This window comes from Hibiscus syriacus, unplaced genomic scaffold (genome assembly GCF_006381635.1).
Source record: "Hibiscus syriacus cultivar Baekdansim isolate YM2019G1 unplaced genomic scaffold, ASM638163v2 tig00005974_pilon, whole genome shotgun sequence".
NCBI classification, from domain to species: Eukaryota; Viridiplantae; Streptophyta; class Magnoliopsida; order Malvales; family Malvaceae; genus Hibiscus; species Hibiscus syriacus.
The window spans coordinates 4816796-4888884 of NW_024062076.1; the positions used below are offsets into that span (position 1 = coordinate 4816796).

Consider the following 72089-nt stretch of genomic DNA (forward strand, 5'->3'; position numbering starts at 1 on the left):
AGAATTCAAATTAAAATAATTTTTATTCAACCAAAGAAAGAAATTAAATTCATTAATCTGAATTATATTATTAGAAAAGATAAGAGATATTCAATAATTTAAAAAATACCGAGACTTAATCCCTAATAAAATTAGCAAATTGTCTCGATAAGTTTAAAATAGTGAATATTTACTTTTTCCTTCAAAAATTAATTAATTTTCAATGCAATCAATTTTTTAGGTTTTTCTAGTGGGATATTTATTTATTTTAAAATATCGGAAAAGGACATCAAGTTGTCTTAAGACTGTCCCTTCTTAATATTTTAAAATACATAAATACTACCCTTAATCCAATTATGTAATCGGTTAAGTTATGCTAATGAGGCTTTTAAACAAAATAAAATATGATACATTGAAGCACTTAGATAAAAAAAATACACATGGATTAAAAGAACAATTTTAAATTTATTTTTAACTTTATATTTCTTTATAAATATATAAATATTTTCTAAATATTATATTAAACATAGAACATGATATTTATTCTAAAATATAATACAAATAAAATATTTATGTCATGCTATAATATTATGTAAAAAGTTATAAATAATAATAATACAAACAAAATAAATATATAAAACATAAAACATACTTTAATGGTAAAATAAATATTATACATATGAATATACTTACTACATGGTGATAAAAATAAATGTACAGTAACTTAGGATCTTAAATATTAATAAACAAATATCATGGCATGAAACAAGAAAATAACCAAAACAAAAGCACTAGAATATTAAATAAACCATAAATATAGGACTAAAATGGAAGATCATAAATAACAGTAGCTAATTTCGAATAAAAAAATACATACAACAGAGTACTAAATTAAAATAATACAGAACCAAGTATCCAATTCGCAAATAATGTAAAATAAGCAGAAACTGGTGATCAAATCATAAAACATGCTAAAATGGAAGGGACTTAAAGCATGATTAACCTAATAATTTAAATAAACGCGAATTACCTTAAACATAAAGGACCAGAAGGGTGGTTTAACCTAAAACTTTTTGTGGTTTACCCAAAAACCCTAAATATCAACTCTTCTTCCCCTTTCCAGAATCATTTCGCACGATACCCTCAAATCTCCAACTCTTTCTCTCTTTTCTTCCTCCCTCAACCCACGGTGGCCACTCAACAAATAATCCCAACCCTCACCACTTCGGCCACCCTACATGGGTGGCCATTCTCTCAATTATCCACCATCACCTCGTCAAAAACCATCTCCGATAAACCAAGACGAAAACCCAGCCGAGCCCCCTCGTCCATCCTTTGGCCGAGAGATACTATACCCAAAACGCGCCACCACACACGGTGGAGCTGCTGCTTAAACTCAACTAACCTAACTCCTATCACTTCCCCCTACAACCCTAATCGCCGAGGAGCACCACAACCGTAAGGTAAACCCTTCTTCTTCTACTTCTAATTTTTTTGTTTTGTTTTTATTATCTTTTTTTTAAACCAAAGAAAAACGAAGAGGAGAAAGAAAAACCACCTTTCCAAAGGTTCTTGTATTTCTGCTGGAAAAAACGAGAGGAATCCAAGACCCTTTCTCTTGTTACATGGTTTGGTTCTTATAACCAATTTACATAGGTTAAAAAAAACAAATAAAAATCCTAGATATATTGTGGATCTACTGTGTTAATGATGAAGTGTTTTTAATACTCCGGATATTCCGGGGTTTTGTTGAGCAAGCTTGGACCGGCGTGGCAGTGGAGGCTGAAGGCATGATATACCTAGGGTATAGTTAGGTTAGGGTTTTGTTGGGTTTGAATGGGGGTTATGGGATTTAGGGGTTATGAAAAATGGTGGTTACAACACTTATGATAAAGACTCGTGTCTGTCAACGGGTTCAAATATGAAAGCTCGAGTTAATATGTTTTAATAAATAATGCTGTATTGCTGTTGTGGATCCTTGGAGAGAGTGTTAGCTTGGACAAATAAGACCATGGAACCATTGTGGTCAGTCTCTTGCAAGTTGCTAATGATGCGAAACTAACATATTTCGTCCCAAATTGGCTGGTATGACAATCTAACTTTTGTCTCTCAACATGGTGTACTTATTTTATCGTCATTACCAACTTGCAAGAAGTTGACCATCTTGATTCTCTGGTCCAACTTGTCCAAGCTGACACCAACAAAAATCCACAACAGTAACCCTTGCATTTTCTATTAAATCATCCTAGCTTGTGTTTTTGTTTTGAACCCTTTAAGCGCATTCAAGTATTTATCATAATTTCTAAACTTGGTTACAACATCAAGCTCAATTGTCTGTTTTGCACTAGTACTGAGGCTCCAGGTTGCTAGTTCCAATTTGTCTGGTGGCTTAATCTTAGTGTGCGAAATCAAGCATTGGAATCCGCTTTGCAGCATTGACTTTATACCATGTTTATGCTGCCTGCAATCCCCTCAAATTGTGTAAAGGTTCTTTCTTCATTTGTAATTAATGTTATCTTTTAGAGGAAAGAAAAATATATGCTCTCTTTTTTGTGTGCTTGTGTGAATGAATAGCTGTTTAACTAGAATTATCCACCTTTGCATTGATCATCACCATGGGATTGTTTCTTCTAGCTTTTAGTTGTTGTATGCTGTATAAATTTTGTATGGGAACTAAACTATAAATCTCTCCTCATTAATGATGCATTGCAGGATAAGAAAACAGTGAAGTTGGGAGCTGCAGATAATTTGCATCTAGAGGGATTTGTCTTGAATTTCTTTTCAAAAGCAGACAAACAAGATCGTGCTGGACGAGCAGACTTGTATGTGAATATTCTTTTATTATATATATGGTTGTTGTATTAAATTGTATTTTGTCGACGTTCCTTTGAGGTTTATCTTTTTGGAGGGATAATGACCCTGTGAAAATCATTCTTTTGATGAACTAAATGGCTTGTTTGCAGTTTTTGATCGATTGTATGTCGTGTTACCTTCTAAATTATAAAGAGTACTTTCAGTTGCAACATTCAACCCTTTTACTGTACTTCAGTAGTTTGATATAGCTATAAGTGTGTTAACATTTTTTGCTTGTATAGGAATACAGCAAAGACATTTTACGCTGCCAGCATTTTCTTCGATATTATAAACCAGTTCGGCCCTCTTCAGCCTGATGTGAGTCTCTGATTGTAGTTGTTATACTTGGACTAAGAGTTTGCGGTTCTATCGTTGATTAAATGCTGGTTATGACTTGTAGCATAACATGTTATTGGTGTTATTTTGGTTTCGAACTTTTTTTGTTTTCTTCTACAGCTCGAGAAGAAACAGAAGTATGCGGTGTGGAAAGCTGCGGATATTAGGAAAGCTTTAAAAGAAGGAAGCCCGTACCAGGCCCTCCTGATGGTGATGAAGATTTGTCGGTTCCATTGAGTACACCTCAAGATGCATATGTATGTTTCTAATCAGAACACTGCTTTAGTATGTTTCTAGACAGAATGTCAAATTCTCGATAATCTTGATCTATGGTTGTCCTTGTAGGATCTTGGGTCACATCAACCTGTAGTTACCAGTCCTCAACAAAGTTCCGATCCATCACCTCAGTTCCATGAAGCAAATAACCAGCATTATACTAATATTCCAACATCATCTCAGTTCCATGATAAAATCGACGGCCAACATTCGTTAAATATTTCACCGTCACCTCATTCATTTCCATCTGCCGGTTACCCTCTCACGACTAATCCTACCCGCAAGAGCCCCAACAACGAGACTTCCATCCATCATTTCCGGGAAACATATCTGAAAATCCCATATACCCTCAATCATACAACTATCAACCCTATCAACAAGATCGGCAACCACATTTTCCAGTTAGTTATCCATCCCATGAAGCGCCATCTTATTCGTACCCTAATTTTCAGTCACATCCGAGTATCTCGGAGAGTAGTTTACATTCAGCCTCGTCTCACCATCCTTCTTTCTATCAAGGCTCTCCTTTTAGTCCCCTATCAGATCCTCCTATGACAAGCTATCCGTCAACAGTTCAGTACTCTTCGAGTGGCAGAAACGGGAAGTCTTGGAACCTTCACCAACTCCTACTCAAAAATACCAATATGACAGCAATTGGCAACCACCGCCTGAGAAAATCGCCGAGGCACACAAGGCAGCTCGGTTCGCGATCGGTGCCTTAGCATTTGACAATGTGTCGACTGCCGTAGAGCACTTGAAGAAATCAGTTGAATTGCTGACTAATCCGTCAGCCAGTCAGTGAGCTTGTTATCAATGTTCTTTTGAATCGTATGGCTGATTTGTAAATTTCTTTTTGTTCTTGTAGACACAATATTTTCGTCCCATATGTAATGTCTATAATATATGGTATATTAAACATATGTTATATATTATATTAATTATTTTATTATTGTTACAGGTCACCCGGACCATTACAAAACCAAAATACCAAACAGCCCGTTGCATAGCCCAGCAACGTCAAGTGGTCCTGACCCAACAAGCACACAATAAATTAGGGTTTCCAAAACCCTAAACATCTTCTACCCCAGCCGCCAAGTGCCTCAACTGTTGGATCAATATGTGATCCAATGGACCATAGTATGAGCCAGATAGGGTTTCAACCTTTCTACATGAGCGCCGCAAGCCTCCCAAGAGTCCCACGACCAAACCCCTCGGTCAGCTTCCCGAACTTCCCGGCGCAAGGAACTCGACCATCACCTAGATAGGGTTTCAACCCTTCTACATGAGCGCCGCAAGCCTCTCAAGAGTCCCACGACCAAACCCCTCGGTCAGCTTCCCGAACTTCCCCAAGGAACTCGACCATCACCAACACGCCACCAATAACATGCACATGTGAAACACAACAAACAACAAAATAAGTCACAATCCACCTAGGACTCAAGAATTTCGGAGCTAAAAATAGGATTTTTTTAGTATAAATAACGATTGTAATCACACGATTTTTCACGGGTATTACACAAGGATACTAGACACGAATATCACAAATTTATACTAGTAAATACGGAGAAGTAGGGCGAATCTTTGTACAACGTTTGAAAGGAAATAAAGGTAGTGTTTTTACCTTATTTTGTTCGTTCTTGGTTGTTTGCATGTCGGTTTTGCTTGATTTAAAACTCGTACGGCCGAGGATCAGAGGGAGGCCCTCCATTTATTTTTATTTTTTTTCTTCGAAACTTCTCCAGATCTACGCTACCCCAAGACGATTTTGAAAAAACCAATTTGATTTTCTAAAAGAAGAGGGGGAGAGCTTTCAGAAAAGTATTTTTTTAAAGGATTTGTCGCCGATGATCAGCGACCGGCGCCGATCAACGGCGACAACGAGGCGGTACGGGGCAGTCAGTTTTCTGGGTTCATCGAGACTCAAGATGTGTTCATCCAAAGATGAACAATTGAGAGAAATCTCTCAAAATGGGGGGAGGCTTTTGGTAATTAAAATGAGAGAAATGAAGATTTTTAAAATCTGTTTTTGCTTTTATATTCGACCCGTGGATGCCTGCCGACTCGACCCGTCCATTACACGACTCGCGTGTTTTCGAGAAAATTAGGGTTAATCACCCTTTTGATCCCTCGTCGCCTTTAAAGCTCCTCTTTAACCCCAAATTGAATTTACATCTTGATAATTACTTCGAAACCTGACCTCCGAGTTTTGATTCTTTCAATTTAGTCACCTCTAAGAGCTAATTTTTTTCCTTTTCTCATTTTTATTCAAATATTGTACATTTTTATTTATTTGAACGATATTATATACATATACATTTTTATTTCATTTATTTTTTTTATGATTACTATTATTTTAGTATTTATTATTTTCTCGTATATATATCCGTTTCTTATTATTTTTCCTAGCGTTTATGTATATATTTATTTATTTGTACATAATATTGTATATCTTTATTATCGATCTTAATTATTGTTTATACTTATTTTATTAAATACTTTAACTTATTATATATATATATATATGTATATTACTTATATTTTTATTATTATTTTTTTCCTTGTTTATCTTTGTGTATGTTTCAGTTTCATTTTTCCTTTGATTTCATTCTCATTTTATTTTTGTTTTCTTTTTTATGTTTTTATATTTTTATTCTTATCTATTTCCTATTCTTTTCTTGCTTTATTTTTTTGTTTATTTATTTTATCATTTTATTTGTTTTCTCTATGTTATTTTATTACCATTTCCATTTTTTTATTAGCATATCATATCTTAATCCAATTCGACTTCTCATTTAACATTTAAGCCTTTTTAATGGACTTCGTTCAGCTAATCAGAGGTAAATAATTTGGATCGTCATTTTACCTTTTAATTTAAATTTTTAATTTTCTTAATTAAAGACAACTGGAAATTACACAGTACCGAAAGGGCAGTTCAAGGGTGTTAACCCTTCCTTGACTGTAACCGACTCCCGAATCTGACATATCACTGGTAAGACGCAGATCAGGTAAGACTTAAGGTACTCGATCAACCCATTTTGTGTAAAATAAATGATCGGTGGCGACTCACAATCCATTCTCCTAAGTCGAAGCCCAATTCCGAGCCCAACCGAAAGACGGTTCCGACAGCTTGGCGACTTCGCTGAGGACACAGGTAAGTGGGTCAGGCTAAGTTAATTTCCAGTTGTCTTTTTAACGAAAAGGGTAAGTTTAAATTTTAAGGTAACATTTCGATCCTTTTTTACTTACTTTTGATTATATTTTTGAGTAAATAGTTGTACTAACCGTTTTCTAATGATTTCATCTAAGGCTCTAAACCCGAGCTCCAAACCCATTTTAAGTGGGGTAAAAGCGACGCATTCGTGTGAATTTATTCACTGCATATGCCTAGCAAGTAGCCTTCGGGATTCATATACCTTATGTCTTCGTGTGAATTTATTCTCCGCATAGAAATAAAGGAATGTGTCCTCTCGAGTTTAACTTAGTCCACACAAGCCTGTGATGGGTTTAAGACTAAGGGTCTGGTAAGCCCAAGGGGGCACCGGCAAGGAGAACTCGGGTACCATTTTAGAACCTAAACTGGGAGACTATGGAGAAATAGAGCCTACCCCGAAACCCCATTTCAAGACCAAGGACATTTTTTCCCTAACCATGTTATTTTTTTTCCTCCTGCTCTTCTTTCTTTATTTTGTCATTTTTGTGTGTGTTTATTTATTCACTAACGTGTTGCCTTTGTGCTTATTTTCTTAGCATTTGCTTCATAACAAGAGGCCATTGATCCCTAAAAAGGTATTTGTTACACACAAAATAATTTGAACTAATGGACAAAGGGGTTGTAATACAAGAGATGAAAATGCAGAGAACAGTCTACAAGGCGACTAAGTGTCATATTCAATCCAGAAGATGTGGTGCCCACAATTGAAGAGTATATCACTCTACTGTATTATAGAGACTCATAATGAACCGGGTTTACATCAAGCACAGTGAAAGTCTATCTCTGAAGAACTGACTGGCAGAAGTTACAGGGGCAAGATGAAGGTTACTGATCCTGGGAGTCCTTTCAAAGATAACAATGACAAAATGATAGTTGAAATTGGAGACCATTGCTGATGAATTCAAGAAACAGACAAATGAACTTCACATAGGTCCTATAAGTTAGGGGCTCCAATGACGTATTCATGCTCAACAAAAGATAAATGCCCGAGATGCAGTCATTTGAGACTTCTTGGGCCAATACAAAAAGTAACTCAACATTTCCACGGTTCATCCAGAGAAGCCAGAATGATACGACAGGTTATTCAATCGGTGACAGACGAACGCAGAAGACTAGTCAGCATGTCAGAAGCTGTCATGATATTTTTGGCCTATTAAAAGATAAAACACTTTTGTCCCCAATAAGGATTATTCATAATAACAGGCACATTTTTTTGATCAATGCCTCGGACATTTCATGCATCATGCATTTAGACATATTTTTCATTTTTGTTATTTTCTTTGCGTTCACATTAACTAACGGAAGAATGCTTTAATAAAAGGGAATAAATACTGGATACACTAACTCAAGCATTGGACTTACCTCATCCGCATAACACTCACTTGAAAAAGAGGCGCATGGAGGCCAGAATCATTCAAATCGAAGAGAATATGGAAAAATTGCAGAAAGAGCTAGAGGATAAAATGGCTCATAATAGTAAGAGTACCCTGGATTCCATCGCGAGAAGCCATGAGTCTTTAGTCGACCAAATCGTGGATAAGTTGTCTGGTTTACAACAACAAGCAAGTGCTCCCGGAGTAGGTGCGTCTGAGGAGGTAACCATATCACCGACCCCCCAGGTGGTTATTTCACCCGGGATCATACCCGGACCGCAAGAAAACTCTTCTTCTACTAAAGGAAAAGCATCATTTGCTGCGAAGGGGTAAACTTCCACAACCTATCCTGGCAATCATCCGGAAGACTATCATATCCTAGATTTTGACAAAGAGGATAAGGAAAAGAAGATGGAAGAGAAGATCAAGATGTTAGAAGATCAGATGAAGATGGTCCAGGGGGACCATGATTATTATAGAGTGGACGCAATAGAGTTGAGCCTGGTTCCAGATTTGGTGTTTCCACCAAAGTTTAAGGTCCCTGAGTTTGAGAAGTTTGATGGGAATAGTTATCCCTCAGCCCACATCACTATGTTCTGTCGGAAGATCACAGAATATGGGGGAAATGACCAACTTCTGATTCACTGTTTTCAAGAGAGTCTGTCCGGTTCAGCTATTCGGTGGTACAACCAGCTCAGTCGAACTAATATCAAGACATGGAAAGACTTAACGAAGTCTTTCTTAGAACAGTACAAACATATCGATGATATGAGACCAGACCGAGTTATACTACAGAGCCTGGAAAAGAAGCATAACGAAAGTTTTCGACAGTACGCACAGAGATGGAGGGATCTGTCAGTACAAGTTCATCCACCTTTGGATGAAAAGGAAACTAGAAAGTTGTTTGTACGGACCTTGAAGACGCCTTACTTCGGGCACCTGGTGGCAATTACATCGAGAACTTTCTCAAATCTAGTTATGGCTGGTGAGATGATCGAGCTAGCTATAAAATAAGGAAAATTTGAGGGAAGTGACTCCAGTGAGAAGCCTCTCATGAAGAACAAAGAGCGAGAGATCAACAATATGAACACCTACAAAGGTGTTATGATCTCAACCACTGCAGCTGTATCATCCGATACTTCTAAACAAACTCAAAGAGAACCAAGGAATGAAAGGGAATCTTACCTAACTAATTTGGGGATTAGAACTCATAATTTCTTCCATAAAAAGACTCGCATCAGTCCAATCCCAATGACATATGAGGAGTTTCTCCCAATGCTAGTTGAGAAGAATCTTGTGACTCTAGTTCAATCCAAACCTAGAGAGGCCCCATATCTTGAAGGCCATGTTATTAACGCCATATGTAGTTATCATATCAGGAGCTCAGGGCACACCACTGAGAACTGTGGGGCATTGAAACGTAAGGTCCAAGATTTGATTGATTCAGGGGAATTAACTTTCAATGAATAATGAGGCATTCTGATCGAGTTGATTGGGACATCCATCAGGAGTTTTGTTGTGTTCTCATCTTATTTGAAATTGTTTTTCTTTTGTGCTTATTATGTTCAAAAGTCGCTTGACGTTTTAAACATTTTAAATAAAATGTTTTCTTCTGAGGAAATGAACAAATTTTAATCTTGAATTCCTTGAATATCACCTTAATTAAAAGTTGTTTAATAATTGAGGTTGTAAATCTTTGACAAGATTAAACCCTACAAAACAAAGAACCCTTGGTCCTAATTTAAACATCAGACTACACGCTTTTCTCTTATAGGGACTGAGCTAGTTTTCTCTTCTCATGAAGAGTCCATCAAAGGTTTGGTATTCAGGTATGTGTTAGGAGCAAACATAATGGGGAAACTAGCACATGAGATTGCAAAACTAATTGGTTTAACTTCTGCTAAAGACGTTCAGTGATGACAATGATCTTCTCAGATGGAATGGTCAAGTAGGTGAATCTAGTTTAGGTCAGTTGCTTGGGAATTGAACTCTAACGATGAGATTTTCTGACCTTCAAAAACACCTAGACTATAACAGGTTCTTCTTAACAAATTTAAGAAATTGGACCTGTATACCCACATTATAATATTATATATACAATAATGCGTGAGTTATCCCTCTAGAGCAGTTGGTTAAACGCCCCAGCTTTATGGATAATATTCAGCTAGCCTGATAAATGTGATTATACTATACAATAAAGCTTGAGCTGTCCCTCTAAGGCAATTGGTTAAACGCCCCGGCTTTATGGATAAGATTCAGCTAACATGATAAATGTATTTACATATTGAGTTGTCCCTCTAGAGCAATTGGTAAAATGCTCCGACTTTATGGATCCAGCTAGCCATTTAATGGCATATTTAAATAAGGAGTTTCGGTAAAAATAGACTAAGAGAGTTAAGGAACACCTGTTATAGTCAAATACACACGAGCACTCAAGAATCTCATTTTTAGACCGATATTTCTGCACTACCTTTGTTAGAAGAGCTTACAAAACTTGAACAAATAGAAGATTTCAGAGAACTGAAACAAAAGTATTCTGAAAGGTCTAGCTATTGATTATGCTAGTTGTGTCGTTTTGTTTGCCTCCGATCAAAATGTCAAATCAAGAAAAAGGGTATACCATGATCTTCACGATGACCGAATCTATGAAACAAACCTTAATAACCTCTAAACCAATTTTTTGATCTTGATATTTGTCAGAGGTTTAAGCTATCAAAGATTAAAAGAGCATTTGATTCTTTTGATATCCGATGAACTCCGGTTTTATGATTTGCTTCAATTGTGAAACCTATAAGGAGGCAATATTTTTCAAAACTCCTTTTGATATTTTTCAAAAATTTAAAAATTCAAAGAAAAAAGTATTTTCAAACAAGATGAGTTCTCTGGAAGCATGTCTTGGAAATCAACGAATATCTCTCCAAAGCTCAAGATTGAAACTGTGGCAGGAGAAGCCAAATTTGTTGGGGCAAAATTTGTGGGAGAAAGAAAAATAAATCGTCTTAAGTTTGCAAGAATACACCCTTGTGGAAATGAAGACAAACTGAGAGAATGAAGACTGCTCACGCAATTATTCCCTTCACAGATCAACATTCTGTTTTAAGCATATTGAAGAATCCAAGATCAAAAATCAGATTCCAGCATCAAGAGTCATCAGGACTGACAACCAGAGATTGAGATTTCTATCCAAACCCTAAAATAATATGTTTTGCATGTACATTTTAGGCATACATAAGAGCATCACATCCATAGTATCTCATATGTGCATAATTTTGCATATTCATGCTAAAGTCAATTTCAACTTCTCAGCGAAAGATATTGAACTCAAAAGAAGTTCATTTTACAAGTGTGGATCTGAACGTCACAACGAAGAACATCCAATTAAAAGCTCAATTTCACAGCGAATGAGCCATCCACGATTTCAACTTCACGAAGAAGGATATCGTGCCTGATGAAGTGATCTAGTGTCACAACAAACATGTCGTCCGCAGATTTGACTTCCTTAAGTCAACGATGAAAGCTTCTGAAAGGATTTCTTTTACATGCATGAACAAGCAGATTATCGATCACCTTTGAGATTGTTTCTCTCGAAACAAAGGGGTCGTCTCACTCAAGACTAATTTTCTCTTAAAACAAATTTTGTCTCTCTTGAGACGGTTTCCCTTGAAACAAAAACTTTGAATTTGTTTTCTTTAAAACAAAGTTTGTCTCTCTAGAGACATTTTCTCTTAAAACAAATTTTGTCTCTCTTGAGACGGTTTCCCTTGAAACAAAAACTTTGAATTTGTTTTCTTTGAAACAAAGTTTGTCTCTCTAGAGACATTTTCTCTTAAAACAAATTTTGTCTCTCTTGAGACGGTTTCCCTTGAAACAAAAACTTTGAATTAGTTTTCTTTGAAACAAAGTTTGTCTCTCTAGAGACATTTTCTCTTAAAAAATTTTTTATCTCTCTTGAGACAGTTTCCCTTGAAACAAAAAAACTTTGAATTTGTTTTCTTTGAAACAAAGTTTGTCTCTCTTGAGACATTTTCTCTTAAAACAAATTTCGTCTCTCTTGAGACAGTTCCCCTTGAAACAAAATCTTTTAATCAGTTTTCCTTAAAACAAATTTCGTCTCCCTTGAGATAATTTCCCTTGAAACAAAATCTTTGAATCTGTTTTCCTTTAAACAAATTTCGTCTCTCTTGAGACAGTTTCTTTTAGAACTAAATTTTGTCTCTCTTGAGACGTTTTCTCGTAAAACAAATTTTGTCTCTCTTGAGATAGTTTATCTTGAAACAAAATCTATGAATCTATTTTCCTTGAAACAAATTGCGTCTCCCTTGAGACAGTTTCTTTTGGAACAAAATTTTGTCTCTCTCGAGATAGTTTCCCTTGAAACAAAATCTATAAATCTGTTTTCCATTAAACAAATCTCGTCTTACTCGAGACAGTTTCTCTTAAAGCACCAAAAAAACCTTTGAAAATGTTTCTCTCGAAATACCAAACCTTCAAGTTTAGTTTCGCTTAGCTTAAAGGCACATCATTTGCTCTATAGCTTAAGTCGAAAAAAGCTATCTATCAACAAAGACCTTTCGAGTTCGATCTCATTCAGCTTGAGTGCCTATCAACCACTTGGTGAAATCAAAGAATTATTTTCTAGTCGAATTTTCAAACCAAGGTTTTAAACCGAGAAAAGACCCAGAGTTGACTACAATTTGGCAACTATATGGTATTGAACATATGTTATAATATATTATTTATTATTTTGTTAAGGTCACCCGGACCATTACAAAACTAAAATACCAAACAGCCCGTTACATGGCCCAGCAACGTCTAGTGGTCCAGACCCAACAAGCACATAATAGATTAGGGTTTCCAAAACCCTAAACATCTTCTGCCCCAACCGCTAAGTGCCTCAACCATTGGATCAATATGTGATCCAATGGACCACAGTAGAGCCGGATAGGGTTTTCCAAACCCTAAACATCTTCTGCCCCAACCGCTAAGTGCCTCAACCATTGGATCAATATGTGATCCAATGGACCACAGTATGAGCCGGATAGGGTTTCATCCCTTCTCCATGAGCGCCACAAGCCTCTCAAGAGTCCCATGACCAAACCCCTCGGTCAGCTTCCCGAACTTCTCGGCGTAAGGAACTCGGCCATCACCAACACGCCACCAATAACGTGCACATGTGAAACACAACAAATAACAAAATAAGAGTCACAATCTGCCTAGGACTCAAGAATTTCGGAGCTAAAAAATAGGATTTTTTTAGTATAAATAACGATTGTAATCACACACGGTTTTTCACGGGTATTACATAGGGACACTAGACACGAATATCGGAAATTTATACTAGTAAATACGGAGAAGCAGGGTGAATCTTTGTACAACGTTTGAAAGGAAATAAAGGTAGTGTTTTTACCTTATTTTGTTCGTTCTTGGTTTTTTGCATGTCGGTTTTGCTTGATTTAAAACTCGTACGGTGTCGTCGATGACCGGCGACCGACGCCGATGACCGACACCGATCAATGGCGACGGCGAGGCGGCGCGGGGCGGTCAGTTTTCTGGGTTCATCGAGACTCAAGCTGTGTTCATCCAAAGATGAACAATAAAGAGAAAGCTCTCAAAATGGGGGGCGACTTTGGTAATTAAAATGAGAGAAATGAAGATTTTTAAAATCTGTTTTTGCTTTTATATTTGACCCGTGGATGCCTGCCGACCCGTCCATTACACGAACCGCGTGTTTTTGAGAAAAATAGGGTTAACCACCCTTTTGATCCCTCATCACCTTTAAAGCTCCTTTTTAACCCCAAATTGAATTTACATCTTGATAATTGCTTCGAAACCTGACCTTCGAGTTTTGATTCTTTCAATTTAGTCACCTCTAAAAGCCAATTTTTTTCCTTTTTCTCATTTTTATTCAAATATTGTACATTTTTATTTATTTTAACGATATTATATACATATACATTTTTATTTCATTTATTTTTTATGATTACTATTATTTTAGTATTTATTATTTTCTCGTATATATATTCGTTTCTTATTATTTTTCCTAGCGTTTATGTATATATTTATTTATTTGTACATAATATTGTATATCTTTATTATTGATCTTAATTATTGTTTATACTTTTTTTATTAAATACTTTGACTTATTATATATATATATGTATATTACTTATATTTTTATTATTATTATTTTTCCTTGTTTATATTTGTGTATGTTTCAGTTTCATTTTTCCTTTGTTTTCATTCTCATTTTATTTTTGTTTTCTTTTTATGTTTTTATATTTTTATTCTTATCTTTTTCCTATTATTTTCTTGTTTTATTATTTTGTTTATTTATTTTATCATTTTATTTGTTTTCTCTATGTTATTTTATTACCATTTCCATTTTTTTATTAGCATATCATATCTTAATCCAATTCGGCTTCTCATTTAACATTTAAGCCTTTTTAATGGACTTCGTTCAGCTAATCAGAGGTAAATAATTTGGATCGTCATTTTACCTTTTAATTTAAATTTTTAATTTTCTTAATTAAAGACAACTGAAAATTACACAATATCGAAAGGGCAGTTCAAGGGTGCTAACCCTTCCTTGACTGTAACCGACTCCCGAATCCGACATATCACTGGTAAGACGCAGATCAGGTAAGACATAAGGTACCCGATCAACCCATTTTGTGTAAAATAAATGATCGTTGGCGACTCCCAATCCATTCTCCTAAGTCGAAGCTCAATTCCGAACCTAACCGAAAGACGGTTCCGACAGTTTTATAATTCAGAGTGGGGAAATTATGAATAACTGTTGTCTTTTAATCTTCAGTTGAGAATCTGATAATATGTAATTTTTTATTAGAGTTTTTTTTTTGTGGATTTTACTTTTTCATCCAATTTTACTTCATCATTTCATAATTGTAAGCTCTCTTAAATCATCGTGATAAAAGAATTTTCAAAATGTTTGTTTTCTAATTTCTATGACAATGTAAAAAAAAATTCTTAAATTATTTTCTTTTTTCTATTTAAGCCCCTAAATTATTTTTTAATAAAATAATTTCTTAAACTATTATATGTATTTGCTTTAGATTTTATTATTTTTTTCAGTTAGAAAAAATGAATTTTTGATTCAATCTGATACTAAAAAACTTGATCTAAAAAAATTTTAAATTTAAGTTGAGTTATAAAATAGAATTCGGATAACTCAAAAATTCAAATAATTAATAGATTTATTTTCAAGTTTGAGTCGAGTCTCTCAATTTTGTATGATATATGCATATTATATATGAAAAAAATATATGAAAAATATATATTAATGTGTATAGTTATAGAAAATCGTTTAAATTGAAATCAAATAGTATCATAATATTATAAATATTTACAATTAAATTTAATAGAATCTCGAACAACTGGACTTAACTCGAACTTTATAAATTTGGCTTGAAATTGTTTTTATTTTAAAAACTTTAAATATGATTTATACTCGATTTAATCAAACATTCACCATGCTGACAGACATAACCGATAAATTCGTTTTAATAATCTCGCTCTCAATCTTCTTCAATTTCTTTAAGAGTTCGATAATAATTACTTTTGAACGACGAGTGACATGAGCATTGTACCATTCAAAAAAACTGATAACAAATATTGCTCTCATTCTCATAATTTTTACATCTAATGAACCTATTTTATTGGATCTCATCAGTCAAAAGAGTGATAATTTCAGCTCGTCCTCCACAACAATAAATGGGCATTCTACTGCTTGTTTTCGTAATTTTCTTCTTCTTCTCATTCCTTCTTCATTGGCATAGTCTTCTTTTTATTTTTTTTATCTTCTTTATAAAATGATTTTAAAAGTAGATAGGGATTTAAAAGAAAGAGTTTCAAAGGCTGATAGTGATTTTGTTTTAGGGTAATTTGGTTCACTAAATGTAAGATCGCATTTAGAAATAAGATTATTGGAATGTACCATTATTTTGGGAATGTTACAAATTAGAATCCCTCTTTTTTTCGATCCAGTTCCTCTACCATCGCGAACTCTGGTTAGGTTCAGGCATGATACACATTTTAGTTATTGGGAGAACCCAAGTACTCTCTTTTGGATCCATGAGGGCCATTTTTTTATTTCACGTTCACAAATAGGCATGCTAGGTCATGCATTTCATCTATCTATATATACATATAAATAGATTGACCTATAGGTTCACACATGATATCTTTCTATATATAGTGATGGTATCAACTCGTATGACCATGACTTGTTTAACAAGAATGTAAGAATACAATGTTTGGTTAAAAGAATATAAGATTCATTGGATGCATGTTTTATCAAATTATACTTGTGATATTTTTAACAAGTTAAATTTTAATATTAAATTATAAATATTTGAATAAAATATTTAACTATTACACTATTCAAATTGTAAAAAATACATTTAATATACGTTTAATAGAATTAGTATATCGAACTTATATTTTTAAATAGTATCATATTTATTTATATAAAATATAATATAAATATAAAAAAATAATATTATATTTTCAAGTGGACAAATATATTATTTTTTAATATATAAAATCTACTTTTTAATGATTCAAAATTAAATATTATTTTAAATAATTAATTTTTTACAATAATAATATTTTTACCTCATAAAATTATATAAAAATTTAAAAAATATGAATAATTTTAACTAGTCAAATTTATTAATATTTTACTAAATTGAACTATTTATATATTATTATTAAGTTTGTAATTTTTAGTAAAGCAATAGAATAAGATTCAATAATGATCCATATAAAAACAAATCATCATTTTAAGAGTATATGTGTCCAAAGTTGTGAAAATTGTTCATTACCTAAAAATTTAGAGGTAATGACATTCCTACCATCTTAATCAAAAATGTTATATTGATATTAAGTTATTACTTGATAATGATCTATTTTGCGAACCAAACACAATAATTCAATTCTGAAAAAAAATATTCCTCTCCATAATAATCATTTTTGAGAATCAAATGTTTTTTTAGGGATTTGAACAAAAATATTAGGTTGATTGACGACAGATTTTATTTCACTAATTTTTTAAAATATATAATCCAAGTAGAAATGATATCTTTTTTATTTTATTTTACTCATCGCGTCTAGTCAACAATCCTATAATTTACCTGAAACGTACAAATTGATTTTTTTAATATTGATTATTAATATTTGTGTTACGAAAAATTATATTTATTTACTTATTTGTCCAATTTTGATTATTTTATTTGTGTTACAAGTAGACTTTCAGCCCTCTACTTTGATAATTCTTTCGTTACAAGTTGACATGCAATACCTCTAACTTTAATAATGCCTATTACTCATCATGATGGCATTATATATATATATATATATATATATATATATATATATATATATATATATATATATATATAAAGAATGATTAAATTAAGATACAAAGAAAAAAACCCAAAATTGAGAATGGTAGAGTAGCAAAACCATATTTTGACCTTCTAACAATCATAGTTTCATTAACTAAATCATTTTGCTGTTCCCAACACAATTTCTAGTTATGAATCAATGTATCTATTCTCTGTTTGCTCTCCCTCTTCCTCTGTCCTAAAATTACAAGGCCTACCATGGTGCAACCGGACAAATTCCGATAACACGGTCTCAGAAAAAATCCCATTCATTATTGAGTTGTTTGTCATTGATTTTTCTGCTATCCTACGATGATGTAATCGGGAATGTGACTTTAAGTCTTGTCGTTAATCGATTTAAGTTTAATGGACTACCAAAACGAGTTCATAGAAAGTAATCCGGCGCAGGCCTTTTGGCTAGAGTGCCTCTTGAATCCTGCATTAATGGACAACTTTGAAGTTACACTGCTCGATCAATAGGGACGAAAATATGGTTCACACTTCAGATTGTAATATCTTTTCTCATGCAAAAATTGAATTAGGTATTGTTTTGTACAAACCTGTGGTGCAGCATCGAACACAAGGAATTTCTTGTTAAGATTCTCATCCAGCTCGAGAATCGCAGCAACATTACCACATCTGCAAGATGAGCAAGGACCAACCATTAAGCTATGGCATAATGGAAGAGAAAATCTTGAGTTAATCTTTTACTTGTAACAGTAATTGGGAGCTGACCAGACTGTAACTATCTGGTTGTTGAACATCCATTTGTATCCTTCCATAACCAACTGATGTGCACGGCATATATAGTCAATCTTGTTCGTGTGGTTGAACGTGACACCAAAGAGGTAGCCTGCACCACGGGGACTCAAACCCCAACCGTCAACATTATTATCATCAGGGTCCGACCACAACAGGTCAAACATGGCATCATCATGAGGTACTTCTTGTTTCCGATCGTCTGAATCTGGAAGAAGCTTCATGTTAGTACCACCCATATAAAGCTTCACTTAGCTACCAAGTACTTGAAGGTGGTACTGCTTTGACCTGATCCAAAGTCGCTATTACGGGGGAGAGACCACCGTGTACGCTAAAAACCTTGTTCTCGATGAGAGCTGAAAGACTAACATACAATCAACAACATAAAAGATCATCAGAAAAAACTTGTTTATATAGAACCTAATATGGCCCTTGACAATCTGAAACATCACTGACCCTACAATCTACAGATGTCGTTGGTAGTTTGTATTTTCTAATAATGAGAAACTGGCAAACCTTAAGTAATCGAATATGTCAGTGCAATATCTCCAAACATTCACCGATCCATATTTACGAAGACATTCATCAAAGAATCCATATATGATATACCTGTTAAGATATGACAGTGATTCAATACCCTGAAGAAACACAATACCCTGAGTTATTTGACGACTTTCATGGTTCCCTCTAAAGAGTGTTATGCGATCTGGATATCCCACCTGATGATTCTCAGATTAGCAAAAGAAGAAACTTTCAACGCACCTTTATACATACATGCATATATATATATATAGCCTTCAAGGCTAGCAGAAGAAGAAAGGTCTCCACAGAATAAAACCCTCTGACGACAAAATCTCCAAGAAACAAATAATTTGTCTTAGGGCAGTCACCTCCTACTTTAAAAAGTTCTTTCATGTCATAGAACTGCCCATGGATATCACCACATATCTACGAATAAACATCAACGAATTATAAGTACTCTAGATTGCATACGATGAGCATCCAAGTTAAAAACACCAACAATGTTTCTATAAACTATTTCCATGTAGCTTTATTTCCCTTCTCAACTTTTCTTGGAAGTAACGATGAGTTAATCCAACATCCTGTGCCGTAGACTTACACCAATCACGTAACTTCATGATAAAGGGAAGGCCAGTAAAACTTTAAAGTAAAAGTACCCATTAACCAAAACAATAAAATAAACAACTATAACTCATTAGATAAACCAAACCCCAAAATCCAAAAATAAGCCATCATCATAAAATGTAAAAAAAAAACCATACATAAAAACAATGTAAACACTTATTGTAACAGGGGCATCGACCCTTTGATATTACTTTCATCAGAAAGGATTTCCATGGCTTTAAGACAGAGAGCTTTCACTTGGGATTCTTTCAAGGGATCACATTTCTGTAGTTGCTCTATTTGCGTGTCTAGGTCTGACATTCTTCCTTGTCGGAACGGTATTTAAGTTTTTTAGGGCTCATTGTGGGGATTGATCTAACTTAATCTTAGGAAAAGGTTGGGTTTCAAAATAAAATAAATAAATCTTTTTGGAGTCGCCATCGACTTTTGGGTTAGGTAGGTCGAATACATAAAAATACCTTTTAAAATAATTTTCAGAAAAAATAATTTTAAAAGATAAAATTGATCTGCGGTTAACCAGAAATTCGTTTTGAAAAGGGTTCAGAAGTCGATTAAGTGTGGGGAAGGATTAACACCCCCCACAACGCCCAAAATCAGTACTTAAACGATTATATGTCATCTAAATATTGAAATTGGCAAATTCGAATATACATTTAAATCATGATCCTATTTTAGAAAAATATCAGTGGTATTATTTTGCACGAACAATTCTCGAAAATACCTTCCTTGTCAGTTAAGGCATGGATTCCCCATACAAAATAATGTTGCCCAAATTTTTGGATGAAATACATATATTGATTATAAAAAATTAAATTCACTCGAATATAAAACGAATTATCTTGTTCGAACAATTCTTGGAAACACACTCCTTGTTAGTTAAAGTGTGTTTCTATAAATTCCTCGAGTAAAATAATATTTGAAAATATTATAACTAGCGGGAATTTTGTCAAATATATAAATGATGGACCAAAATAATAAAAATGTTAACTTTAGGAATTAAAATATACAACCCACAAAAATAAATGCAACCATTGTGAATATTTCACAATCCAAGTACTACAATCGTAAATAAACCAAATACAATCATTCATGACCAAAATGGAATTCATTAAAAAGGCACTCAAATTAAAATATTTCTAAAAAATAAGACAACAAGTGAAATGAGACTAAAATGAAATAAAAATAAATATAATATCCAAATCATAAACCATCAGTGACAAAAATGCATAAATTGAAAATATTGTATCTAAATTATAATAATAAAAAAATACATATAGTGGCTAAAATAAATAAAAATAAAAATCAGTGAATAAATTCGAATAAGCTAAAATAATAAAAAAATGACTAAATTAATATAATCACAAATTATAGCACAAAATCAAAGAAACAAAATAAATAGAGGGCTAGTGACTAAAATAGAAAAAATGCATGAAATAAAAGGACATGGAAGAAAATAAACCATAAAGTTAGTACTGAAAATTAAAAAGGTAAAATCACTAAATCAATCCCTAAGCATTTAAAAAAAATTAAAAAAGTCACTATGCATGACCAAAACGTAAAACATGCCTAAAAGTACGAGGACCAAACAACAATTAAACCAAAAATATATAACATGCAAAAGAAATAGGTAAACTACAAAAACAGACCCTGCAAGTAACCATTTTGTAAAATATGCCAATCTTAGGGGGACCTAAGTGCAATTTCCCCCATAAAGTTTTATGTAAATACCAATTTTTTTTTAATTTAATTCATTTTACAATTTTTTTTAAAAAACTAGATAGTTTCTCTCTAAATAAAGGGTCACCGCCGGTCGCCGTCCATCGTCTATCTCCGTCGTTGCCGGTAGCCGATAGCCACCAAATTACACTGGGAGGTCCGTCTTGGTCTCCCCGTCTCCGATCTATGGTCGGTTTCGCGAGAATCGGCCCCAAGCTCTACGAATATAGCCAAATTCATTTATCTGATCTGCTTCCTCCGTCGTCCGATCGTTGCCATTTTCAAGTATGTTGTTCTTGGCGGTGTACTCTCCCTCCTCACCATCTGGATTATTTCGTTCTCACTTTCTTTTCTTTCTCTGTTTTGCATATCGCTAATTGGAAAATCTCACCAGAGTTCGCTCATATTTGGGTAAAAAAGAAAAAAAAAGTCGAAAGTAAGTGCTTAAACAATTTATTTTATTGATTTCAAATGTCGAATACAATGGTCCCCTATTTTTTTGCATTTAAAACTCCCTCCATACATTCTTTCTTTCGAAAACACCACCTCTAATTTTCTGGTTTGAATGAACCCTCTCTCCCTCACCGTTCCCCTCTGTTTTTTACAAACCAAAAACCCATCTTTTTCGTTTCTATCCCCCCTGTCCCTCTTTTTTCAAAACCGATACCTCCATGTTCGAATGCACCTCTCCTGATTTCTCGAGACCCTCCCCCTTTTCTTCGATTCTCCCTTCGATTTTCATCCACTGTTCCTTCTGTCTCTTTTTTCATTTACATCAAATTTTATCAAAATATATTGATTGGTGTCTGTTGCATGCTGTAGAGGTCCTGGATGGTGGCAGGAGTAGTTGATGGCGTGTTACAGTGGTTTCACGTGGGCATGGCAGTGGGTGAAATCCTAACCGGGTCGGGTCGGGTTATAATTTTGTAATTTGGGGTCGAATTTGGACTGTTGGGCCTGTTGTAATTCGGGGTCCAGTTTCGGTTTATTGTAATGGCTTGCAAAGATAATACAAAATAATTATATAATAATAATAATTTTATTAATAATATATATATATATAATATTAATGGGACAAAAATCGAGTGTCGACAGCTGCCCCTCTTTGCTCATTCTTGTGTTAACAAGAATAGGGCAAAGACGAAAAGACAATGAGTTTTTGTCTAGTTGACTTCATTTTTTTAATGGTAAATCCGCTCCACTGCAATTTCAGGGTAAATCAGACTTGATATGTTCCTCTTTTTCGGGTAGTCAGATCAATTTTGGAAGACTTGTCTGCTCCACTCTTCTTTCAGGGGAGATCAAACTTGATATGTTCCTCTTTTTCAGGTAGTCAGATCAATTTTGGAAGACGGGTTTGCTCAACTCTTATTTTAGAGAGATAAGACTTGATATGTTCCTTTTTTCGGGTAGTCAGATCAATTTTGGAAAACGAGTATGCTCCACTCTTCTTTCAAGGAGATAAGACTCGAGGATTTTTTTTTAAAACGGGTCTGCTCTACTCTCTTTAGGGGAGATCAGACATTTCAAAGAAATTTGATTCACTCCACCATTCTTTGGAAAGAACTGAATCGGGATCGATTTGCTTTCCTTGTCTTAAAGAAGCTCGAATATGAAAATTAAACATTACCAATCATTGTGTATGTTTGATAATCTGAAAACATCATACTCGAAAGTTTAGATTTTGAGAGAATCTTTGAGAATTCATTTCTCTTATGGGAACTTGTCTCGCAACCACCAGATATGAGAATTTGCCTTGACTCGAGTGCCATTTGAACCTCTCCCTTATTGGGACTTTGGATTAGTTGACGACTTCTGTTGATCATAAATCTTTAGTTTTCTTGAAAAACCTATAAAATATTCATCTTGAAAGTGCACCGAATCTGAATAAAGAATGTATTTATGCAATTCATTTATCATTAATCTTTTGAGAAAGTGAAAAGATCTTTAAGAAATATAAAATTAGAACTTTCAGGGAAACGACCCAAAATAGACAAAGTTAATTTCCAAAGTCCTATGGAAGATGAGGTTGAGGTTTCTAGGGAAATTATCTCAAGAAAGACTAAAGTGAACTTTCTAGGAAACAAATCCTAAGAGAGTCAAGATTGAAGACAACATTATAGAAAGATTGACTTATCTACACGAGAAAGTCACGTTGAGGAATGATATTATTGAAAAGTTGATTCATCTCCGTGAGAAAATTGAAAATGACAATATCAAAAGATTGACTATTCTTTGCGATAAAGTTAAGAAGAATAATACTTAAAGATTGACTCCTCTTCACGAGAGAGTCAAAAATAACATTGAAAGATTGACTTCTCTTCACGAGGGAGTCAAGAATAACAAAGATTGACTTCTCTTTATGAGGAAGTCAAGAATAACTTTGAAAGATTGACTCTTCTTCGCGAGGGAGTCAGGAATAACAAAGATTGACTTCTCTTTACGAGGAAGTCAAGAATAACAAAGATCGATTTCTCTTCACGAGGAAGTCAAGAATAACATTGAAAGATTGACTCCTCTTCACGAGGGAGTCGAGAATAATAAAGATTAAATTCTTTTCACGAGGAAGTCAAGAATAACATTGAAAGATTGACTCCTTTTTGCGAGGGAGTCAGGAATAACAAAGATTAACTTCTCTTTATGAGGAAGTCAAGAATAACAAAGATCGACTTCTCTTCACGAGGAAGTCAAGAATAACATTGAAATATTGATTCCTCTTCGCGAGGGAGTCAAGTTGAAGCTTCAAGGGAAAATGATTTTTAGTAAGACAAGATTGAGTCTTCTAGGAGACATGCTCTAAGAAGGCCACGATTAAAATTTATAGGAAAACCATCTTAAGTGAGATAAAATTTCTCAAAACATATTTTAATGGACATCCTCATGAGGGAGATCAAAATTTATCATGTATGTACGAAATGATGTATGGTGCAATGACATAAATTCATGTATCATGTATAAATGCATGTTTTCTTGATCCGTGGTGGGGACTTCTACAAGAGCGATCTTTATTCTCTTGCTGATTAAGTTGTCTTTTGTTTGCCCCAGAGTGCACTCTTGCAATTCTTGAGTTGTGTCAATTTCTTCTTACCCCCAGTAAATTTTTGCCCCTGATAAGATTGACTTTCTCTGCCTGAGAATCTTTGCTTTCCTCCTATATCTGATAATCCAATTTTGGAAATAGTTTACTGGATAAGAAAATTTGGAAATCACTTTCTTACTTTTTAATGGTTTCATTTTATGAAAATGAGAAACTTTGGAAATCGCTTTCTTATTTTTCAAATTCATGTGAAAACATCCTACCTGAAGGTCTTACGGACGACCCGATGGACTTATCATCCTGCTCGAAAGACTGACAGATGACCTGAAGGATTCAATCATCATACTCGAAAGGATTATTGATGGCCCGAAGGAGTTACCAATTTGGGAAATAATTTAATGGGTAAGAAACTTTGGAAATCGTTTTTTTACTTTTCAAAAATTTCATTTCTAAAAATGAGAAACTTTGGAATTCGCTTTCTCATTTATCAAATTCATGTAAAAACATCCTACCCGAAGGTCTTATGGATGGCCCTAAGGACTTATCATCTTGCTCGAAAGACTGACAGATGACCCGAAGGATTTAATCATCATGCTCGAAAGACTTTCTGATGGCTCGAAGGAATTACCAAAATGGTAAATAATTTACTGGTAATAAACTTTGGAAATTCGCTTTCTTACTTATCAAAATTTTCATTTTCTTAAAATGAGAAACTTTGAAAATCGCTTTCTCATTTTTCAAATTCATGTGAAAACATCCTACCCGAAGGTATTACGGATGGCCCGAATGACTTATCATCTTACTCGAAAGACTGATAGATGACCCGAAGGATTTAATCATCATGCTCGAAAGACTTACTGATGGCCCGAATGACTTACTAACTAAGCAACTTTTACAAATCAAGCTTAGTTTTTCAAAAAAATCTATCATGTTTAGAAACATCTGAAAAACAGACTTAGCTTCTTTGAAAACTCATTTAAAATCCTGTCAGGAAACCTATGAAAATTAGACTTAGTTTCCAAAAAAAAGCGTTAGCTGGATAACCTGCCCCATTTCTAATATGATGATTGTCATGTGCATTGAGTTTCTCGATTCTTGAGTTTCTGCCACTCTTAATGCAATTCCCTCCATTTGAGGCTTGAATTTTGATTTTTCTTTTCTCTTCTTTTCTTTCAGAATCTGTAAGAAACATGTATACATGCATAACAAGATGAATGCACTTAAATATATTTCTAAATGTAATGCATGAATTTCTTGTATGCATAAATGTTGATCAATCTTCTTCTCGCATTAAAGTAGAGACCTTAGTCTTCCTTCACTTGGTCATTTTTGCATAGAACCTATAGCAACTCGTCAGCTTAGGTTTGTAATGTTTAGAGGATCAGTTTGATACTCCTGGGGTCTTTGTTTTTCGTCTTTATTTTAGAGGAAGTGTTTTCTCTCTCGAATTCTTAATGCGATCAATAATATGATCTTGTATTCCTAGATGATACGGGCCTTCAAAAATGCCCCAACATTTATCATTTCCTTGCTCCAGCACTGATTCTATGTATGAACTCTGTGTCTGAGAGACATGCGTCAACAACCAAGACCTATTCCAGAGGGATCACCTTGATTGAAAATATTTTTCTTCTTCTTTTTATTTGCAAAAAATTGAAAAATATCAATTAAAAGAATTTTGAAAAATATTTAATCAAAAATTTTGAAAAATATTTTCCCTTTCTAGGTTTCACAATTGAGACAAACCATAAAACAAGAGTTTAATGAATATAAAAAAATCAACTACTCTTTTAATCTTTCAAAAAATCATAGCCCATTGGAAAATGACAAAATTAATGACAAATTTAAGGTGTAGGTTGATTCTGGAAATGTAAGGTCTCTCAGGTTGGCCTTTTTATTACAACATATCTGTCTCTTTGGGCGTCCATTGACTTGAAGAAGTGGTTGTTATGCTCATCTTCTAAAGATACTTATTGGTTCAAAACTCTCAAGAACGCCCTTGGGATGTGCGGTACTTCATCAAGAGCTTTGTAAGACCGTCATTTATGTCATCGTTACACAATTTAAAATTCGAGCCACCCTTTCATGTTTTCAAATTGAATCCTCCTTTGGCTTCAAGACGTTATTCAGAGTTTTATGTCTTAAACCCCATTTATTATTTTCCATATCATGCATTAAAGATTTTAGAAAGCCAATTTTTACAAATAAAAATTAATCCTGAGAAGCGAAATGAAATCTGAAGATAGTCTCTTTCACTTAGAAATCCATGTATGATTTTAATGGACTTTTCAGACATGTAATATAGGCCAGGGCTCACGGTTACGAAAGAAAGGGATAAATAGGCCCAAACAAGTGTTTAAGGGTAATTGAACCAAGGATTAACTTATTCTAATGCCTTCAATCTTGCCTTGCTTGGCTTGGATCTACTTGCTACCTGTTTTTATCTTCTTTTCTCTTTTTCTGGATTCCTATAGACTGCCCATAATGTGATCCAATTCAGCATCATGTTTAACTTGGCTATTCCAACCTTTCAAGGGAAGAAACTTTCTATCTTTATACATAATATGCTAATTTTATATGCTATAATATAGTTATTTTCATATACATATATTACCTATATATAGTTATTATGATGATAACCTAATCATTAATATGTGAGATATAAGTTATTATTATATACTATAGTACACATCTTTATATTATACATATATATATATAGTTCATATACTTAACTTAGTTTTTATGTTTTGAATGTAGGTACATTCGTCCACAACTTGGGAGCTATATTGGAGCTAAATGGAGAAGTCAAAGGCAAGGAAACTTACATGGGACATTTAGGAGAGCACAAGGAATAATTGGTGAAAAGTTATCCAGAGACCCGTGAGCTCATAGCTGGTTTGAGCTGAAGATTTGAGCTACAAGATGACTTCAATTCAGCTAGGCAGCTGCACCATCATCATCACTAATTAGGACACTTCAAATATGTCCTAAGTCAAATTTTGTGAAATCATACCTTTTCGCAAATAGTTGCCACCTCAAGAGGTACCTTTTCATAAGAAGCTTCCATAACGTTCACCATGCTACAACTCAACTATGGCCAACTCACCTCCAGCTCATTCACCCTAGAACTATCTCAAACATGAAAGGTTACCTTTCCAAACATTGTGACCTTTCATGAATGAATCTGCCCATGAAGATGCCCTTTCATCAAGGAGCACGTTGGTGAAGAGATTACACCCATTGGAGGCCTAAATCACCAAGAGACATGAGATAATGCTCCATGCCTATTCGGCCACACCACATACCTTGCACATGAGAGCTTTAGTGCCAACTTGAGGAGGCACATCATCATTCATCCAAGTAGATGTCTTTGGCGTCAAGATGAACAAGCATCACTATTCGACCAAGGGAAATGTTCCTTCATCATTGTCGAAACATCAAGCCCCTTTATGAAGGGTTAGCCGAACCAACACCAAGCTTAAGGACATATTTCTTCATTCAATTAATTATGTATTTTCATTAAGAGACATGTACCTAACCAAAACACTATGTAACCATTCAGCCAAGCCCTCTCATTTCCTATAAATTGAGAGGCTTGCCATCATTTGTACTCATCTCATTCATATTATAAACAAACCTTTATGAGTTTAATCTCTCTTCAAAGTTCTTTGTGAACATTGTCGATTAAGAAAGTATAATTCATATACTTGTGGCGTCAATCCTTCCACCTTAATTCTTAAATTCCTAGATTTTTATCTAGTGGGTTGAAGACACTTTCATCACCCCTCAAGCATGTTTTTGAAGATCGAGATTTTACTTCCTAGCATAGTTTCTTTTTTGGCATTCTTGAGATACAACATCACCACCATTTTCATTACAACATCAACACCATCAACATCATCCATCAAGACCATCAACATCTTCCTCATTCCATAGCCATATTTTTCATTTATTTCCATTTCATTACTTTTATTATATAACCATTTCTTAACTCCATTATTAATATTATTTCTTTCTTATTTTTTGTTGCAGCCCAAACTTATAATTCAAGGGCATCAGTACTTGTCAATCCTAGATCGGGACACAATAAGGCTATTTACTCACTTCCATCAAAGCGTGTAGATTCAGCCTATATCAAGCGATTTTCAGAGCATAGTTGAATTGACAACAAAAGTGTCATTGGCGTGCAAATAGTAGAAGCAAAAATAAAAAGAAATTCAAAAAGAAAAGAAAGGCTCCTAAAACAATCAAGGGAGTTCAAAGATAAAAAAAAGAAGAAAAAAATCAGAAAAAAAGAAGAGAAAAAGAGAATTTCAAAAGAAAAAGCAAAAGCCAAGGAAAAGTTCTCTCCTATTGCAAGTACATCAAAGAGGCATATCTACACTAGAGAAGATAACCTTATTGTTTCTTGTGAAAGGTTGCAGTAAGTGTTGTTTCTTGGGTTGTAAGTCACCTCTTCCTTTTCTATATTTTCATTTTTTTTCTTGTCTTCATCCTTTTCCTTATTTTAAATACCTTGAATCCTTTCTTCTACCTTTCCATTTCTTCTTTTCCTTTTTTTTCTACCCTAACCTATTTGCAGCCGACGCACACAAGAAGAGAATTAATTTGTTCTAATATTGAGTAAGTTATTCAAAGGACTTAGCAAGAGAGATTGAGTGGAAAAAGGCTAATTGAGTGAGTGAGATCAGAAGGGGAATTGTTAAAAGCCAAATTATATTCCCGAGAGTAAACACGAGTATTGAGTGGAGTGATCCTATCTTTTCTTTGGAGCGAAATTTGTGAGACTTTGTGAGTGTACTGGTAAGGTTTACTGTTGTTTTATTTGTTTACTAACCATGTCTTAAAGTCCTAAAGGAAATGCAGGTCAACCAAACATGCAAATGTAAGCATTGATTGGAGAAATGATGAGAATGTTTCGTTCAGACTTTGATGCTCTTCATGATAAACTAGACCAAAGACGAGATCAACCCCAAGCTCGTAACAATGATACTCCTTGGAGGCAACAATCTCTTTCAGAAGATGATGTCCTAGACAATTATGATGAAGAATAACCAACAATGATACAAGGACCTAGGCGTGCCAATGTTGATGATAACATGAGCAACATTAAAATCAGGATTCCTCAATTCCAAGGGAAAACTGATCTTGAAGCCTATCTTGAATGGGAAAGCAAGGTGGAACATGTTTTTAGTTGCCACAATTATTCCGAACTAAAGAAAGTGAGATTGGCAGCCATGGAGTTTATCGATTATGCTTTGATATGGTGGGATCAACTTACTATTACCAGAAGGAGGAATGGAGAAATACCAATCTCAATATGGCTTGAAATGAAATGTATCATGCGTAAACGTTTCATTCCTGTTCATTATCACCGGGACTTGTTTCAGAAATTGTAGAACCTTAAACAAGGCCAACGAAGTGTGGAAGATTACTATAAGGAGATGTAAGTGGCAATGATATGAGTCAATATTGAGGAGGATCGTGTAGCAACCATGGCTAGATTTATTGCCGGAATCAATCTAAAAATTGCCTACACTTTGGAGTTGTACCATTACATAGAGATCGATGAAATGGTGTAAATGGCTATGAAGATAGAAAGATAACTAAGCAGAAGGTCTATCTCTCACACTACCATGCCTACAACTTCAAGATGGAGTCCAAACAACTTGAAGAAATCTACCCCTACTCCTACCAAAGAGAAGGCTGAATCATCCAATGCTCCATAACTCAACAAGGATAGCCGAGGAAAAGAGACCCCTGAACGACCAAGAGACATTCGTTCCTTTAAATGTCTTGGGAGGGGGCATGTTTCTACATAATGTCCTAACCAAAGTACCATGTTACTACTTGGAAATGGTGACATTGAATCTGACCATGAAGAAGAAGAAGTAGCACCAACTGAAGTCGAGGAAGAAGAAGAAATCGGAACTCCCGTAGAAGGTGAAGCTCTAGTGGTTAAAAGAAGTCTGAGTACTCAAGTGGTAAAGGACAATGCACAAAGGGAAATATCTTTCATACCCGATGCCATGTAAATGGAAAGGTATGTTTCATGATCATAGATGGTGGAAGTTGTACCAATGTGGCAGTTCAATCATGGTGGAAAAATTAGGATTGAAAACGTTGCAGCATCCAAATCCTTATAAACTACAATGGCTCAATGAATAAGGAGAACTTAACGTTAATAAACAGGTGATGGTTCCTTTTTCAATTGGAAAGTACAAAGACGAGGTTATGTGCGATGTTGTTCCTATGCATGTTAGCCATTTACTCCTTGGAAGACCATGGGAATTCGATAAGAGGACCATCTATGATTGTTTTACCAATCAATATTCGTTCAATTATGGAGGGAAGAAGATTATCCTTACATCTTTGACGCCTAAACAAGTCCAAATTTATCAAATCAATATGAGCAAAGTGTTGAGGCTATGAGGAAAGGAAAATCGACATCAAGCAAGGTGAAAACTAGTCAGAAAACAAGTGCTTCTACATCTAAGTGCTTGTTACAAAAATGCTTATTATCAAGACGCAAGATTGATGAAGATTTTTCTAACCTTGAAAATGCAAAAAATTTCTTTGACTTGCAGGATGTTCCAAGGAACACAACTAGTCGGTTTAGGAGGCTAAAGAATGTGACCTATCAAGAATCAAGAGGTGCGCCTAATAAAAAGCAAAGGGAGACAATTCTTTATCCAAAGGGCGTGACTTATGAGGATTCTAGGGACATCTTCATTCCAAGAGTCATAACCTTTCATGATTCCATGCATACAACTATTGAAGAACCAAAGGACATGATTTTTGGGATGCCACAAGACATAAACGTTCAAAGCAAAATGTCTTTAACAAACATGAACTTTGAACAACCATCCAACAGGGAGTATACTTTAACTTTAATTATGTTTGATTATATTTTTTTACTTATGAAAGTTTTCTTTCTTTTCAGATTATGGACTTTCAAAGTATTCATTCAAAGGACATGAACCTTTTCATAAAGGTACTTATTGAATGGAAGGACATTAGGAAAAGAAAGTTTTTTGATTTGAGGACAAATCGATTAAAACAAGGGGAGGATAATGTGATCCAATTCAACATCATGTTTAACTTGGCTATTCTAACCTTTAAAGGGAAAAACTTTCTATCTTTATACATAATAATGCTAATTTCATATGCTATAATATAATTATTTTCATATACATATATTACATCTATAGTTATTATGATGATAACTTATTCATTAATATATGAGATATAAGTTATTATTATATACTATAGTACACATCTTTATATTATACATATATATATAGTTCATATACTTAACTTAGTTTTTATGTTTTGAATGTAGGTACATTCGTCCATAACTTGGGAGCTATATTGGAGCTAAATGGAGAAGGCAAAGGCAAGGAAACTTACATGGGGACGTTTAGGAGAGCATACGGAACAATTGGTGAAAAGTTATCCGGAGACCCCGTGAGCTCATAGCTGGATTGAGCTGAAGATTTGAGCTACAAGATGACTTGAATTCAACTAGGGAGCTACACCATCATCACCACTTAGGACACTTCAAATTTTTCCTAAGTCAAATTTTTCCTAAGTCAAATTTTGTGAAATTGAACCTTTTCGCGAATAGTTGCCACCTCAAGAGGTACCTTTTCACAAGGAGCTTCCATAACGTTCACCATGCTACAACTCAACTATGGCCAGCTCACCTCCAGCTCATTCACCCTAGAACTAGCTCAAACATGAAAGGCCACCTTTCCAAACATTGTGACTTTTCATGAATGAGTTTGCCCATGAAGATGCCCTTTCATCAAGGAGAACGTTGGTGAAGAGATTATATCCATTGGAGGCCTAAATCACCAAGAGACAAGAGATAAAGCTCCATGCCTATTCAGCCACACCACATGCCTTGCACATGAGAGCTTTGGCGCCAACTTGAGGAGGCACATCATCATTCGGCCAAGGAGATGTCTTTGGTGCCAAGATGAACAAGCATCACCATTCGGCCAAGGGAGATGTTCCCTCATCATTGTCGAAACATCAAGCCCCTTTATGAAGGGTTAGCCGAACCAACACCAAGCTTAAGGACATATCTCTTCATTCAATTAATTATGTATTTTCATTAATAGACATGTACCTAGCCGAAACACTATGTAACCATTATGCCAAGCCCTCTCATTTCCTATAAATTGAGAGGCTTGCATCATTTGTACTTACTATTTCATATTACGAACCAACACCAAGCTTAAGGACATATCTCTTCATTCAATTAATTATGTATTTTCATTAATAGACATGTACCTAGCCGAAACACTATGTAACCATTATGCCAAGCCCTCTCATTTCCTATAAATTGAGAGGCTTGCCATCATTTGTACTTATCTATTTCATATTATAAACAAACCGTTGTGAGTTTAATCTCTCTTCAAAGTTGTTTTTGAACTTTATCGATTAAGCAAGTATAATTCATATACTTGTGGTGTCAATCTTCCCACCTTGATTCTTAAATTCCCAGTTTTTTATTTAATGAGTTGAAGACACTTTCATCACCCCTCAAGCAAGTTTGTGAAGATCGAGATTGTGCTTCCTAGCGTAGTTTCTTCTTTGGCGTGTTTGAGATACAATATCACCACCATCTCCATTACAACATCAACACTATCAACATCATCTATCAAGACGATCAACATCTTCCTCATTCCGCGGTCATCTCTTTCATTTCTTTTCATTTCATTACCTCTTTCATTTCTTTTCATTTCATTACTTTTATTATATAACCATTTCTTAAGTCCATTATTAATCTTATTTCTTTCTTATTTTTTGTTGCAGCCCAAACTTATAAATCAAGGACATTAGTACTTATCAATCCTAGATCGGGACACAATAAGGCTATCTACTCACTTCCATCAAAGCATGTAGATTCAGCCTACATCAGCCCATTGTTGGGTTTTCACCCTAGTGTTCATCTCCATTTTCTTGTATCTTCAGTATTTCTTTTTTTTCTTGTTGAATCTGAATCTTTGAAACGATTGCACTTGATCAACCTTGTGGCTTGAGGGTCAATGAGTCACTCATCTTGAAATATTTGATTTATTTTTTCTCTTTTTTTCTTTTTTTTCTTTTTCGTCTTCTTCTTTTTCTATCTTTTCTTATTTTTTCCTTCTTCTTTTTCTATTCTCTTTTTTCTTTTCTCTTCTTTTTATCTCTATATTTTTATGAATTTAGTGGATGAGTATAGGACTCCAATTGCTTCGAGCAACTTCTTTTCCTCTTTTTTTCTTGTATTTGGAACTTCTTTCATTTTTCTCGACTGGATTTGATCTCTGAGCACTTTGTATTTGATCTATTTTGTGGTTCCTTGTTATTCCTCTTTATTTCATGGAGACTTACCCCTGTAATAAAATTGGATTGATGATCTTTACTCTTGCGAGCAGATATCCTTCACATTTCCCCCCAATATGGAGGGTGATCCTTGGTTAGGGTCGAATCTGAAGAAAAATAATTTAGGCTCAAATTGGGACAACAAGGGATATATTTTTCTCATTTTGTGAAGGGGTAAATGAAACAATGTCATTCATCATTTCATACACAAAAATCCTCATAAAAAGAGGTATCCCTAGGGGGATGAATATTCAGGATTAACTTTTATTTGCATGAAAAAAATGTAATTAATGCATGATAGAATTATTTAAATCATTCCCTTTATTTTTTTCTTCATTCTTCGAGTATGCCCCAATTACTCGAGCTTCTCTTCAACAAGTTGATCTATGATGCTCCATCTTGTCTCTTCTTGCAGGAAGATTTACGGAAAAATGAAAGTTTTGCGCTTTGAGGTCTTTTAGTTTCACTGGTATAAAGAAAAATGATGGTTTTATGTCTAAAAAGACAAAGGTGTGACTTTGAAGTGTGTATATGGGGGAAGGTAGTATTATAAAAAAATCGGCTGTACTCGAGAAGGTAAAACTATGAATTTGGTGCCTCGAGAAAAGGTAAAGGTATGACTTCAGAGTCTCAAATAAATGTAGTGTAAAAATTTGGTTTTGGTAATGACCAAGAATTTTGTAAGGTAAAAAAATCGAGTAATTGTGTTTTTGGATTTGGACGGGATATGAAATGTCTAATTTTACCACTTTCCAAAGATCTATAACTCTTAAAAAATTAAAAGAATATTTAATTCACTTGGTACTAAAAAACTTCAAGATTAAAAATTTGATTCATTGTTCATGACCTTAAAAAGTAGCATAAGTTCAATCACCAAACATTTTTATTGAATATTTAGGTAAATAAAGAAAGAAAGAACAAAAACACACTTAAACAACACAATGCAAGTGAAACAGGGCTTCATGATAGATGAAATGGTCTTTTCCTAATTAGGATGCCCTATCACTCATAAGAAATATGGGTGTCTAGCTGGATATTCAGGGTTATTACAATCTGAAAACCATGTCTTTGAATCGATCAGATTCTACAACTTACTCTTTGACGTCCAATGGTTCTTAGTGGCATACCCCAAACTTCATATCTATCTCTCAACTTCTTTTTTAGGCATGAACAGGGTGGCCTTAATTTACCTTCAATATTTCTTGAACAAGATTCTCCATGAGGTACTACCAAGATCAGTGATTAATGCATGTTAAGATGTAATGTATATTATGCAATGTATGATGTATATATGTGAATGTAACGATGCAAAAATGCGCATTTGAATGCAAAAATATAGAAATGGAAATGCAGAATGTGCGATGCAAATGTATGTATGCAAGAGGTGTCATTCCAGAGTGACCATCTTAAAACAGTCATTTCAGAGTGACCATCTTAAAACAATTTTCATTGAACACAAGGGTTTCGGTATTTCAAATAAACTTTACATACAAGGGATATCCTTAACTCCTAACTTTTCTATTTCTCTTAGAAGCCAAGTTAACTTCCTCTCATTCTCAGGTGCTGAGTTATCCATCTGCTTCAATTCTGCTGCGAAGTTAGGTAAGTCAATTAACTTATCAGCCACATTGCTTGCTTGGGCAACAGCTTCTTGCATGATGTCATCTTTTTCTGTGTCAACTCTCGGAGCTGTAGACACTGCTGTTCATTTTTCCTCGTATGAAAGTCTTTGTTGTTAAGAAGTCCTCGTACAAGATCTTTATAATCATCTATGTCTTGTTCTTGGCTCTAGTGACTTCTAGCTCAACATCATTCTCACTCTTTTGGCGCTAATATGAGGCTTCCACATTGGCTATAGACATATTCAACATCTGATTCTCAACTTGGTATCTTTCAAAATCATTCATGGTTGTATTGCGTCTTCTTTCCGCAATCTGTAAATTATGAGAGAATTTCTAGGCTCGGCCTTCATGCGCCTTGCAATTCTTTCTCCATTGTTCAACATATTTTTTCAGTTTAATGACCCATGTTGTCTATTCCTTAAGGGACACACTTTAGCTTTGTACCTTAGCAAACCTTCTTCCTTCTGGATGTCCCCACTGATATCATTACCTTCGAACGCTTTTGGCTCCAACCTAACAGGACAATCATTTACCAAACTAGGTCGACCTTTCATCTCCAACTCCATAATATAAAAGGTGTTGGATTCAATGCTTGAAGGCGATGCAATTCTCAATGGCATGTCCTTCAGTTCCTATCGACTTGGATTGAATTGGAGTCTTCAGGTTTATTTCTCCTGACGTTGGAAGTAGACTCTCAAACACCAATGAGTTCTAATTGCAAGGCTTCTTCCCATCTTTCTAAACTTCTATAGTTGATATCATTTCTTTGGGGTCTCTAGACAACTTGTTGATACTAATGATAATTATGCGTGACTTCTCAGATTGGCTAGGATTAGCTTGATATAAAGTAGTCCATTGTGTATTCAACGTCGTAGGATCGTTTTCGTTGATCTCTTTACTTTCTATTGCAGAAGTCTTTTTTCCCTTGGCCAGAACATTTAATCTATCCATCCTCTTGGACATTTGCTCTCTCATTCCTCTTATCTCATTTTACTCTTTGTTGGACATACGATCTTTGGGTGTATAATTCTCCACTATCCTCAGAGTCTCTTCAAGATGCCATTTATAGTTTACTTGATCGTAAAACCCTTTATCCATCATGAAAACCTTTTACTCTGATGACCGCTCATAAATCAACACCTTTTGATTATGTCATGATCATGCGATGCAGGCATAAAAACACATTAGTACAAAATGATAAGAATTACTGTAAAAGCAATCAAAATAACTTAATAAGCTAATACAAAACTAAAATGCGAATGCAAATGCAAATGCACAAGATGTTAATTCCAAAAGCGACCACCATAGAACAACCTTCATCATACCATAAGTGCTCTTGACACTAGACATACAAGCTTCATTTTCTTCATTTACTCAATCTAGGCCTTCCTCATGATTTGACGTTGTCTTTGTAGTCGTTGTTAGATTCTTCAAAGTGTTGATCTGTCTTTCTTCGTTTTACTTCACTTACCGTGATTATTGGATCTCTTGATTTCCATTTTCGTGGGATTCTCCAAGAGAAAAGCAACCTTGATATCTCATTAAGGATCTTCTCACTCTTGACTTAACTATCATCTGACTATTTGGTACCATATTGATCTTTGTTTAATGGGACTCTTCGATCGATCATTGAGCTCTTCTCTCGTCTATCAACTTAGTTTGTAAGTCGTCGCCCTTATAGAGTTGACCGTCTAGTTATGGAACTCTTACGTCAATATGAAAGCCTTCTGATTAGATCAATCACTTGTGAATTAACACCTTGTTTGATGTGAAAATGAAAATGCAAACATAATGCAGATAATAATAAGATAAAACAAAAGAAACTGTTAGTGTCATTCAACAAAAAAAAACAGAAAAAATATTTACGAAAAGAAAAGATCCTACCCAACATGGGATATACCCTGACATGCTTTTATAACATTTCTACCCAGACATGTTTTCTACCCCCATTCTTTGTTCAACATTTAAATCCTAACCTTATGTCATCTAGTTCGCATGCTTGTTTGAAAAAATGAACCTAACTGCATACTCTTCTAGTTCTCATGTTTTTTGCAAAATAAATAAATAGATTCGAGGAAACAGTTAGAGTGAGTTTCCCTTTTGTGACCTTTGAAGAACAACGGACAAGAATTCAATACGAAATGAGCAGAGTTTCGGTATTACTAACATGGTCCTTAAATTATCCTTTGCTGGTGCCCCTTGAGCCTGCCAGACACTCGATCCTTACCCATTATAGGCTTAAAACGAACCGAGTTCAATTCGAGAGGATGCATTTCACCATATCCATGCGAGAAAACTTAATGTTCACTCGTAAACACAAGGCATATGTACCCAGAGGTTACTTACTAAAGCCCATGCAGAGAAAAATAATTTTTCTCACGTAAGCGTAGTGTTCACCCCTACCTAACGGGACAAAGCACAGTTAGAAGGCTCTAAATATTTGAACGATTATGGCGTGATTGGGGGAAACTCACAATTCTTCGCTTCGATCCAGAAAACAAAAAGACTTAAACAAAAGTCAGAAATCTAAAACATGCAAATCACATATTAGTACAACTAATAAATAAAAGATGTACAATGTGATGCAACCAAAACATGAGGATCAAAATTTAAATATCATTCGAATTTATCATTTTCAACTAAAAAGATGACATCTAATCGATTACGACCTGACTCTCTAAGGTCCCCAACGGAGTCGCCAAGCTGTCGGAACGATCCTTAAGTTTTTTAGGGCTCATTACGGGGATCAATCCAACTTAATCTTGGGAAAATGTTGGGTTTCAAAATAAAACAAATAAATCTTTTTGGAGTCACCATCGACCTTTGAGTTAGGTAGGTCGAATATCTAAAATTACCTTTTAAAAATAATTTTCAGAAAAAATAATTTAAAAAAATAAAAATTGATATGCAATTAACTGCACGAACAATTCTCGAAAATACATTCCTTGTCAGTTAAGGGGGCATTTCCATGGTTACCCATACAAAATAATGTTGCCAAAATGTTTGGATGAAATACATATATTTATTATAAAAAAATTAAATTAATTTTAACTTTAGGAATTAAAATATACAACCCACAAAAATAAAGGCAACCATTGTGAATATTTCACAATACAAGTACTACAATCGTAAATAAACCAATACAATCATTCATGACCAAAATGGAATTCATTAAAATAAGGCACTCAAATTAAAATATTTCTGAAAAATAAGACAACAAGTGAAATGGGACTAAACTGAAATAAAAATAAATACAATATCCAAATCATAAACCATCAGTGACTAAAATGCGTAAATTGAAAAAATTGTATCTAAATTATAATAATAATAATAAACAGAATACAAACATTGGCTAAAATGAATAAAAATAAAAATCAGTGAATAAATTCGTATAATCTAAAATAATAAAAAATGACTAAATTAACATAATCACAAATTATAGCACAAAATCAAAGAAACAAAATAAATAGAGGGCTAGTGACTAAAATTGAAAAACACGCATGAAATACAGGGACCTGAAAGAAAATAAACCATAAAGTTAGTGCTGAAATTAAAAAGGTAAAATCACTAAATCAGTCCCTAAGCATTTTAAAAAAAATTAAAAAGTCACTACGCATGACCAAAACATAAAACACGACTAAAAGTATAGGGACCAAACAACAATTAAACCAAAAATATATAACATGCATCAGAAATGGGTAAACTACAAATATGGTCAATGCATGTGACCATTTTGCAAAAACACGCGGTCTCCCTGTCTCCAATATGGGGTCGATTTTGTGATAATCATCCCCAACAAACACGCCGTCGTTCGATCATCGCCATTCAAGTATGTTGTTCGTGATGGTGTACTCTCCCTTCTCACCGTCCGGATTCACGAACAGAGCCCTCCAACGCCGTGAGTGTCACCAGCCGAGTGGGTAAGAATCCATTCTTCTCTCTTTTTTTGGTTTATTTCGTTCTCACTTTCTTTTCTTTCTCTGTTTTGCAGATCGCTCATCGGAAAACCTCATCGAAGTTCGCTCATATTTGGAAAAAAAAGAAGGAAAAAAAGTCGAAAGTAAGTGCTTCAACAATGTATTTTATTGATTTCAAATGTCGAATAACATGGTCCCCTATTTTTTTACATTCAAAACCCCCTTCATACACTATTTCTTTCAAAACCCCCTCTAATTTTCAAGTTCGAATGAACCCTCTCTCCCTCACCGTTCCCCTCTATTTTTTACAAACCGAAAACCCCTCTCCTTTCGTTTCTATCCCTCCTATCCCTCCTTTTTCGAAACCGAGACCTCCATGTTCGAATGCACTCCTCATGATTTCCTGAGACCCTCCCCTTTGTTTCTGTTCTCCCTTCAGTTTTATACCCCTCCGTTCGTTCTCTCTTTTTCCATTTACATCAAATTCTATCAAAAATAAATTGATTGATGCTTGTTGCATGCTGTAGAGGTCCTGGATGGTAGCAGGAGTAGCTGGTGACGAGTTGCAGTGGTTTCACGTGGGCATGGCAGTGGGTAAAATCCTAACCATGTCGGGTTATAAGTTTATAATTTGGGCCGAATTTAGACTATTGGGTCTTATTGGGCCTGTTGTAATTCGGGGTTCAATTTCGGTTTGTTGTAATGGCCTGCAAAGATAATACAAAATAATTATATATAATATATATATATAAAATAACGGGACAAATCGAGTGTCGACATTCCTCTTTGGGAAGCCACCCAACAGTAGTTTGCCGAGATTCAAAGGCTAAACACTCCCAAAAATATGTGAATCTAAGGAGCAGTTTCGTTGATTTCGTTAACTTCGTAATCAGTTTCTTTTCATTTCTGAGGACTTTCTCAATTCTCCTCCTTGAGGTGTTCGCTATGGTGCCACTGATGTTTTGGTATTATGTTTAAGGTTAATTTTTAAGTTGGCCCCTTTTTCTTTTCTGTCGTGACTTGTTGATCGATGGTAGTAGTTGGAGCAATAATAGGTGTTTAAATGAACATATCATTTGATGGACAGAGCGTGGATTGTTTGCATAACTTTCATTTATGTACGGTTATTAAGATAAAAAAAATGAGTGAATAAAATTTTATATTCATTTAATAAACGAGTAGACAAAAATATAAATGCATTTAGTTCATTTATTTTCACCGATAAACTCAATTATCTGATTTCCATTTTTCTTTTATTTTTATATTTTAAATATTGATGAAAGTAAAGACTAAATTAAACACATGACGGATTTTGATGTTCAAACTATAACGGCTAAAGAGCTTATGGATTAGTGATGTAATTTCATTATTTTAGTGATCATGTTCTTGAACCCTAAATGAACTTATTAACATATAAAGTAACATCTTCACGAATGTTAAACGAACATGTTCACAAACGTTAAATAAACCGAACACGAATATCTTTAAAAATAAATAAACGAACACGAACACTTTATTAAAATTTTAAACAAACACAAACAGAAATAAATACTTCCAAAAATAAACATACATAAATACAATATTATTCGTTCCAACCCGATTCATTAAGCAACATGCTGGGATGAGGGACTTTGTTCAATTGCATTGGTTGAATGTGGTGGGTGTAAATGGATAATTTCTTTTAAGATGAGAAGTGTCATAATTCATTTTCCAATTTTAAATTATTGAAAAGGGTGGTTGAAGAATGTTCCCATCCATTAGGATGGTTCCAGTTTAGTTTTCTTAGGACAGTATGCACCGAAAACAACATTATGCGAAATCTTGAACGGGATAATGGTAAACAAGGAAAAGTACAAAATTAACTCTGTTTATGAACCATTCTTCAATGTATCTCAGAGTCCCAACATATAACAGTTAGTAAGAAATGTTCAAAAGTTAAAACAACAATTTCTTTTACCATGGAACAGCTTGAGTAGATGTAAAAAGAAACTGGCCAACCAGCCTTCTGATTAGATTAGATCGACATGTAACATGAATTTTCAGCTAAAATCGAGAAAAAAAATGAATACTTTAATGTAAGAATGGATGATTATTCAAGAAGAGGGCCTTTTGGTTCATCTTTTTCCTTGTGGCCCGCCGGTAGGTCGGAGTAAGAATTTAAAAGCACCAACCTGGTAATCGCTACAGATGATCAGAATCTGAAATCCGGATCCACATCCATAGCCCAAGCAAACTTTGCCAGAAGAGACTTGTTGAAAATCTGTGAAGCAACATAACATAGGAAAATGAACCTCGATTGAATAATGTGTCGTTTCAATAGTGTGAACTGGATATGGTTTACCTTCTCGATGGGAACTTCATGTCGCTTGCACCATGCAACCGTGATCCTAGGGTCAAGGTAATTGATTTTGGATGTTCCCAATGCCACAGTTTTCAGATCCTCTTTAGTTTGCATGTCTCGATCCATCTTCTCGATCTTTGCATTTGTTTGTTTGATCTTTTTCTCTATCCTGCATCGAACATGAATCAATGATAGAGTTGGTAAGCAAAAATTTGCATGGAAGGCTTAAGAAAAATGGGATGAGCTATCATACGCTTCAGGAGTCAAATTTCTCTTCTGCTTCCCATCAGCATCCTTCAATGGCGGCTTCCCTTTCTTAGCTCTATCCAAATCAGCTTTTAGCTCTTTTAGAACCCCCTACATACAATAGAAAAAAGTCGGCCCAATGGTTAAAATGGAAAAGCACCAATGCCCAGAAGAAAATGTTTAAATCTGAAACCACTCAGGATTTTTCTAGGAATACGACACTAAAAGTACATGTAAAGCCTTGGAAGTTTTCCGAGAAAATTTGTAGAAGAGTAATTAATTACCTTGAGTTCTGTTATTTTATCGGTCAATCTCGACATCTGTGCACTATGAGATTTTGAGATACTACGTTGATGATTGCAAATGATTGCAACCTGCAGGAAGAATAATCAAAATTCTAGATACCAAAAAGTTAAAATAGATAACGTCCTCAGCTTAGAATCTAGCCAGAAACAGCCCTTACCTCTTTGTTTGCTCGCTGATAAGTTACTACTTTTTCTGCCACATCCCCATCTTTGGTTTCTTTATTTAACTGTCATTTTAACCAAACAAAGCCAAATAAGAAAACTGTTTAGAAAAAAATTTACACTACAAAACCACAATGGTATGCTATCAGAAAAGTGTTTGCCCGCTACATTGAAAGCTCTCGTAAGTCCTTTATAGTTTATATACCCCTATAACCATTATGGTCCAATATATTTATCTCAGATACTGATGTCTCACATCTAGGCTAGGCACACATGCATAATAGAGTAAAATGCATGTATGACATACCATATCATCCAATGTAATGGAAGCGTTATAGGTACGGAAGACTTTGGCCGTAAGACCAGGCATGAGTTCCTTCAAATGAGCATTTAGTTTGCTTGTATCAAGCTCATCAAAAAGATCATCAGTTTTGCTTTTCTCTGCATAAAGGAGAGATCACACTCTTCAGCTCAGGTCATATCATGCACGTATGAATTTTAACCACGGGTGATCAAACTCACCAGTTTGAAACTGTCCAATTGCCTTGTACACAGGAAGCTCAACCTCTACCGTATTCACATACTGAATTGAATCTTTACCAAGGAAGTCAAACTAAATGTCAAAAAAAAAATGTTGAACATTAATCAATTAGCGGGTAAATGACTATCTGCAATAGAATTCAACAAAACAACAATTTCCAAGCCTAATATGAATTGCATATTAACCAAAACTAACCAGTTTTTACTTGTGAAGTCTTAGAAAAATTAGGCTCATTCCAACAAATTACCAATGAAATGCTGAATATCTCTTCTTAGAGGCTAGAGCATACTCCAGCCTTACCTTCAACTTATTTGGAGGAATACATTCAACATTTCCTACTTTAAGCGTGCAGCAACCAACAGTATCAGCTTCATCATCATCCTGCATATGACAAAATCAGGTCAGACCTTTTATTTCCTCCACTGAATTCACTCCTATCCACAGTTAATGTACTTGCATACATGTCGAAAGAAGCAGAAAATGGATTGTTCATGGTAGACATGATATACCTTCTCATTCCCCGCCCTAAGAGCTAATTTATCAATAAGATATGTTGCAACTGCTATTTGTCTCTTTGTAACATCTTTTTCTGTAAAATTCTTAGTATACGCTGCTCTGATGTTCTTGATATAATCCTGCATTTAAAGCATATATATCCATTTATAGATGGCTCAATAAATAAAAACTAAAAGCATCATCACATTGGTTATTACCTTCAGCAGCCTTGCTTTCTCATATTTCTCCTTGTCACTTTGCCCCTTCAAAGAACTACTAGCTGCCAAAAATACATATTTGAATTCTTTCGGATTAATGGGATCATTCCAGAAAGCTAACCATGTAACAGTATTGTCGTGTTTTATATCTTTCCATCTGCCAATCAAACAAAAGCCCAAAGTTAATAATTTCCAATCTTTTCATATATGTTAGAAAATAAACACACTCTTTATCTCTTAAGTCTTAACCTTTCACCAGGGATTGGGCATTCCGGAATTGGGGCATCCTTTCTGATATTAATGGTAATGTCACATGGACGAATACGTCTTTTCAACTTTCCCATCTGATAAACAACAATGAATTGGAAGAGTGTAATATAAGAATCCCATAATTGAACTATCAGAATAAAGCATAATGTTCTCTACTGCATTGAAATTGTCAACCATGTCCCCAATACCTTTGGATGTTCTCCTCGGCCTCGGAAAAGCCCAGGTGGTTCAACTCTGAAATTTCCTACCTGCAATTATAGCAATCATTTGAATTAGGAAAAGGAAAGCGACCAATAAATCAAAAGAAAGCTATTCAAATTTATTTTATTTATTTATTTATTCTTATTCTTATTATTTTTTTGTAAATTTCGCTGCGATTGATGGACAAGGAGAAAGTTTCATATCAATATTATTCTCTAAAAACAGGGTAGAATGAAGATAAGGAAAAACAAATTAATAAATCCACGTAAAGAAGTTTTGAAAGGAATAAATTGAATTCTACACTGAAACTAAATCTTCACCTTCTCTTTGATACCATCAACAGTAGCCCACATATACTTCTCCTCCTGTTTCAACTTTTCTTCTTTCAAAGCCTTCTTCTCCTACAAAAAACAACCATGCTTAACTTATAAAATATCATTATTCATAGTTTACTTTAAAGGAACATGGAGCAAATATATATGCAGGTTCTAAGATGGATGTAGTATAAAAAAAAGCCTTAGTATGTTGAAGCCAAAACTTATTTTGAACCAACTTACTTCAGAACTCATTTGTTTCTTCTTCTCTTTCTCCTCCAAATGCCACTCGTGTATTGAAGTGAAATCACATTTGTCCAAGCCCTTAATGATATGGTTTTTTCCCAGTATCTTACTCCAGTCCTCCCAGAAATTCTTCTTGAACTGTGGTTTACTCATGTAATCTGTATCTTTCATTATAGCAAACATTGTTGCCACCTGCAGAATGAACATATCAGGTTAAAACATCCAGCAGAAAGTCAAATGAGAACTTTGAACTTTCATCAAACTGCAATATCGTTAACGAAATTCGTACGCAGAAAAACACATGATAACTCAACAATATATAACACTATAGATGGATGGATGGACAGAGAGAGAGAGAGAGAGATACCTCCTCTTGTTCAGGATTTAGATCAACTGGTCGTCCATCATACAACATCTTAACCCCGTGAGGCTTGTATGGAGGTGGGAATATTACACCACTATGAACCAAGGTACTCCACTTTTTCTGACCATCACCTGAACTAGGTGACAGCTTTGTTGACTTGCTATATTTAGAATTTTTCATCTCTTTCTTTGACTTTTTATTTATCATTTTAGATGAGGAAGATACAACTTTGATCGCTTTTTGCTTCATTGACAATGTTTTACTGTCAGATGAAACCGACTTTTTTATCTGCTGGGAAATTGGAATATGGTCATCATCATCTTCATCTTTTTCAGCTTTCACTGTAACTTGCTTGGATTTCATTGTTGTAGGTGTATCTGAAATCTTTGGCATTTTAGCATAAGACTGATCTGATGAATTGCCCTTATCAAGAGGTCTCTTATCTAGCAACAAAGAAGACTTTTGCTGCTTCTCCTTCATGATAGAACCATTCTGCTGTATTTTAGAAGCCAGAGGTTTCTTCTCATGAGATTCATATGGCTTACTACTTGATGTCCCCGTGTTCGACTTCATTTTGAACCTCGAAGACAAAGGAGCTTCGTCATCAGGATCTTCAGCAGATCCTTCTATCTTGATCTTTGGTACACATTGCCATGATAGGGTAGGAGTTGAAGTGCTTGCCCCTTTGTTGCCTTGGCTTGAGATCCCCTTAAGCCTTGCACTCAAAGGTTGTGAATCATTGTCATCGTCACTGTTTGGTTCAGTGGTTTTTATTGGTCTTTTCTCTTCCTTGAAAGCAGTAAACTTATGCTGCTTTGTTTCTTGCTTTGATTGATCATTTAGTGAAGTTGATGCCTTAGAATTCACTACTGATGACCTCGCTGGTGATGCCATTGCAGATGAATTTGATGATTTGGGAATCAAAATAGGTGATCTCACAGGAGGTGACTTAGAAGGTGGGATGGGCTTTTTCTGGGAACTGGAACTTTGACCATTGGGAGCTTGTGCATCAGAGGCCTGCCTCCCAGGTTGTCCATCATGCCTTTGAGAAGATGCCTTCTTTGCTTCCAAGTTTAACTGATTTTGCTTAGAGGACGAGGTATTATTCCTCTTGAACACTACAGGCCCATCATCATCCTCATCATCAAAATCAAAAACATGCTTGGCAGGAGCCTCAACAGCCATTCTAAAACCACTAACTGCTTTGGCGTGTATATCAAATCAAATATCTGATTAAGACAGAATTTCAATTACTTTGGGGAAAAATACTTTGCATCTAAAACCCTTATAAATCAACAACAAATTAATTGAACAGATTATAATTTCAGAAATAAAACAATAAGGAATCCTGAAATATCCCACTAAATAACTGTACCAAATATGCCACAACCTAAAATCCAAAAACCAACACGATAACTAGAAGAATAGTCGAAATCCAACAAATAAATAAAGCTTGTTTTCCTTCGAAACCTAAATGCTTACCATACATATGGCTGCGCAAAAAACCATAAAATCCCTGTAAACCATCCCAATACAAAACTAAATAGGTAAAAGCTAGAAGAACCAAAAAAAAAAAAAAAAAGAGCTCCAAACAAATTCCATAAGAAAAGAAATACACTACTCCAAACACCCCATATTCAAAAACCATCCTAATAATTAGCCCAATCATCGAAAATCTTCGTAAGAAAAAAAACATTTTCCTTCAAATCCATGTGCATAAACATGCAAAATGTCGCCAATAAGATCAAACTAATAACATTCTAAGTTCTACCTTACTTAAAAAGCCAAAACAATGGGGTAAAAGCTTCCGCTAGTGATAAAACCTAAGCAATAAAAATAGACCGATTGAAGCTTTTTTTCTCAGAAGAAGAAATAAAGCTAAATTCTCTACTTCTTTTCCCAAAATAAAACAGAGCCTTTTGCTCATAAAATTAACCAAATAGTCAAAAACAGTGAGCTTAAAATAACATAATTCCTGAAAATTTATAGAATTTAAAACATTTAAGCAATTAGGAAAACAGAAGATTAACCAACAAAGAAAAGTTGTCAATTTTGAGTACAGGAAGCCCTAAACATGAAAGAAATAGGGGAGATAAAAAGGGTACTGAAATTAATGGGTGGGAAAGAGTTACCTTCGGAACAAAAAGATCAAAGTTTAGATAGATCGATTCACCCCTTATTGATTTCTTTGTATAGGTTTCTTTCCCTTTTATTTTTTTAAAAATATATTTATTTATTCTCCTTTTGTTTTTCTCAGATTCTGAGCTGAGTTAAACGTAAAACTTTAAAACGATAAAGTTTAACAGACAGTCTTGCAGTTTGGGTAGGAAAACAAAGCAATCTCAAAGGGCCTTCGGCTTTCATTTTTTGGGAGACTTTAGGTCTTTAGCCCATTTTGTGTCCTTTATTTTGTTAAACTACAAGTTTAGCTCCCCAACTATCACATTTATTCCGTTTTAATCATCTAACTATCATTATTTTTCAAAATCATACTTAATGTTATGTTTTAATTTCATTTACCCGTTATTAAAAAGTTAACAAAACTACTACTGACATGGCATTTAAAAAAAATAATTGATGATTTGACATTATACTTTGGTGACATGTCTACACTACCATTAATTTTTTAACGATGGTCGACTAAAATGAAATCAAAATATAATATTAGATATGATTTTAAAACAAAATATAATTAGATCACTAAAATAGAATGAAAGTGATAGCTGAAGCGATAAAGATGTTTACCCAAACCTTTTTATCGCCTATTTGACTTTAGTTTGCTGTCCAAGTATCTAACTACATTTTTTTGTTAAATTATATATTTAAATATATTTTATAGTTTAAATAGATATTTGAAACTGATTTTATAATTTAAATAAATTATATATCATAATTATTAATTTGGGAAAAACTTTATGTTCAAGTTTCAATTCAATCAAGAAATCAAATTCATGTATTCAATTAGACTTAAAAAAGTTTTAATTATTAAATTGAATTTTAAAATTGAATTTAAATTTTATTTAAAAATTATATCAAATAAATTTTAATATATATATATATATATATATATCATCTAATTAATTTTGTTTAATCAATTTTACTTATTACTTGAATCAACATCGGAATCAATTTCTTTGGAGTTTGTCGGCATCAAATGGACCTTTTAAAATAGTTAAAAATAACAATTGGCTTTTGCAAAGAAGTTTCGTTGGAGATTTACTGAATAAGATTTGACAAATTGTCAAGTATTGATCAACTTGTGTATATTTCCATTTCTTTAATAAAATTCAAATTAAAATGATTATTTAACTGTAAAATTTTCAGCTGTAAAATTTAGGATAGAGTATATAAATAATATTTTATTATAGAATATTATTTTATTGAGTCCCCTAATTATTAAAAGTTACAAATTATCCATTGATTATAGGACGTTACTTTATTGAGCCTTTGACTATTAAAATTTATAAAATTGCTACCCACTATTCATATGTTCCAAATTCGTTCTTTTCCCTTAAATAAATAGCGGCCATCTAAGTTAGACATTAATATGCTAATTAAGATATAATAAAATCATATTTTAATGATGTCTACTTGCATTATTGTTGCTTTCAAGCACTGGTTTGGCAGCATAATCTTTCAAGCACTGGTTTAGCAGCATAATGTTTCAAGCACTAGTTCGACGACATAATGTAAACGGGGATTTGATCCATAAAATACGATTCAAACTGTTCCAAAATCATATTTTATCATATCATAGTCAACAAGTTAATGTTTAGCTCAAACGAGTGTCAATTTTTTCACAGAAAAGAACGAGCTTGAAATATATAAATAGTCAGTGATCATTTTGTAACTTTAATAATAAAGGGACTTAGCAAAGCATCTATATATAACCATTTTTGTAACTTTTAATAGTCAATAGACTCAAAAAAATGGTGTCATATAGTTGGAAGATCATTTGTATTCTTTACCCTAAAATCCACTACCAATAAGCCACACCAAATCCACATTAATTTTTTTCTTTTTATTTGAGAGATGTAAATGGGTTATAAAAAATACAATAGATCAGTGTAAAAAGGACCCCCTCCATTCGAAAGGAATACAAGAAAGTTTTCTTTTCTCTGAAAAATTTGGTAACAGAAAGGGGACATCCCCATTTTCAAATCAATACACAGAAACATAGAATATTTATAAAAAAATAAACCAAACAACAATACAACGAGGCCAGATCATTCGAAACAAAAAAGGAAAAAGGGTGAGTTTCGTTACCTCTGTGGTACGTCATCGTCAGAGCGTCACAGTTGGTGAGTGAAGTAGGAAACGACGGGACCTTTAGGATATTTAGAGGGTCGTTTTATTAGAATTTATCCCCGAATTCAACTGCTAGGGAATGAATCGAGGAGCAAGGGCTAGCATAGGTTTGATTTGGGTCATTATCGATCGTCGTTGGAAGCGTTGAGCGTCAACAGGGAGGAGTTTTAGCCTTAGATCACTGAGGTTTCGTTTGAGCGTTGTTTAGGATCCCTTGGTTTGTGTCTAGTATCGAAATGAGGAGAGAGCACCACCAGTTTACGGTGGCCAACGACGTTGATAGGGACCTTTGGAACCCTTGGCCAGTGTAGACACTCATTTTCGTCCGAAATTTATATATACATATATATATATATATATAGTTTTTAAAACATTTTGAAAAAATATATATAATATATAGTTTTTGAAAACATTTTTAAAAATTATATATAATATATAGTTTTTGAAAACATTTTGATAACTTATATAATATATAGTTTTGAAAACATTTTGAAAACTTATATGATATATAGTTTTGAAAACATATATCATATATAGTTTTAAAACGTTTTTGAAAACATATATAATATATAGTTTTAAAACATTTTGAAAACTAATAATATTTTTGAAAATTTTAAAAATTATAATATATAGTTTTAAAATTTTAAAAAATATTATATATTTTATTTTTTATATTATTTTTATTATTATTATTTTATATTTTTTTTTTTTTTTTTTTTTTAGCTCCAGTCTAAATAGGGCCGAGTAGCCTGACCCAGCAGACCCGGTTCAGCCCAAAGGGAAAGTAAGGTTTTGTATTTTAGCAAGGCACCGCAAGGAGTTCTCACCGGGGCGCGTGAGATCACGTGCCTATGCTAAACCGACCGTTTCGGCATCAAACAGAGGAACACGAAGGGAAACAACCACCACATTTAGCAACAATATCCCGGCTAAATCGGGACTGACCCATCCCGTTTTAGTCGGTCAAACAAGAAACAGACCGAAAAGAACAGGAACAACCCGTTGAGGGTGGAAACAAACCACCGACGGTGGGGTATAAATACCCCACCAAATCTGTGACAAGGGGAATATAGAAAATCAACCGGAGCCAGAACGAAAAACAACAGGAACCACAGAGAGCCAACACAACAATGAAAAAACCATCGCAACATCAAGGAAAAGGAGGAAACCGAAACTACACAACAACATAACCAATCAAAAACCATATCCGAAAGTAGCAAAGAAAATAAAAATCAGCGCATGCATCGGTGTTGATTCGAGAGAAGGGAGTCGTCAGAAAGAGAATATAAGTGTAATACCCCAAATAGTACGTCAGTGACTAATTTGAAAGGAATTAAAAACTTGGAGGACTAAATTGAATAAAAGGCAGAGTAGAAGAAAATTACTTAAGCAAGTCCAATGTGTAAGTGATAAAATAATGGGTATTTTGGTAATTTTAAGTGAAATGAATTTTAAAACCCATTGGATTTAAATAAAAAGGGGAAAGGAAGTCAAAGAAACTATTTTTCTTCTTCTTCCTTCTTCCCGTGGGTTTTGCTATCCTTCATAACTCCAAAGGTAAATTTTTAGTATTTGATTTTTCCTTTAGATTATGAGTAGTTTTTGTAACCTTAAGTGATATAGAAGCTTAAGGAAGGATTAAATGAGGTTAAAACAATGAAATGAAGGAAATATTGTAGATTTTAAAAAATGGGTTTTGAAATGATATGTTAGTATATTGGTTTTTATTGATGGTTAAAGGTAGATTTGACTTGTCAAAGAGGTAAATGAGAGAATATAAGCATTATATAGGATTAAGAACATATTAGAAAAAATTGTTTGATTCTTAGAATTGAATGTTTTTGAATGATTTTAGATGTTCTAAGAGGCTAAATGAAGGAATGTTAGTATGGTTAGTTAAGGAATAGTTTAATAGTATTGTATGGAGTAAATATAATGAGAATTAACCACATTGGGATAAAAATCGAGTTAAAAATTGGAAATTTTGGGCAAGGGTATCGGTACTGCTTAGAACAGTACCGATATTATAGGCTAAAATTTGATAAATTAGATGAGTAGTACCGATACTGAGTCAATCAGTATCGATACCGATGAGGTAGTATCGATACCATGATAAGGGGAATCGATACCAAGAAACATCAAATCTAATATTGGTATCGATATTGGTAAGGGGTATCGATACCAGGCAACATCAAACCTATTTTTGGTATCGATACTCGAATGGGGTATCGATACCCGAATGGGGTATCGGTACCATAGTATAGAAGTATTGGTACTAGGGTAGTAGTATCGATACTATGGAGCTAAAAATGTTAAAACATGTTAATATTAGTATATAAAGTTATTGATATATTCTTTTGAGTATTGTTTAAGTATAATGGTTAGAAAGTATTCTAACATTGAGTATGGTAAATGTTTTATGGATGCTTGAGTAGATCGGAACCAAGCTCCCGAAACAAGTAAAACAAAGGGCAAAGGCAATGTACCAGAGTAATCAGCCTTATATTTGGGATACATAGAAAGGAAATTCAGGTGAGTGCATTTAATTATGCACGTACATGCTACAATAGTTATAGTTGTAGAAATAATTAATGTAAGTATGGTGATTACCAAATGGCACTTCGTGTGCAAAATGTTAAGAAATTCATACTAAGTGTATGAATTGCAATATAGGGCACTTCATGTGCTAACATGATAAAAAATTCATACCAAGTGTATGAATTTCTGTATTAGGCACCTTGTGTGCTAAAGGATAAGAAATTCATACTAAGTGTATGAATTTTCGTATGGGAAATATATGGGTATAAATATAAGAACCACATAATAAGGAAATGGTTGATAAATGATGATATTAACATTAGGGATGTAAATTATGGAATACAAATTGAATTGAAAGATCCCGTGAGAGATGAAATTGTCAGAAGTTCATAATAGAAGATGAATTATCGTAATTGTATTGGATGAGTAAACCATGTAAATTTTAGTAAAATTGAGGTATTAATGCACTGGCAGTATGGGAATAAACCATAGAATGTATAATGGTAGAAAGGGTTAATTGATATGATGAATAATTATTATAGTAGAGATTGCTCTAAAATAAAAGATCAAGATGCCTAACTGAGCATATGAAAGAAATGTGTCATTTATACGAGTTAGATGAAAGACTAAGTGTATTTGAGGCCTAACTGTGCATATGACAGAAATGTGTCATTTATGCCAGTTAGATGAAAGACTAAGTGTCTTTGAGGCCTAACTGTACATATGACAGAAAGGTTTCATTTATGCCAGTTAGATGAAAGACTAAGTGTCTTTGAGGCTTAACTGTGCATATGACAGAAATGTGTCATTTATGCCAGTTAGATGAAAGACTAAGTGTCTTTGAGGCCTAACTGTGCATATGACAGAAAGGTGTCATTTATGCCAGTTAGATGAAAGACTAAGTGTATTTGAGGGCTAACTGTTCATATGACAGAAAGGTGTCATTTATGCCAGTTAGATGAAATACTAAGTGTCTTTGAGGCCTAGTTGTGCAATTGGCAGAAAGGTGTCAATTATGCCAATAAGATGAACGGTTAAGTACCGTTGAGTACAAAAATAGTGGCCTAACTGTGCATTGGCAGAAAGGCATCAATTATACCAGTTAAATGAACGTTAAACACTATTGAGTAAGAGAATAAATAAATTTTAATGTATGGTGATATGAAGGATATATATATATATATATATATATATATATATATATATATATATATATATATATACATACATATGATAATAGTATGAAAGGATGTTATAAAGGAATAAGGTAAACAGAATATCAAAGGCATGAAAGGATGCCAAAAATGAAAGGTATAATAATGTAAAAAAATGCATGTAAGGATGACACAATTGAAATGCATAATGATAAATGGAGGCTATAAATGAAAATAAAGAATAATGACTAAATAGATAAATGAAAAGGAAAAATGTAAAGGAAGATAGGTATGCTAGGCATACGAAAAAGAAATAAGAAAAATTGTGAATGAAATATGGTTTAAATGAGAAGGAGTATGGGATAATTAAAGAATATACGATTTAGTACAAAACAAATAAATGTGACATATTTATGTATATTCAAAGGTTACGTTACAATATCATGTCTCTCTAAGTAATTACTTAACGTGTGTTTATTTCACGTGTAGGTAGAGGCAAGGACTAGTGCATAAGGAGTGTAGTAGTAGCAACAGCTTTCATCAATTAAAGTTTGACTCGTCAGTAATATTATGACAATCTTATTCAATTTAAGAACTTAGTTGGCATGTAATTAAATTATGGTAAATATTTTGGAATGTAATTATGTGATAGTTTAGTATGTTGCTTTTAGAAATATCATATTTTATAGTTGATCAATTTGAAATAATTTTTTTACGGGTTTTCAAATGAAAAACATTTTTATAAAGTAATGTGACCTCTGTAGCTCGTGTACGAAAAGGTATATGGGATATGGGTGTTACAAGACGCCGGTTTCAAGGTAAAAAAATCGCAACTTTGGGCATAGATCTACGCCTATAGGGGGTTTTTTAGGACGAATAGGCTTTGGTTTTGTAATTATCGGGTTGAGGTGCGGCCGGAGCGACGGTCGGTACGGCAGGGAGGCCATCGGACGATGCCATCAGGGCCGGTTGAGTAGTTGAGAGGATTTGGAGAGGTTGGGGGAGATGATATTTGTGGTAAATGTTTAAAATGAGTTGGAAATGGGTTTTTTGAGTATTTATATACTAGGGACCTATTTGTAATTAGAGGATTTTTAAATCATTTCTGCCATCCCCAATTTTTAAAGTGTAATTCATTTTGGTCACCTGTTTTAATTTTGTCTCTGAATTTTCAATTTAATCCATGTTTACATTGTTTATATTTTGCAAATTAACCCTCTAACTTCTTGTTTTTTCCTTGCAGCCCATAATTAAAGCCTTTAATGTTTAGTTCTTTTCAATTTAATCATTTAATTCAAATTTTTATTTACATTTTTTACTTTTTATTTTATTTCATTTTCATTATTATTTTATTATCCCTTTTAATGATTTTTTACTTATTTTATTATTTTTCTTAAAACCTTTTTTAACCTTTTTCTCTCCTTTTATTTGGTATTTCTTTATTTTTTTTTATTTTTCAATTTAACATTCTTTTTGACTTTTTCAGTAATAATCTCAATCAATCAAAGGTAAGCAATTCAAATTAAATTTTTAAAATTTTGATTTAAATTTTAATTTCCATAATTAAGACAACTGACAAATTAATTGGTATCGAAAGGGAAGTACAGACGTGCTAGTCCTTCCTTGACTGTAACTGACTCTCGAACCTGACATATTTCTGGTAAAACACAGATTAGGTAAGATGGTGTCTGGTCGGCCTAAATATTTTTAAAAATATCGGTGGCAACTCTAACATTATTTCAAGTTGAAGCCCAATTCTGACCCACCCGAAAGGCGGTTGCGATAGCCAGTGAGAAGAAAATAGTGGAGAGGAAATAGAGTGGAGAACGGCCGTAAGGAGAGACTAGGAGAGTTAAGCGTGAGATGGGTTTTGTTTTTAGGTTCAGATTTGAGATTTTCATAGAATGGAAAAGAAATGAGTTACATATCTTTGGTTTTAGGGTTAATCATGCATAAGCCCCTAAATTTTAAGCGTATATTTTCTTTTTAGTCACCATTCTTAGAGGTAAATTGCAGTCCAGATCCCCCTATGTTTGTTGTATTTTCACATTTTGGTCACTGATTTTTTTGGCCTTTTCACGTAATAGTCCCCCTATGTTAAGCTTGTTTTTACATTTCGATCACCATCTTCCTTTCTATTTATTTTAAATTTGAGGCATATTTTGTGTTAATTGTATTCTAGTCATCTGTTGGTTGCTTTATTTACTTGCTTTTATATTCGATTACGATGCCCACTGGTTTTTAATTATGTATGATTCTATGCGTTGTTTTTTTATTTTATGTTTATTTAGTTTTGCTTTATTTTATTTTATTTATCTACCATTAACTTTTATTTTATCGCTCCTAATTATTATACAATCTTGCGGTGACCATATCCCGAGTATAACCTCCATTATTATGATCCTGACTTTACTAATTTCTAACTCTAACCTTTTTATTAATTTGTTTGAATTATTATACAACCTTGTGGTGACTTGATCTGGGGTATGATTTGCATTATTATGGTCCGACTTCTATTAACTCCTAACCTTTTTTTATTAATTTGTTTGAATTATTATATGACCTTACGGTGACTCGATCCAGGGTACGACCCACATTATTACGGTCCAGACTCTATTAACAACTAACTTTTCTAACTTCTAACTGCTAATTTTTATTTATTTGTTTACCTATTTATTTATTTTATGTTCGAAATATCATACGACCTTGCGACGACCCACCCTGGGGTACGACTCGCATTATTTACGGTCTGGGTTAAATATTGAAAATTAATGCTAACATTTTATTTTTATTGTTTTTTTTATTTTCGTTATTTAATTTTATGCACATTTAAATTTATTCCCTTTACTTTTTATTTAATTAATTTCAGTCCTTTAATTTCATTACTTTAATTTACTATTTTATTTATTTAATATTTTTACCCTTCATTTTTAGTACTTTAATTTTACTCCTTTTATATATTTTAATTGTCTTTAATATTTGTATCATTTTAATTTAGTCCTTGATGGATCATCATTTTTAGATTTAGCCAATAATCTTTAAATTATTCGACTCATGTTTAGTCATTAAATTAAGAGAATTCTTAATTTGGTCCTTGCTTTTACTCGAGGTTCCACTTTAATTATACGAATTGCAATATTGATTAAAATTAATTAAAATTAATTTTAGAACCTCTACTTTAGTTAGATTTCAATCTAGTCATTTTAATTTAGGGAATAATTCGAGTTAGCCCTTGCCTAAATGATCAAGGGACCATCTTAATTATTCGATTTGATAATTGATTAAAATCAAATAGGGTTAATATTAGAGCCTACATTTTTAGGTTTGAGCCTCTAGGTTCCTTAATTTTTATAATTTGACACTTTAAGCTAGAAAAAATCTTAATCTATCCCTAGTTTAATTAGGATTAATAAAAAATTGTTTGATTGCATCTTATTTTAAAACCAATGGCAATATTCACTTATTAGGGAGTCAATAGTATATCTCCCGCAAGTATGCTCAGGGGTGACTACCAGTGATTCCCGAAATATGTCGACATCCTTTTCAAGACCACATCATGATTTCTAAAATACCGATGTAATATTCGATTATTGGGAACAATAGCTGATCTCCCGAATTCATGCTAGGGGCGAATTCTATTGGCCTTAATAAATGAATAGCCCTATCAACTTTGCATCCATAATGATTTTAATTTAGATAAGTTTGAACTCAAAAAATTTCATTCTAAATATAGGGTAATCAACTAGGTACTACTTTTTGGGCGCTTGTGGGGGGTGCTAATTCTTCCCCCACGCATAACCGACTCACAAACTTGATTTATAGATTTTTACAGACCCTAAAACTTAGCATTTTAATAAAAATAAAATATTTTATTAAAATAACCCAGTTTTTATGGTGTCTCCATCGCACCTTAAAATGATTGGTGGTGACTCCTCAGATTTCAAAACCTTTTCAAGAAAAATCCCTAAGTTGGTTCTTGTTTTCCCTCACCCGGGAGAAAAACAGTGTCGACAGCTTAGTGACTCCACTGGGAACACTTTTATTTTTTTAAAACAACTTGAGGGTCGAGCCAAGAGTTGGTTACCCTATATTTAGGAGTCTAAAAATTATGAGTTATATCTTATTTAATTTACAGTTAATTATGTTATTTAAAAACAAAAAAGAATTTCTCTATGGTTAATACTTACACTTCTGTGAATATTTAGGATTGTTGCATATCATAGCTCTAAACCTGAGCTCAATCCCGATTTATCTAAGAAGGGAGAAATTTCACACCTCATGAGGAGCATTGAGCTTCCTTTTATGGGTCTGATAAAGTACCCCTAGAAAGCATTCTAAGTTATCTATCTGAATATCAGTTCCGAGATAAGCTTTTAGTGGTGTGATCCCCTAAGCCAAATCCGATTCATAAGTCTATAATGTTTCAGAATCAGGGTCAACCCTAGCAGGTTATAAAGATGGCTTGGGAACCCTTTAATAGAACCCAACCTCATCTAGAGAATTTAGTAGACCTTCCCCGCTAGAGCCATGTGGATAACCTAGGAGAACTAAAATGCATGCGATTAGGACTCTTAATTTCCTTTGTATGCTTTAATTTTTATTCTCAGCTTTGAGTCGTATTTAATTATTTTTTCTAAGATTACATTTTTTTGAATAATCATTTTAACTGACTAGATTATTTTTGTCTAATTCCTACTAACTTGATTTCTTTTTTTCTTATCTTATGCTTTGTTGTATTTTTTCATGAACATGATTTATCCTTCAAAGGTATTGATCCCTAAAATAAATGATCTTTTAGAAGGTTATTGAAAGACAATGCCAATAACAATGCCTTTCATTAGGTTTGATAAAATTACGAAGATTCTCTACGTAGATCGAGTAACGTCAAGAGATAGTCTACCTACTAAGGAGACAAGTCGTACATATACCTGCTGAGGAAACATGTTGGAATCAAGAAGATTCGATGCTGAAGCCAATAGTTGAAGTTCATGAAACAGCTCGATAAATTTTTGAAAGTAGGAGACGAAGTAGAAGCTTTGAAGGTTTCCAATATTCCTAAATAAAAGGAAATACGATGCAATACCCAAACACTCGTAGAAGCTGGATAACTTGAAGTAGACCATATTTTCATTTCCTTAGTGTACCGAGACATTGTCAGTTTTTCAATAATTTTTCTAGAAACATTTATTTTTGGGATCAAGTCCTTTATTGCATTTACATTTTGCATTCTTATTTTTTTTGTATCTTTGAATTCATATGTATATCTTTTCATCTTTACATTCGCATCTACACATCATATATTGCATAATATACATTGCATCTTAACGTGAAATATTCACGAATCCTGGGAGTAACTCGTGGAGAATCTTGTGATAGAAGTTTTTGAGGTAAATTAAAGTTACCCCATTCGTACTTAGAAAATAATTGAGAGCTATGGACGTGATGTTAACCCTGTCTGAAGTTCAAGGCACAACATTGAGATCTGTAGGGCACCGAAGAACAATGTCCAAAATTTAATTAGCCCAGGAGCATAAACCTTTAATAATGAGACATCTTGGTGCGAATCAGGAAAAATTCTTTCATCCAGTTTGAAACCTTATTGCACTAGCTTTGTCCTATTTGAATGTGTTTTTATTCTTTCTTTATTTTTCTCAATAAATATTTTGTTGATTTAACTTATGTCGTTTCCCAAGGTTATGAGCAATAAATCAAGTTTTAATCTTATAATTCATTGAATATCGAATGAATTACAAGTTCTTTTACTACTTCATTAATTATAGATCTTTGACAAGTGGCAAGATTAGACCTTCCATACCCCATCCAAAGCCGAAAGAACCATTACTTGGTTCCTTACCCGAAATAACATATGTTTACTATTTAAATACCGAACCTTAACATCATTTCCCTCTGAAACAAAAAAAAAATCATGCCTTTATCCTCCCCGAAAAACAAAATTTGTACTTTTACCTTCCCAGACAGAGTTGATCATTCCTTAACACTTCATTTTCCAGTATAGATAGCTTCAGATTCACTTATTCATTTCCCAACCTCAAAAAAATCAGGAGACATAAAGTACAAGAGGTTCCTGCAAGAAAGACAAGATGGAGTGTTACGAATCGTGTTTTTGCAAGAGAATTAAAATAATTGGGGCATACTAGGAGCAAATTGAAGTAAAAATAAGGGGAATCATTGAAATAATTCTATCATCATTAATTCCATTATTTTCATGTAAGTAAATACTCGTCCCCCCGTGGATACCTCTTTTATAAAGACTTCCGTGTATGAGATGATGAACGACTTTGTTTCATTTATCCTTTCAAAAAATATATATATCCCTTGTTGTCCCCATTTGAGCCTGAATTATTTCCTCTAATTCAACCTTAACCAAGGATCACCCTCCACACCGGGGGGCAAGGTGAATAAAATATGCTTGCAAGGATGAAAGCCATTAATCCAAATTTTGTTACAGAGGCAAGTCGTGGCGAGATAAAGTAAGAAATAACAAGATACCGCAAGGTGGACCAAATACGAAGTGCTCGAAGATCAAATCGAGTCGATAACACAGAGAGACAGAAAAAGAAAAGATATAGAAAAAAAACATAAAAAAGAGAGAAAAATAAAGGAAAGAAAAAAGAAAGAATAGAGTAAAAAAAGAAGAATGCAAAAAGAGAGAGAAAAGAAAGTAAAAGAAAAAGAAAAAGAAAGAAGCAAAAAAAATATCAAATATTTCAAGATGATTGACTCATCGAGCTTCAAGTTACAAGGCTGATCAAATACAACTGATTCAATAATCTAGAATCAATTCACCAGAAGATCATGGAACACCAAAGGATAATAAAATAAAATAAAAGACACACTAGCATATTCAAATCAAGTCACCTCAAATTGACTATTATTCACTATTCACATTTGCTTAAAAACTAGTTTTCTTTAAAATATTCATATTTTCAACTTTTAAATTTATTTATATCTACTTGAAATTCCTTACCATTTTTTAAAACATAATTTATACATATCAAATACTGATAAATGAAACTAGTCAAATTAAACAGTCTTAATTTAATATTACCGACCATTTAGTCAAAACTGATAAAGCATACTGATAACATAAATATACATGCCACTACTAGTCAAAAGAAACATCAACGATGTCTTACTGATACTGGTATTATAGATGATATGCACATGATGCTTGGGAGGCTCCTCACAAAACGTCTATATCTCAATCAGACCCTACGCATGAAAATCATCACGCGCTAAGTATAACTTAGTGAGATAGTAATATTAAAGGTGAGAACAAATAAATAAAATAATGAAATATACGAAATTATTTAAAATAAAACAGATAGAACTTTCAGAATATTCAAACTAGATATTTCAAGTTGTTCCTTTATCAGAAACCAGAAAAGAATCATATGATGATTTTCATAAAATCATAATAAATCTTACCAAACAGAATAATCAGCCAACATTCCTTTATAGCCGGACACTTTTCAGAACTTTCATATTTTAATTTTATAGCCCAATGTATATCTTAAGAGAATATAAGGTACGCGAGTCAGACGAGTGTGCGCAATACAAATGTCACTGCCATCATCAGAATCAGAACAAATAAGAACACACAGTGCTATCATATTGGAAATAACAATATGCACACAAAGTACATTCATATCAGAATATATATACTAGTGTATACTCCGATACACCACAATATATCAGAATCAGAACATATAATCACTCCACCTCTTGGCATGCCAATTGTACCTTTAACTCTCCATATAAAATACAATGGACTTTCCGTTCATTATGTAATAATTTGATAAAAATCATGTCAGAATAAAAAATATATTTAAAACATATTAGTAAAACATGACATGGGCAGTTCATACCCAAAATCATTCATAAAACTTATTAAAAATATTACGGATATAATTCCATAATCAAAATATAATTAATATCTTTAAAATAAATAAGGCGAGGTTAACTTATCGCAAGTCGTCCTCAATCAAAATAATTAAATAAATAAACTGCACTTACCTGGTATTGCCTCACTGGTAATCTTACTTAGTGTTCCTAGCTTTACTATTAAACTTTTTCTTTACATTTAAGCTTTCTTTGATCTCGATCTTCACTTTTGTCATTTATACATCACATACATTTCAAAGCATATATTAGTATTTTACTAACATGAGCACAATCTAGTAGTAAAATTCATAAAATTTCTATCGATACTTATTCGATATTAAACCCATTTTAACATGTCAATGCTAATCATAATACTTAAAATATAACTTCAATCCTCGTAACATTCATGTCAACTCATAACTCAACTGATTCTTTCAAATTCCACCATCTAACCATTAAAATGAATTCTTTTAGAATTATTCTCAACATTTCCAATTTATTCAAAATGGTATCTTTCCATTTCAATTCAATTCCAAGAATCCAAAAATATACTCAAACATTCTAATCAAACATTTAAACATTACTCTTCAACTTCTAATCCATTTCCACTTTAATTCTAAAATTTATATATTCTAACTTGCACTACCTTTAAAGAATCATTATTCTGTATTGTTATACAAACTGAAATTTAATTCCATTTCTTCCGTTGGAAACTAAACTCGAATACGAATCTAACTATATAAATTACTCATTCTAATTCAACTTGTACAATTTATAGTGAATTTTCTAATCCAATTTCTAGAATCTGTTTTGATCAGAATTTGCTGCCCTATTTTCTGACCTATCATCAATAAAAAAATTTATATATTTCATTATAGAATTTGAAATCAATCCCTGTTTGTTTAAAAAAATACTATATTGATATACTAAAACAACGATATAAAAATCACCTCCAAATCATTTTTATAGAATTTATGGTAATTTTTCAAACTCACTCCTAGATTCAAAAATCTAAATTGTTTTCATTATTTTCCATCCTTAGTTCCTTCACCAATTCTTACAACTTGTATCTTGATCCTTCATTATTTTTACTGTATTCAAATCAATCCCAAACATTCCAGCATTGTAAAAATATATTGAAATCAGTACCTTCACATTTGTATAATTATAATTCAATCCCTTATTTCCTAATTCATTCGAATTCAACCATCACACTTAACCAAATTTGAAATTTGATCTTATGTCTACATTCTAACTTAAAATTCAGCACCCAAATATTAAATTTCAACATTGAATCCTCATAATTGAAAATTTTCACTTCAATATCTCATAATTCCCAAAACTTCTTCCTTTTTACGTTTTGGTTCCTAAACCTTCAAAAGCTTCCAAATTGGTTCAAACAACTTTCCAAATCCTACAAAATCATTCATTCTTCATTTCTAGCCTTAAGGAAACACTTATATATTTTCCCCTAATTCATTCACCATGTCCGAATATAAAAGGTCACCTAAGGCTTGATTTCCAAGTTGATTCAAACATGAATTTAACTTCTAAACATCATTTCCAATCATCTACAATCGATTTCATATCAATTTCAATTCAAAGAACAATTCTCCATAAAACCCTAAGTTGGAAAAATTTAGTACTTTAATTTCAAGTAGTTTCAATCATCACACAAGCATGAAAATGATTCTCCAACATCAACTACAGCTTAATCAAGCCTTAGTTCATTAAAACCTAACATCCCCTTCATCAATCAATTTCAAGAATTCAATGTTTTAAGCATGGAAAACATGAAATAATGATACCAAATGATAGAGAATTCCATGTAGAACAATTTTCTATTTCATGTCTTCATCCAAATTCCTAAAAAATTGGCTTGGAAAATCAAAAGAATTTTTTTTCTTACCTTGGCAAGGCTCACGGCAAAGCTTGGAGAAGATGAAGAAATTCTCTTGAAAATTCTTCATCTTTCTTAAAAATTCATTCAATTCTAAATTACCAATTTACCCTTAAAATTGAAATATATTTACTAATCTACCCTTAATGAAACTTGATATTTACCTTAATACCAAGCCACATAAACCTTATCATCTTCCAAAGTCAAAGATGGACAAAATATTTTGCCCTTTGCAACTTTTCCCTTCCATTTTCCAAAATTTTCAATCTTGGCAGTTTTTATCCAACGGTCCAAATTGAACATAGAATAAATTCTCAAATCCAATGCTCCATATTATTTTCCACCATTTAAAAATGTGGAAATAATATTTCTAAGATTAATTTATCATCCTTCAAAATTTCCTGAAAATTCGATTCGATCCAATTATCCGAATTTTCCCCAAACTTTATCGCTTTATAGATTTTAATACAAAATCCGTACGAAATGTAACACCCCAACCCATATTCGAGTCGAATACGAGTCTGAGATGTCACATTGACTTTTCAAAACCTTTTTCTTACAAAATATCAAGATATTTGAACTCTTTTTAAGAAAATACGATAATATATTGTTGAATTATGTTTGTTATAACCAATTTAAGAAAATATATGTTTTATGAATAGTAAAATACTGTATGAACAATAACTTGCTATAGTACAGTGAACAGTAACCTGCTACAGTGCCCAAAAATGTTAAATTTTCTAGATTACAAATAGGGTACCGATACCTTGCTACAGGGTACCAATTCCACAGCTACAATACTGCTACAGTACCTCGACAAACCATGTATAAAACTCATAAAATTCTAAGCTTTCATTCGTATAAAATTTCCATTTACAAATACATCTTTAAAATATTCCAAAACTCGATCAGAGCGTATCTAATACAAATCTTTTATATTATTACATGCCAACTAAATTCTTTATAACAAAATACTTGCAATTATATCAACATTTCTGATATGATCTTTGGCAAGGAGAACTTATCTGTCTTGTTCCTCTTTATTTCTCTTTCCGCTTTCCAAACCTACGTGTGAAACAATCACACGCTAAGTCGATGACTTAGTGAGACATATAAACATATAATAAAATTCATAAAACATTTCACATAACAAAATATATACATGTATATATGCCAACATTATCATGATCTCTATCATATTCATACTCTATTATCATTCATATTTCTTATCTCTTGTTCATATAACCTCTTATGCTATTATCATATATACAATATCTCATTCTTATAACAAATACAATGACTCATAACACATATATTATTTCATACAATTCATATCAAATAGAAACATATATCATCATTTAATTCTTGTAACATTTCATATCATCAAAAGCATATACATAATATATATTATATTTAATCTCTTTTATTAGCCCATGTACACTGTTGAGAACTGAAGATATGTGAGTACATTGAGGTTGTGCACTAATGCTGTCATCATAGCTCGTATAAGTCCCATTGAGTGGCATATGAAATTTGTCCCGAAGGACCTATGTATTTGTCTCGAAGGACCACTGTATAGGTCCCGAAGGACCGCGTAGACCCTCGACTCTTGGCATGCCAACTATACCTATAGCTATCATATTATATAACATGGGCATTATCATTTATACATTTCATATCACTTATTCTTTCTCTTCTGTCACATACCACATGTATGTGTAATCATATATCTCATATCATATCACATGTATCATAAGTGCATGTATTCATGTGGATAGTTTCATATGACTTATATCATTCTTCATTTATTCATGTAAACTCACATATCATATCATGTAACATATATCTCATGTGTATGTAATCATATAAATCGTATCATATAACTTATATTATATCTCATGTGTTCATGTAAACATGCATGTTATATTTTGTTCACATATGTTCATATATACATCACATAATCCTTTCCTATAGTTCATATTTTATTTTCCCATATGGCATATCAAATAGCACATATAATCACATATCAATTCATATAATCAAGTATACATACATTTCATGTCATTCACATCCTTATAATCAATACACCATATACTATAACTATTGGAAATAGACTTATCATAAGTCCAATTCCTTATAATCCAATAAACTAAAATGCACTCATAAGAATCATATCAATCATATAACATTTTAAGAGTCACTTCTTACCATAGTAACTCCGTCACTGGCTAATCGTAAGCCAATGTTCTTTGATAGCATAAGTACAATTAAATTGCACTCACTTTAGCCTTGCTTTGATTCGATCCTAATTCTTTGATTGTTTCGAAACTTGTTTAGGCTCAATATCTACATAAATATAACATTTCAAAACAATTATCAGAAGCCTAAACCTTAAACTAGATGTTAATAACTTACGCCAGTTTAATGAACCAAAATTCCATTTTTCATTTAGGGGGTATCGATACCCCCCAAGGGGTATCTGTACCCCCTGCAAAATCTGGAATTTTCGTTCAAGCCTAGAAAATCACTTTTCATGCCCAAAAATTCACTATAACAACTTAAATTCTTCATGTTTCATTCACTTTTCTAATCTTAACTCAAATATACATACTTAAACTAATTTATATCCATTTATTTCATCTTAAACCTCAAAATTATATTATCCATATAGAAATCAACAATCATACCAAATTTTCCATGTTATCCAAACTTAATTCTAACACTTCTAACTTCTTATTATCATAGATGACAAGTCAAATTGAACTTATCAACTCTATTTCAAGATTTCATTCAAGAACTCAAAATCTTTAATTTATCCTATACCTTTCATCTTGTTGTTTTAGAACAAATTAAGCTTTCCTTAAGCTTAATTATCATCTAATGATCAAAACCAAACCTTTAATTCAACAAATAATCAAGTAAGTAGGAAACTCACCTGTGCTTGTATGCTTCACGGTGGAGAAGAGAAGAAGATGAAGAAGATGAGAGAAAATGAATTTCATGTGGGTTTCCCTTATCTTATAAAGGAAATTAAAATCTTTCTTGTCAAATTACCATTTTGCCCTTTAATTTTCTTAATAATTACTATAAACTTTTAGGACATATCTCCACATAAATCATTGAACTATTCAACTTTTCCACTTTAATCACCAAATTCTAAAATTTTATAATTTAGTCACTAACCTGTAATTTGGGATGTTACAAATCTCCCCTCCTTTTAAGAAAATTCATCCTCGAATTTTCATTGCACACATTGATAAGAACATATCTTCTAATGTTCTCATGTTGTTTCCTTTATTCATTCATCTACTGTCGTTTATCATATAAACAATAACCTCATCCATTTCTGTCTTTTCTCTATTTCAATTCTGCATTTTCCTTTGATCTTTCTAAAGTTCATATAATATCACTAATCACGTATATATTAACATTCCCTTTCATCACTTAGCATCATAAATCAATCAAATCCCTTATAATTTTTAATTACCTTGCAACAATAACCTAACTTTTATTCCATCATCGTTTGACCAATAATATAACCTTGTATCTTCTTCAATTGTGATTAAACATATACTTTACGAAATACAACAATCTTTTTCACATCACCTTGCACATTTCCTTACTTCTATATCGAATTTATCATTGATACTTCCATATGACCTTTATCATATTTGATCTTTCAATTTTTTTATTTCTTTATTCCATTATTCCTTTATTCCTTCAAAGTCAAAATCTCCTTATACTCAGATCATATCTTTTCCTTCACGTTTGCATACTCTTTTCCTATCTTACTTATACTTATCCCCGATTATCAATCTTCATCGCATCTTAATAATTTTGATAAGCAGATTCACTTATACAAAACTTCATTCTTTACCATCTCTTATACTTTGTATTTTTTTTCTCAAGGCTCTCTTTAAAACAGGTAAATACTCATCTCCTTGCCTTCATCATATCTCTATAATTAAAATAAAAATCCATATCTAGATTCATATCATATTTGATTAATTCACTTTATATTTTCTTCCAATCTTATTACTATATCACCTTTACTCTTACAACTAGTCAATAACAATTGTTCAATCTAGGGCACATGCCTTAATCAATTAATCATAAATCCACATTCATTCCCATACACCATGAATTGTTCACTCTCAACATTTCAATGTCTTTCATCTTATAAAATAATCACCGACATACCTATTTCTTAAACCTTTTTTTTCCAATCAATATTCACATCAATGAATCTTCCATTATTCCCATTATAACATTTGTTTACCATATTTTATCTCAACCACATAGCAACTAAATTACTTCATCTAACTTTTCCACTTTAGGATAGTGGAGATCCTCTAACATTATTCAATTGCACATTTAATTTTATAAACGCAATCCTTAACTTTTATTCTAGCGTAAACCCTTATCAACTTGATCATATACATTCTTTTCCGTCGAAATTTTTCCTCAACGGTATCTTACTCAACTTTTCAAACTCGGACTTTAACTCACACACAATATTATTCCCCTGTTTCAAAATCAAACGTTATAACTTCCTTTATCTTATAAATTGTTTACCAATATACTCATTCTCAAACTTTTCTATTACTCTTTATATTCTCTTGAACATTCAAATCCTTATCTCCTTCAGTACATCACATTACATAATTAAAATATACATTTTATTCGAATCCACTTCATATTTGGTTATCATAACCTAATAATATCTTATAATTCCAATACATTTCCATCACATAATTTTGTTAGCCATTGCTAACTCTTTCCATCTATAATGCAAATCCCTTATCATATCCACATCATTGTGTCTTTTAATATTCTCATGGTGACATTTGTCCACCATACTTCTAGCTTGTCCACGTAGTAACAAAAATACTAAATTTAACTTCTCAAAAATATTAAATTTTCTATATTACAAATAGGGTACTGATACCCTACTACAGGGTACTGATTCCCCTAATATAGTACTGCTACAGTACCTCGGCAAAACATGTATAAAACTCATAAAATTCTAAGCTTTCATTCGTATAAAATTTCTATTTACAAATACATCTTTAAAACATTCCAAAACTCGATCAGAGCGTATCTAATACAAATCTTTTATATGATTACATGCCAACTAAATTCTTTATAACAAAATACATGCAATTATATCTACATTTCTGATCTGATCTTTGGCAAGGAGAACTGATCTGTCTTGTTCCTCTTTATTTCTCTTTCCGCTTTCTAAACCTACGTGTGAAACAATCACACGCTAAGTCGATGACTTATTGAGGCATATAAACATATAATAAAAATCATAAAACATTTCAATAACAGAATATATATATGTACATATGCCACATTATCATGATCTCTATCATATTCATACTGTATTATCATTCATATTTCTTATCTCTTGTCCATATAACCTCTTATGCTATTATCATATATACTATATCTCATTCTTATAACAGATACAATGACTCATAACACATATATTATTTCATACAATTCATATCAAATAGAAACATATATCATCATATAATTTTTGTAACATTCCATATCTTCAAAAGCATATACATAATATATATTATATTTAATCTCTTTTATTAGCCCATGTACATTATTGAGAACTGAAGGTATGTGAGTACATTGAGGTTGTGCACTAATGCTGTCACCACAACTCGTATAAGTCCCACTGAGTGGCATATGAAATTTGTCCCGAATGACCACTGTATATGTCCTGAATGACCGCGTAGACCCTCGACTCTTGGCATGAAAAACTATATAAGCTCTCGTATTATATAACATGGGCATTATCATTTATACATTTCATATCACTTATTCTTTCTCTTTTGTTACATACCACATGTATGTGTAATCATATATCTCATATCATATCACATGTATCATAAGTGCATGTATTCACATGGAAAGTTTCATATGACTTATATCATTTTTCATTTATTCATGTAAACTCACATATCATATCATGTAACATATATCTCATGTGCATGTAATCATATAAATCGTATCATATAACTTATATTATATCTCAGGTGTTCATATAAACATGCATGTTATATTTTGTTCACATATGTTCATATATACATCACATAATCCTTTCCTATAGTTCATATTTTATTTTCCCATATGGCATATCACATAGCACATATAATCACATATCAATTCATATATAAATAACATTTCAAAATAATTATCAGAACCCTAAACCTTAAACTAGATGTTAATAACTTACACCAGTTTAATGAACCAAAATTCCATTTTTCCCCCTGCACAATCTGGAATTTTCGTTCAAGCCTAGAAAATCTTTGTTCATGCCCAAAAATTCACTATAACAACTTAAATTCTTCATGTTTCATTCACTTTTCTATTCTTAACTCAAATATACATACTTAAACTAATTTATATCCATTTATTTCATCTTAAGCCTCAAAATTATATTCTCCATATAGAAATTAATAATCATACCAAATTTTCCATGTTATCCAAACTTAATTCTAACACTTTTAACTTCTTATTCTCATAGATGACAAGTCAAATTGAACTTATCAACTCTATTTCAAGATTTCATTCAAGAACTCAAAATCTTTAATCTCTCCTATACCTTTCATCTTGTTGTTTTAGAACAAATTAAGCTTTCCTTAAGCTTAATTATCATCTAATGATCAAAACTCAACCTTTAATTCAACAAATAATCAAGTAAGTAGGAAACTCACCTTTGCTTGCATGCTCCACCGTGGAGAAGAGAAGAAGGTAAGAAGATGAGAGAAAATGAATTTCACGTGGGTTTCCCTTAACTTATAAGGGAAATAAAAATCTTTGTTGTCAAATGACCATTTTGCCCTTTAATTTTCTTAAAATTACTATAAACGTTTAGGACATATCTCCACATAAATCATTGAACTATTCAACTTTTCCACTTTAATCACCAAATTCTAAAATTTTATAATTTAGTCACTAAACCGTAATTTGGGATGTTACATAAAATATATGATTCCCAAGGAAACATCATTCTTGGTGGTGAACTATTCATTTAGGGACCGAATTGCATAACTTTTAAAATTACACTTTGGTCTCTAAACTTTTCCAAAGTTTATACTTTGACTACCAAACTTTTAAAATTTATATTTTGGTCACTAGAAAAAATTTGGGGTATTACAAGATTGAAGACAACATGACGAGTTAATCCTTGGTTTGATAACCCTTAAACACTTATTTTGCTCTATTTATCCTTTCTTTCATAACCGTGAGCTCTGACCTACATTACGTGCCTGAACGTCCCTTCTAATCATACATGGATTTCTAAGTGGAGAGATTATCTTCAGATTTCATTCTTCCCCTCAGGGTTAATTTTATTTTCAAAAAAAATAGTTTTCTAAAATCTTTTAAGCATGTTAGGGAAAAATAATAAAAGGAGGGTTCAAGATGTAAAATTTTAGATGACATCTTGAAACCAAAGGAGATTTCGAGTTGAAAACCTGAAAAGGCAGCTCAAATACGAAGATTGTCGACTACTGCACAAAAGATGATCTTATACATCTCTTCATAAAGCTTTGCACAATCCAAATATGCTTATGAGGGCTAGGAACCAGTGAACATTTCTGGAAAATAAGAATAACTGCTACTTCATCATATCAATAAACATCAGAATCAAAGATGCAATATTTCAACCAAAGAAGCCAAACCGAAACACATTACCTCCCTAAATCAACATGGAACAGTTTACCTTCCTAATTCAACCTAAGCCTCATATCAGCATTAATCTTTACACTTTTCAAATTTATATAATTTTTGAAGGATTAAAAGATAAGTTGACTTACTTGATATTCAATGAACTCTTGTTTTATAATTTGTTTTGATTGTGAGCCGGAAGAAAATGATAGCATTTTTTAAATTTATTCAACAAATTTTTTTCACGTTTCTAAAATAAAAGAAAGGAGAAAAACACTTTCAAACAGGACAATCTCAAGTGAAAAAGGTCCTTGAAGATAGTGAGGCTCATTCTGCCTCTATCGAAAAAAAGAATAAATAATGTCAGAATAATGAAGCATTTCTTGGAAGCAAATAGTTCGAGAGATCAGAAGGACTGGATGATAGAACTTCTAACACTTCCTTGTGACGTTTTCAGTAATTCATCAAGAAGTAAATGATTGCCTTAGTTGAAAATGGCATATATCTCAATTCATGGGAAAGATTCAAGACATTTCTGTTAGAAGAATTATTACTTCTTAAGTGTCCATCTGATTGTGGCATCATGAAGAGAAGCCCTCAAGCTATTTGATAACATTATTGATTAACAACAAAAGAGTGAGACCATTCAAGATTAAGATTTAGCATGAAGAGAGCCATGAGTACCCACATTGAGGCATTACTAAAACTTGACCTCAAAAAAATCACAAGATTTAAATCAAGCAGACATGGTGAATGTGTCTCATCGTTAGGAGTGCCAAGGGTAAAATATGAAAACCAAAAGAGATTACGTATAGGAACATACCATTCATGCTTCAGTTGGAAAATAAGTATTGAGAAACAAAGTTGATTGGGCGGTCGAGTCAGGGACAGAAATGGTGTCAAGGCCATATACCTGATCATAACAAGAATTCGAGAGAGAAAACATATCCTCTGAAATAAAGACAGAAAACAAAGACCACAAGATGATCAAACTGATCCTCAGAAGATTGCAAACCTGAGCTGGCAAGTTGCTACATCGATATTGAGGCAGGTTCTGTGCAAAGATGATCAAGTGAAGGAAGACTGAGATCTCCACTTTGATGCGAGAAGAACAATGATCAACATTTTTGCATACAATAAAGGCATGCATTACATTTAGATACATTTAAGTACATTCATATTGTCATACATATATACATAATTCTTATAGTTTTATCAAGAAAATAAGAGAAAGAATAGTCAGAATTCAACTCTCGAATTGAGGGAATTACATTAAGAGTGAAAGAACCTCAAGAATTGAGAAACTCAATACATAGAACAATCATCATTTTTGAAGTGGGGCATGTTACCCAGCTAACGTGATTTTTTTAAAAATAAACTAAGTTTGATTTTTAGAGGTTTCTTGAATATTAACATGGTGTTTCAAAAGAAGTTTTAAAAAGAAACCAAGTATGATTTTAAGATATTTCTTGACATGATATTCCAATGAATTTTCTTAAAAAAAGTTAAGCCTGATTTTCATGGGTTTCTTGATGATTACTTCCAATGATTTTTTTTAAAGAAGCTAAGTCTGATTTTCAAGGTTTCTTGATGATTACTTCCAATGATTTTTTTTAAAAAAAAAAGCTAATTCTGATTTTCAGAGTTTTCTTGATGATTAATTCTAATGATTTTTTTTAAAAGAAACTAAGCCTAATTTTAGGGGTTTCTTGATGATATTCGTAAATAAATTTTTGTAAAAGCCAAGTTTAATTTTTAAAGGTTTCTCGATGATGAGTTCTTCGAGCCTCGTAACATACAGTTGCATTATTCTAGTGATTTGTCATGCATAAATGTCAGAGCCACAAGAAATAATGAATGCTTCATGTACCAGTATTTATGATAC

General features: G+C 33.0%; 1 protein-coding gene and 2 pseudogenes across 3 annotated transcripts; 1 reads left to right on the forward strand and 2 right to left on the reverse strand.

Moving 5' to 3' along the window:
- Positions 1 to 1120: 1120 nt before the first annotated feature.
- Positions 1121 to 14818, forward strand: LOC120200498 (annotated as a pseudogene).
- Positions 14819 to 17778: 2960 nt separating this feature from the next.
- On the reverse strand, positions 17779 to 39949 carry LOC120200499 (annotated as a pseudogene).
- A 997-nt stretch (positions 39950 to 40946) lies between these two features.
- Positions 40947 to 46927, reverse strand: LOC120200500 (DNA topoisomerase 1 alpha-like). 3 transcript variants are annotated; one of them, XM_039201334.1, is made up of 16 exons: positions 46840 to 46927; positions 44711 to 45906; positions 44341 to 44535; positions 44104 to 44184; positions 43771 to 43830; positions 43562 to 43656; positions 43313 to 43469; positions 43109 to 43234; positions 42900 to 42980; positions 42581 to 42671; positions 42366 to 42499; positions 42055 to 42123; positions 41876 to 41965; positions 41599 to 41702; positions 41346 to 41514; positions 40947 to 41264 (listed from the first exon to the last, which is right to left on the reverse strand). In XM_039201334.1, the coding sequence occupies exons 2-16, from the start codon at positions 45890 to 45892 to the stop codon at positions 41196 to 41198; spliced, it is 2703 nt and encodes a 900-aa protein (XP_039057265.1). In that variant the 5' UTR covers positions 45893 to 45906; positions 46840 to 46927; the 3' UTR covers positions 40947 to 41195. The 3 variants fall into 3 exon arrangements, with proteins under 3 accessions (XP_039057265.1, XP_039057266.1, XP_039057267.1); XM_039201335.1 differs by having other exon boundaries at positions 44711 to 45936; positions 46840 to 46910; XM_039201336.1 differs by lacking the exon at positions 40947 to 41264 and having other exon boundaries at positions 41440 to 41514; positions 41630 to 41702.
- Positions 46928 to 72089: the final 25162 nt, after the last annotated feature.

Bases quoted from the DNA above. Each gene is read 5' to 3' on its own strand.
- LOC120200500 (XM_039201334.1), bottom strand. From the start codon at position 45,892: ATGGCTGTTGAGGCTCCTGCCAAGCATGTTTTTGATTTTGATGATGAG. The intron at 42,124-42,365 runs GTATGTCATACA...TTAAAATGACAG, and splicing joins CCATTACATTGGATGATATG to TTAAATAAAGAAACCAAAGA. The intron at 41,703-41,875 runs GTAATTAATTAC...TATTGTATGTAG, and splicing joins ATAAAATAACAGAACTCAAG to GGGGTTCTAAAAGAGCTAAA.